The 72089-nt window shown below is 44.0% G+C and overlaps 3 protein-coding genes and 4 pseudogenes across 3 annotated transcripts; 4 read left to right on the top strand and 3 right to left on the bottom strand.

Annotated features, from left to right (window-relative positions):
* The first annotated feature begins 482 nt into the window (after positions 1 to 482).
* Positions 483 to 599, top strand: LOC136484570 (small nucleolar RNA Z206; annotated as a pseudogene).
* A 12451-nt stretch (positions 600 to 13050) lies between these two features.
* On the bottom strand, positions 13051 to 14160 carry LOC136480480 (uncharacterized). The gene has a single exon (XM_066478009.1). The coding sequence runs from the start codon at positions 14158 to 14160 to the stop codon at positions 13051 to 13053; it is 1110 nt and encodes a 369-aa protein (XP_066334106.1).
* Positions 14161 to 15550: 1390 nt separating this feature from the next.
* LOC136480479 (CBL-interacting protein kinase 3-like) lies at positions 15551 to 17193 on the top strand. The gene is made up of 7 exons (XM_066478007.1): positions 15551 to 15739; positions 15890 to 15952; positions 16092 to 16163; positions 16381 to 16488; positions 16589 to 16669; positions 16783 to 16839; positions 16924 to 17193. Exons 1-7 carry the CDS (start codon positions 15551 to 15553, stop codon positions 17191 to 17193), a joined length of 840 nt encoding a protein of 279 aa, XP_066334104.1.
* A 17668-nt stretch (positions 17194 to 34861) lies between these two features.
* On the top strand, positions 34862 to 49090 carry LOC136482519 (indole-2-monooxygenase-like; annotated as a pseudogene).
* LOC136482518 (uncharacterized) lies at positions 43453 to 47424 on the bottom strand (annotated as a pseudogene).
* A 6010-nt stretch (positions 49091 to 55100) lies between the features above and the next one.
* Positions 55101 to 56482, top strand: LOC136482517 (indole-2-monooxygenase-like). The gene is made up of 2 exons (XM_066479725.1): positions 55101 to 55679; positions 55798 to 56482. Exons 1-2 carry the CDS (start codon positions 55146 to 55148, stop codon positions 56344 to 56346), a joined length of 1083 nt encoding a protein of 360 aa, XP_066335822.1. The 5' UTR covers positions 55101 to 55145; the 3' UTR covers positions 56347 to 56482.
* A 7209-nt stretch (positions 56483 to 63691) lies between these two features.
* LOC136482516 (uncharacterized) lies at positions 63692 to 67663 on the bottom strand (annotated as a pseudogene).
* Between the last annotated feature and the right edge of the window lie 4426 nt (positions 67664 to 72089).

Here is a 72089-nt window from a genome sequence, read left to right as displayed (position 1 = left end):
TCTTTTTATCATAATTTTTCTTTGTACTGACACACTTATGCCCTTATTTTGGTACCCATATTTTCTATTACACATACACATGCATGTGAACATTTCTCCAAACGCCCATGAACTTTATATTGTCCCTAGTTATCTGATCTGCAGTAGCACATATGACTAAACTGGTCACCTGCACACCTGTTACAGTGATGCATGGATCATGGATGATGGATGCATGCACGCATATCTCACTGACTGACACCAACGGGAGATGGATGCCATGCTGATGATATACTGCTGGACTGCTGCTGCTGGTGCAGGAGGACAGACAAAAGCAAGCAAGCGCACGTCGTAGAGTACAACACTTGCTTGCTGCCCACTGTTCCGGCACCGATCGACACCAAGTACGCAGCACAGCCACAGGTCAATGTTCAGAGTCCAAACAGACTTCAGACACACACAAACACAGTACTACTACTACTACTACTACTACAGCGTTGGATGCTGCTAGCTACTGAGTGGATTTGGAGTAAACAAATGGCGATGCTGGGCGGCACCAGCCCGGTACAAGCAGGCGCGCCCCAGGCGGATGATGGGGCGATGTGGTTCCGACCAGCGACGGCGGCGAGAACCACTGTTGGAGGTGTGGGGCTTGACATGGTGCTGTGGGAGAGGATGAGGTGGGAGGTGGAGAGGGGAGGCCGGTGGGTTGCAGCCACCGGCAATGGCGACGAGTCTCGGATCTTCTATTTAAGTGGTGGTGTTAATTAGTTTGCTTGACTCTTGAGTCTCGGATCTTCTATTTAAGTTCAGTCAAAGTCCAGAAAAAGCTGCGTTTCATGGCAGCACCAAACCCTCTATGTATGTTAGTCGCTGACCCCATATGCTCCAACGTGGGCTAAAATTAAAAAAAGACACAAATGTGACATGTTTATTTGAATACGGACAGCGAATAAAAACCGGTAGAGACATCCACTACTAGAGAACAGACTTTAGAACGATGTCTCAATTTAGCATTAGCCTCGACATTTTTTGCCCCCGGGACTAAAGGACCTTTAGTCCCAGTTAGTAATACCAACCGGGACTAAATGTTATTTTATTCCCGGTTGGAGCCACCAACCGGGACTAAAAAGTCCTCCAACCTTTAGTCCCGGTTGGTAATACCAACCCAGACTAAAGGTAGACCCTTTAGTCCCGGTTGGTAACACCAACCGGGACTAAAGGTCCTCCGATGGGTTAGTTCAAAAGGAAAGCATCACATCCATTGTTAGATGTGTTGTGTAGGTGGGGTGGTAAGCTCTGCGCGAGGCAGTGCATGAGGTCTTGGGTTCGAATCTCAGAGGGCGCAGCGGTGGGAGGCATTATTTTTTTTAAAGCTGAGAGGATCTTTAGTCCCGGTTGTGGCAAACCGGGACTAAAGAACAACACTTTAGTCTCGGATCGCTAGTCCCGGTTGGGAAACCGGGACTAAAACCAATTCCCAACCGGGACAAGATATCAAATCTGTAGTAGTGATCCTAAAGTTGTTGGACCTTTGGGATAGTAGAGTGCCAATGCATACTTTCCCATAGCATTTCTGCTTTGTGAAAGGAAAGACAACTACCCTTGCAAAAGCCGCATGCACATATCATGGTGCATTTGTCTCAACATATCATTTGGATTCACATTCATATATCCATATCCACATTCACATTTAGATTTAAGGTAGAGAAACTCACAGGAGTGACATCAGGATCATTTGGTAGAGTGAATATCATCGGTGGTGGAACATAGCCTGAGTGAGCTCCAAGACCTTGAATATACTGAAACATCTGCTCCATCCTCCGTCGATCCTCCTCAGCCCTCGCCTCTGCCTCCTCCCATCGCCTCCTCTCTTCCGCCACCTCGGCCTACAATATTTCACCCCAATGATACAACGCAAAGCAAAGGTATGTAAAAATCAATGAACGACGAATAAAACAGAAATAACCTTGAGTGCCTGCACCGTGTGTTGTGTACAGTCCGGCCGTGTGCGTATGGCCGGGCTCGAGCTTGTGCTCCTTGCTCGAATCTGGGAGAGAGACCTAGTACGGGTCGGGTCGATTGCGCCGTCGCCAATCCAGTACCGCCCGTGCTTCTTCCACTAGTACAGAGACGGGACCTTTAGTCCCGGTGGGTAACACCAACCGGGACTAAAGGTGACTCCTGACATGCCACGGGGCCGGCACCCTTTAGTCCCGGTTGGTAATACCAACCGGGACTAAATGTTATTTTACCTTTTTTTGTTTCTATTTCTATTTTCCTTTTTTTTCTATTTTCACGCTGCTACCAGGTTTTTTTTTATTTCTATTTCTATTTTCTTTTTTTCCTATTTTTAATTGATGATTCGTTTTGGTTTTTGAATACGCATTCTACGCTGCTAGAATATATGTACGTTTATAATGTTCAACATTTTGTATAAACTATAGTACGAAGGACCTTTAGTCAAGGATCAGCGGTACAATCCTATAGAGCAGATCATGTTCAAGTTCGTGCTGCATGGTTCGAGAGCTGAGCTTTTAAGTTAGCTTTCACTCTTCTGAGCAAGCGAGGTGGTGCTAATAGGTGGGACTGGCCAGCAATTCTAGCATATTGCATACTGGGCCGGCCCATCGAGGCCCTATAAACACCCGGGACTAAAAGACCTTTAGTCCCGGCTGGTACTAAAGGTATATCTTTAGTCCCGGCTCGTAATACCAGCCGGGACTAATTGATTTGGTCTAGGCTGCTGTGCCGGTGGGGGCTGTGCTAGGCTGCTGTACGGTTGTAAACTGGAGTACGCAATATGCTTCAGTAGTTTGGCTACTGTACGGTTGCAAACTGGAGCACCGGGACTAAATCTGAATTGGGTACCCCACGTGAGGTAGCAAACTGGAGTACGGTTGCAGGCACTCTTCAGTAGTTTGGCTGCTGTAGTATATTCAGATACACCGCGACCACACACACGACACACATAAAGACTGCCGGTTACAGTTGGAAGCTTTAGTCCCGGTTGAAGACAGCAACCGGGACTAAAGGTCCTTCTAGTTCTGGATGGAGCCTCCAGCCGGGAGTAGACTTTTACTCCCGGTTGGAGGGACCAACCGGAAGTAAAAGTTAACCTTTAGTCCCGGTTGGTAGCTCCAACCGGGACTAAAGGTCCCTGCAGCAAAAGCCAGCTGCAGTAGCCGTTGGGCAGGGACATTTAGTCCCGGTTGGAGCTACAAACCGGGACTAAAGGTCTCTCTAGTCCCGGGCGCGAAATATACCGGGACTAAAGCCAAATTTTGAGCTGGATCAAAGGTCGTTTCTCTAGTAGTGTTCCCTCCTCCCAACCTCATGACGACTTCTCCATCAAGGTCCTCAGAGGTGGGATCGTACTCTGGCCCATGGACCTCCCTTGATATTGTTGTGTACTCAGTGAGGCGGGTGTGGATGGACGAGTTGTTGTACGCCTCAGGCGGGTCCTCCGGGTTGTAGTGGACGTCGGACGTCGCCTTGCCCTTGTGGGCCATTGCCCACGCCTCGAACTGGGAGATGGGCGCGCCACCATGTGACGCCGACTGCGAAAGAAACAACAGGATGATTAGAAATTTGCATAGTTGAGCTTTAGAATAAAGAAATGGATTCAGCATACCCATTTAGCTGCGTAGGCCGGGAGGCAAAGGTTGCCTTGATGGTGTGGTGCACCAGGCATCATCAAACGCCGCTCCCGGCAAGCGTTGTGCGTCTCCCACCACTCGGGGCAGCACCACTTGTCCACCATTGCCTCCCAGCAGTCTTTGTGCCTAGTGCACCACCACGGAACCACCTACACGACATCAAGTATATGTAGATCAAATTAAGCTTATTTAATCTTAGAAAAAATCAGTATTAATCTTATATATTTACCTTCATGTATTGTTCCTTGGTAAGCGTCTCATTTCTTGCCTCTTTTTTCGTGACCTTCCTAAACTCGAAGGTCGCGTTGTATGTCACGACGGCCTAGAGGCGCGCCTCGTAGTGCATGTCACCCACGAGTTTGTGACAAGCTTTGTTAGCCGCCGCCATCGCTGCCACCTCCCATCCTGGCTCGCATATGAAGAAATCCTGTATGTAGACGCAATGTATCCTATCATTATTTGAAGAATGTCCAATGAATGCGATGAATTGAGCAGTGTAGTGAGACGAAGACTTACCCATAGCTCCGTAATCACCCACTCTGCCTTATGGCCGTAGATCCTGCCATCCCGATCATATGCATCTGCGCAGACGGCATAGTGGGCAAACGTCCAGGCCGGCTGCCGCACTCCGGCAAAGTCAACAAAGCTAGGGAAGTGTGTCTTGCACAAAAGACCAAGAATGCCATTGGGATGGCGTCCGTGACCACCTACACCCACAATCATGAAACCCCTGCCCAAGTGATCAAGAAAAATTATTAGTTTCAACATAACAAATGAGAAAATAGTGACAGCATGTAAAGTTACTTACTTTGAACCACCGGGTCGAACCATCGGGCGTCTCTCAAGAAGTATCGGTCGCTTCGGGAGTTGCGAGGGACCTCGCTGATAGAGTTTAGCCGTGCCAGAGGAAGAGGAGCCCCCTGCTGCCGCACCACAGGAAGAGGAACCCCCCGCCGCCTCCTCAGCCTCGTCCTCCTCGTCGTCCTCCTCGTCCTCCACCGCCTCCTCATGCTCCTCGGGCACCTCCTCCTCCTCATCCTCCATCGCCTCCTCGTGCTCCTCAGGCACCTCCTCCTCGGACTCCTCCACCTCCTCCTCCTACCTCTGTGGCGGAGGAGCCTGACGACCCCTGCATTTCCTTGGCGGTGGCGAAGGAGCTACCTCCTCCACCCTCTTGTATTTTGACTTTACATTCCTTAAACCCCTTAAGAGACCCCCGCCGCCCAGCATCTTTGTTCAATCACCTACAATTACAAAGAGATACAAAATGAATAAAACATAATTAGAAAGAGATGTAAAATAAATAAGACGTAGTGTAAAATGAACAAAACATAATTAGAAGGCAACATAATATTACATGTCTTAGAAATAATCATCATGATCGGTATTAGCTGGATCATAAGTCTCATCATCACTATCATGCATGTCTACTTCCATGTTGATATCATGACCATCCGGAGAAGCAATGTTGTCATCACTATCATTGCCTAATTCTAATCGCCGAAGTAATTCTAAGTCCTTCACATTTTGAACCTCATCCCCATCGTCCTCATCATCAACCCTTTCATTGTCTACTTCCATTATGACCGGATCGGTTATGTCTATCACAAAGCTCCCTTGTAGCCCCTCTTCTTGAAAGAACTCTCCGTCATATGTGTTTGGGTCAAAGTTGTAATCTTCATTGTTTGGGACAGGTAGTTTACTGTGTGGCGATACCTTGTTCACAACATCCCAACCCTTAAGATGCGGGTCGTCTTTGCACGCCCATGGGAGATAATAAACTTGTGTGGCCTGTTGAGCCACGATATAGACATCGTCTCCTAGGTACTTGGAATCCTATCGAATTTCGACTATCAGAGCCGATGCTGACTGTAGGACGCAAGCCTAGTTAGAAATTGGCCGTCTTAAGGCTTTGAAATTGCTATAAAATCCTTGCTCTATGAACCTTGATATTTTCTTCTCTACTATATGTCTACCCTTGCTATTCATCTCTACCTTGGTGCTTATTTTAAAGCCTTTGTTCTCATCTTCACTCCTTGATTTGATTTGCTTTTAGAACTATTCCTCATCACCTTCTTGCGTAATCTGAAGATAAGTCTTAGGATTGTTACTCCTAGTGTAATAAAAACGATAGTATCGCAAGTTGAGTCAATGATTGAGATGTGCATCTTTATTGCTTTGTCGAATTATCATTATGTTTATGCTTGTTTTGGATTTTTATAATGATTGCAATGATCTTGTTGGGTGTCCCCACAATTTCATTTAGCTTATAGGCCTAAGGTATAATGATTAGTGAAATAAATAGTTGGGTTATGGTTTTCCTCTGTTCTCTCTATACTATCTTTTTGGAGCAGCCTACACTCTGTCTTATATCTCTAATTTTGGATGATCACAAATCATGGAAAAATTCTGGACAATAGTAGACATCAATATCTTTCTCTGAGGGTAAGAATCACCCAAATAGCTATTTTGGTTATGGAGATATGAAAATCACAAGGCGATGCATCTGTGTTGTTTAGAACCTGGAATAGTTTCTGTTGTGCACTGTTTTTGACCAAGTTAACTGCAGAATTTGGAAAAGTGTTCTATAAGGAAGTTGTGGATAATTTTATAAGCTTTCCAACGGTATAAGCTACAACTTCATTGGATTAACAGAATGAGAGTTACAAATGTTTTACTGTGCTGCTGTTTTTCTGCTCACGAGGAATTCCAGATTTCTTGTTCCTGCTCATATGCGAGAGTATCATTGGGATGTCAGAATGACTTCATACTAGTTAGCTTATCTAAAAGAATATGCAAGCTATGCTTGGTGTCCCCTAGTTTATTTTTCTTAAGGGGGTAGCCAAGTGGAAGAATTTATAAGATGAAGTATCCTACGTTCTAGTTTGCGCAGTAGAAGCGTGGTGGTACCCAAAGATATGAGAGAAACTTAGAGTTTCAATGGGATTTGGTTAAAGGTCCAAGGAAGGTTTAACCAAGATCATCAAGATTTTGATAGAGCTACTGGAGAAGTTTTCAAGTTAGTTTGGATAAAGAAACCTCAGCTAAGTGTTGATGGAGTCCAAGAAGAGGTTGAAGTAAAACCCATGTATTAGCTTTGCCAGATCTAGACAAGAGTTTCATATCTACAATGATGCACCTTGTCAAGGTGTGGGATGTATCCTTATGCAAGAAAGAAAGGTAGTGGCTTGTTCATTAAGTCAATTAAGGAAGCGTGAGTTAAACTACCTAACATGCATCTGAAGTTATCCATTGTGGAGCATGAAAGTACTGTCTTTTTGGAAGTAAAAGTGACATATAGGAGGGTCACAAGAATCTATAGGACATCTTCACTAAGTTGATCTTGAACTTGTGATATCCTCGTTGGAATGAGATTGATTATGACTTGGAAAAGTGCTATCACTTGGAGAAGCAAAAGTCATGGCCGATGATCTTAGCAATGGAGAGTTGTGCTAAGAAGGTTCGGGTGACACCAAGGACTAAGAGATTCGTCAGGCTCTGTTGGAAGATAAATATTTTTAGAAAGAGAATTGGTATTATAGGAAAGGTGGCCTAGTGATTGGAGATACCTGAGAGTTGTTCAAGGTGCCTATTAGAATTTTGGAATCAGTTGGGCAAGTTACTTGGAGTAAGATTTACAGGTATGCAAAGTAAAGTGGGGTCCTTATCAAGACAATGGAACTACACGAGGAAGTAAAGAAGAATCCAAAGACGAAGTATTCCTATCTCCTAGTCGACGTCTTCCGAATCTCGAGGACGAGATTCATCTTAAGGGGGTAGAATTGTAACACCCCAAAATTTGCCACTTTTGAAAATAGAGTTAAAATAATTTATTTATGAATTTTTGTGCACATGAAAACATAGGAAAATAAAAATTTTCATTAATTTAAAATTTATCATAAGGTAGAAACGTGTTTGTTGCATTCATGCCGGTCGCACCTCGTGTTTCTATGTGCAAAATGTGTATTTTTTATACGTTTAGGAGATGAATATCTATCTCTAGGAATTTTCCAGCTTCTTTCTGGAATTTAATTCCTACCTCCTTCAACTTAATCTTTATGTTTCAAGTTCCCAACAATATTTCTATGAGCTCCAAATACTTTATTTGGGTTCATCATGTTCCAAAGTGTCTCTGGAAATTTTCTCCAAATTTTCAGAGGTCTCGGAGTATTTTTTGTGGCTTAAATATCAATTATGGACTTTTCTAGAATTATTTTATCTACGAAATTAATTAATTCCAAAAATAATAAATCTCTCATTTATCCCGACGTTAAAAGCCCATGTGCAATAATCCTAATAAATCATAAAGACCCATGCATTTATTTACTAATGGGTTTTAATGATTATTTAGGCCCATTAGTAAATGTGGAGGGTGCAACGTTAATTAGTATCATATCGCTAGTTGACGTGGATGTGGGGAGTTTTTCTTCCTATATATATCTACCAACCCCTTGGGCAAAGCACACCAAAACTACCGTAAAGGGAGCCCCTAGTTTGAGAAATCCCTCGTGTAGTAAATTATATTTTTCTCCTCTTTCTCTACGCCACCGCGCTGCCCGACGCCGTAGACCCGCCGTTGACCGCAAGAAGGCCCTAGGTGACCACACCATTACATTCATCATTCCCTTCCTGTCCAGTTTTGCATCTCATCCTCATCAACAAATCTTGTCGTCCTTGTGATCTTGGCAATGTCAGTGCCGTCACAAGCTCATCTTGCACGGTCTCGGATCCCACCCGCCGCTTCCTGACTGGCAAGACAACAGAGCCAAGCACTACCGAGAAGCCCGATCCTAAAGGCCTGAAGCACCGTCGGCTGCCGTGGCTGTTTTCCGTCACCGGTGAGACCCTCTACATGTTCCTCTCTCTCTAGTTTTCTTTTACGTGTTGTCTTTGGATCATCGTCAGTTTCCGTAGCTTTCTGTTCGCCAACCGTCCCGTGTCTATGTGTCTACACTAGCACACAGCTTCTCATGCTAGAGCCGATGAGCATGCCGAGGAAAGTACATCGTCGATCGTTGCTTATTGCTGCTGCTTCCGGATTACCAAGCCAAGCTGAGCCGTCTTTCACCCACAACCGCATGCAAGCAAAAGTGAGAACTCAAATCGAAAGCAAATGCAGCGTGCAAGCGTAGTCTTGCCAGGCTTGAGCAGAACGTACGTCCATGATTAACAAGCCATCCGCACCTTCAGTTCCTTATATTAAATATATGGCTGATGCCATGCTTACCTCACCCTTGCATAGTAATCCATCTTTCTGTGTTCACTCCTAATTCTTTTTTTTTTGAATTGGGATAATTCACATGAGCCTTTGAACAATACCTTAGCTGCATGGATGGAACATTGAGTCTATGCATCCTTTCCACTAGACCCCTAAACCTTCATTCCTGTGCCGTTTTCCTATTACAGCTCGGCTCAAGTCCATTCAAGTTGCGCTAGACTCGTATATAACAACATAATCTACGGGTTAGAAATGACGTTTGGCATGTTAAAAGTTTCTGAGTTTTATAATTTAAATCTTAGTTTGATTAATCTGTATGTAACTAATTTTCTAATCTAAAAGCAATGTATGGGTTACACTACGGTATTTGATATAATTAACTGCTACATGAATATATTTTCTTTGTTTATAACTTGATTAGTTAAACCACGTTGCATATATTCAACTCAAAAATATGTGTTCTCGCATGTCATTCTATTTTTCAAAGTTAAAGTTTAATTTGCTTCATTTATATGGCAACATTTATGAATAAAACGTGACCAGTTTAACCCGCTTTTGAATCAAAATACAACTTGAATTAATAACCTTCACATGGTTTTATTTAATTAAAATAAATGAAGCATGTAGGCTTTTCTTTTCTTTTTATAATATATATAAAACTCCCGATAGTCATTATTTTTTAACGATAGTTCCGTTCTCGGCGTTTCTTGTGATCTTGCGACCGTAGAATTAGTTCTCTTTTAGTATGTTGTTTTATCTTGAGTGGTGTACTGTTCTTAGTTGATTTTATTTGTTTGCTTGTATGTTTGCCTATGCATGGTGCTTGCTATGAGTAGAACGAGAACCGCTTGTGAGCGCTGAAGATCAGAAGCTGATGATGACCAGAAGCAAAGTACGAGGAAGTTTGAGCAAGTGTTAAGGCAAGTATAGCATGGGATCTTCCTTGTTACCTATTCACCTTTAATCATTTAATTCATACTGCATGTGTCTACCTTGACTACCATTAAGGAATTCCTAGTACTTTGTACCTTGTACCTTGATACCTTTGGGGTATTGCATTGGGTAGTATGATGCTAGTGCTCAACTACAACCATGATCTTGTAACTTGGCTAATGTAATATGCAATAAACATTAAAAGATGCTTTTTAGCAACATGGAACAAGGGGGCTAGAGCATTGGGCTATTTTTATGGTGCTCTAGATTCCTCTCCTTAAGGACTTATCTGTAAGTGATTATCCGGGACTTATAGTACAGCTGTGAGGGCTATATGACTCTGGCTTTAGCTCAGTATGAGGACCTTTTCTAGCTTGTTAGTGGTTACCTTTATTGGCGTAAGAATGGCTTGACGAATCGGGTATAATGCGGCCTCTGTCCCCTTGTGTATAAGCTGCGTGTCATTGTGCCATCGGGAAGGGGGGCTCTACATCTGTTTGCCGAGTGAATCTAATGGCCCTAACTTGTTAGACGAACCTTTGGAAGGCTTCATAGTGAACCCTGTCGATCTTCCTTGGTAGTGGGTCAAGAGACTGATCACCTCGGGCGAAAGGGTAAATCACGACTCACAGTGAAAGTGTACAACCTCTGCAGAGTGTAAAACTGGTATATCAGCCGTGCTCACGGTCACGAGCGGCCTTGGAACATTTACAGAATAGATGATGAACACTAATGATATGGATGATGAAGATGCTCACTAATGATTATTATTCATGCTATTCATTATTCATGTTTACCTGATCATGTGTTTATGGGCTTGAGATAAACTTGTTGCTACTCCTATGCTAAAATCATGACTCATTAAAAGCTAATCATAGTTAAACCAGTGTCAGCCTTTTGAGCCTCATGAACCCCATGTTATATTTGTTGAGTACGACATGTACTTACGCTTGCTTTATTTTCAATTATTTGGATAAAAATCCCGGATGGGTACCAGATTGCTGGAGTATGGAGAAATTAGGCTTGTGATCAACCAGTCAGTTGTCCCTGTGGATTTGGAGTCTTCACTCGAAGATCAGAGTTGTCTTTCTGCTGTCTATACTCTAAGGTTATACTCTCTATACTAAGTATGTTATATAATTGAGCATTGTCTATTGATATTACCCTTATTTGTAGCTATATGTGAGATTTGACTTCCTGGGCTCACATATGGTGTGTATCTGGTTTTGTTCTTAAAACCAGGTGTTACACCAAGATTAGGGGTCCATCTTATTTTTTTAGGATCAAACCAATGGCATTTAAATATGACAAGATTAAGAGGTTTACGGCCATGAAACGTGAGTTCATATATTTCTTCAACTCTTCCATAATAATCGAGCCCATCAAGGGTGGGCGTGAAAACTCCGGTATTTGTGGTTCTTCGATTGGGCCGACTCTGCTCGTGTCTTGTTGTGTGAAAACGACATCCATTCACATCATAACCGGTAAATGACATGACCCTAAAGGCACAACCACTGGCAACCTGACTCAACTCGGCGCTCATAGATGCATCGGTTTGGCCCTACAAGCTCAAGCGGGATAGTTCGTTATATCATTCGCACGTACGAGCAACTTGTAATGTCAAACTAAGTATGAGCTAAATTAGAACGTACCTTGCGTTTGAACCAAGAAATGAAATTGGGTTTTCCATTTCCCGCACCCCGTTTAAGAAGGGTATGAAATTCCCGCGGGGTAGGCGCCCTTGATCGATGCCAGAATTCATGAGTAAATTTCCTGTACCGATGAGAAACAAGGGGGTTGGATGTAGAATAGTGACTAGTCGAGAACAAGTTTGTTGAAAAACGTGACTTACCCCATGTACGGCTCCACTTCTTCGAGGTTGGTCAGTACATATAGCATGATAGTGTGCCACTCTTCAGGACTCAAGGTCTTGAGGGTCTTACCACTTGCACTTCTGAGTTGCCCTCGGAAAAGGCTGAGGCTCGATTCATTTTCCCCAGCATTGTAACGAGGGGGTGGATTATGCACGCTAGGAAGGTTGTCACCATAGTATGTTGTTGTGAAGTTTGAGACCTCCAGAATTGATGCCTCTATGATGGAAGCTTCAATCTTGCATTTATTTCTATATTTCTTTCGAACAACCTTTAGGGTTCTCTCAATTGAATAGCACCAACGGCCCTGCATAGGCTCATCCATTCGTGCCTCATACAAGAGGTGCAAAATCAAATGCTGCATCGGATTGAAGAAGCCTGGTGGAAAGATTTTCTCCAACTTATAGAGCAACACAGGTGCCATTTTTTCCATGTCTGCAACCACGGCCCGAGATAACTCCTTAGCACAAGCTGGCGGAAGAAATAGCTCAACTCTGTCAGCACTTGCCAGACATGATCTGGGACATAGCCTCGAACCATCACTGGAAGAAGCCGCTCAAGCCATATGTGGTAGTCATGACTCTTGAACCCATTGATTCGCATAGTAGATAAGTTCACTCCCCTCCTCAGATTCGCTGCATACACATCAGGGAACATTAATGTTTGGAACCATTCTAGTACTTCCCTCCTTTGGGGCCTGCTTAACGTGAATTCGGCCTTAGGCCTAGTCCATTTCTTGTCATTTCTAGGAGGCTGCATCTCTTGCTTTGGTCTGTCGCATAACGTTGCCAGATCCACTCTAGCTTTAACGTTGTCCTTTGACTTATCAGTGTCCATGATTGTTCCCCAAAATGCCTCAGTGATATTCTTTTCAGTGTGCATTACATCAATATTATGTGGAAGAAGAAGGTCATCAAAATAGGGGAGCCTCTCCAAGCCCGACTTGTGAGTCCATGCATGTTGCTCGCCATATCCCACAAAACCACCTTCTACTTCATTGACCTCGAGAGCATCTATCTGAGCACGGACCGCGGCACCTGTCATCATCACCGGTGGAGGGTCTGTAACTTTGAGGCCTTTCGTAAAGTTCTTGGTGTCTTGTCTGAATGCATGGTCAAGAGGGAGGAATTGTCGATGTTTGTCAAACGAGGAATACTTGCCACCCTTCTTCAACCAAATAAACTTCAGAGCTGTCTTGCATACTGGGCATGGGAACTTGCCGTGAACACACCAGCCACAGAATATTCCATATGCCAGGAAGTCATGCAGGGAGTAGGGGTACCAAACATGCATCTTGAAGCTTCTCTTTGTAGCTCGGTCATATGTCCATACCCCTTCGTCCCAAGCATTGAGCAATTCATCAATCACAGGCTCCATGAACACACCCATACTATTCCCCAGGTGTTATCAACGACAAGAATATGTTCTGCCGTTGAAAGAGGACGCCGGGGGGGAGATTGAGCGGGATAACGAACAGGGGCCAACAAGTGTATGGGGCAGCCATCATTCCATAAGGATTGAACCCATCTGTTGCCAGCGCAACACGGACATTACGGGCCTCTAGAGCTTTCTCACGATGAATGTCATCAAAATGTTTCCATGATTCACCATCGGAAGGATGTACCATCTTATCTGGATTGTATCGACGTCCATTTTTGTGCCATGCCATCTGTTTCGCGGACTCCTCAGTCATGTATAGCCGTTGGATCCTCGGTACGAACGGAAGGTACCGTAGGATTTTCACGGGGATGTCAAGCTGCCTCTTGAGACCATCACCATAGTCTACCTCAAGGAACCTAGAGGATTTACACTTTGGACAGTGCTTAGCTTCCGCGTGTTTGTTCCTAAATAAGATGCACCCCTTTGGACAAGCATGTATCTGCTCATATGGCATCTTAAGTACACGGAGGAGTCTCCGCGACTCGTACATGTTCCTTGGCAGAATGTGACCTTCCGGAAGCAAAGTGCCAAAAACTGTCAGCATAGCATCGAAGGCGTCTCGACTCAGGTGGCACTGGGACTTGAAAGCCATAAGGCGTCCAATGGCATCTAGTTGAGAGACCTTTGTCTGGTCGTAAAGGGGTTTCTGTGCCGCAGACAACATGTCGTAATACGCCTTTGCGGTTCCATCTGGCTCCTCATCCCTATGTCCTTCACCGAAGTGTGCTTCATGATAGTCACCTAACATGTCTCCTACCCCGCCATCAGCATCAAGATCCTCGATGCGTTGTCTCATGACCTTGTCTCTCCTACGTCCTTCACCATGGAGGGTCCACCGGGTATAGTCTGCCATAAATCCATACTTGCCAAGATGTTTACCCATGTCCACCTTTGTTTGTTTACGCCTGTTCTCACACTCGCTGCAGGGACACCAAACTTTATCCGTTTCTTTAGCCTCCCGAAATGCTGCTTCCAAGAAAGCATTGGTCTTCTTCATCCATTCATCAGTCTGGTCTCCATAACCCCTTCGGCCAGTGTACATCCACTCACGGTCATCCATCCTTTACCACATACGCGAGTAATATAAGAATCCATTGCATCTACACGAGGATCCTACTATCTAATAGGTGAAGATAGGTCCTAATCCCACCCGATGATGCGTAGATGATGTTAGTTTCCATGCTCTACTCCTATCCGAGACAGAATTTCGGCAGCACCTCCCCGCTCTTCTCCAAATACACGTCCCGGCAGGGAGATTGTGTATCCGGAGAAAAACAGGGAGATGATGTCGAAACTCTGTCTCGGATCGGAGTAGACCATGAAAACTAACCCCATCTACGCATCCTCGGGCTGTCCAAAAAATGTGGACAATTCGAAACACATACGGTTATAGATATGCAAAGATCTGCATACTTCCAACCGTATCCCTTTCGAACGGGAGACACCTAACTTGGTTATGTGATCTACGAACATGATACGGAAAGAGGGGTTATACCTTGGGTGGCGAGGAATACGATCGGGGTCGCCGAGGTACTCCGGCTCCGCTCCGACGGGCTCTTCTCTGCAAAAAAAGAACATACAGGCTTAATTGAAAATTTTGACAGAACCTCCCCTACACGGTGAGGTTTCTAAAACCTGCAAAAAAACGTACGGCACGATGGCCGATAATCACATATGCATATGCATTGGATTCACATTCATATAAACATATATAATCACAAAGCAAATACTGTAGTTTGCAAACAAAGCAGGGATCTGCTTCCTGCGTTGCCAAATATACTAGTACTAGTAATATATATACACACACTCACTGCACGCACAGCCAAAAGTAATAAGTGATGACGACGTTTTATTTGGACATTGCCAAAATACTAATACTCATCACTGCAGCCGGCCGCCACAAATAACAAGCAAGTGATCGCAAAAGGATTTATGCTAATGGCAGCTAGCTTTTCTCAGTATGCATGTATATATTAGGCTAGCTAACTAGCCACTACAAGCTCCAAGCTGGCCAGCCGGCCGAAGAGCACGCACGCGCCTATATATATAATCCTCACACATATCTTTTGTCGTCTCAAGTTGGATTATATATTAATCATATGCATGATTAGTTTCAGCATGGGCCATCACTGTGTGATCGATGTACTCCATCATTCAACAACCAACCTGGAGATTAAAAAAGGTGCTATGCTATATATATATATATATATATATAATGGCTAGCTAGCTTGGTAATTTTGTACGTAGTACTACGCATTAGACCATTTCTATGAGATACATTAGCTACATGCGCTAGCTCTGGTGACAAATGGCTGTCAATTCTGAATGCCAAATTACTATGCTTTCTGCACATTTCAATCTTTGCTCGTCTTTCAGGTGCAGCAGGCCTTTGAGAAGTAGCTAGCTATAGTTTCAAGGCGCCTGGCAAAGACTGGCTTTAGAGCAGCAGGATGTACAGGGCTAAGAGGGCTGCTTCGCTCAAAGCAAAGCGCCGCGTTGGCAAGTATGAGCTCGGACGCACCATTGGGGAAGGAACATTTGCAAAGGTCCGGATCGCCAAGAATATGGAGAACTGGGATCATGTTGCTATCAAAATTCTTGACAAGGCAAAGGTTCACAAGAACAAACTAGCTGAACAGGTGAAGTGTTAAGACTCTGCATTCTATTTCCATAGATTTTCACTGCACGATTCAAAAAAAGTTATTTACAGTGAATTCCCTTCTGTTTGCGATATATGTCTAGTGAGAAAAAAGATAATTACTGATCCCACCCTCTCAACTGTATGTCAGATTAGGAGGGAAATCTGTACAATGAAGTTAGTACAGCATCCCAATGTTGTTCGCCTGTATGAGGTAATAAAGCTTAAACTTTAAATGTAAAAATATATTATTTTTTCAGTATTACGTTTCTTGCATTGGAATGGGATGCACATCCAGGTCTACAGTTCATAACCATTTATTTGCATTGTTTTTGTTCCTTTTTTTATGACAGGTGATGGGAAGTAAAACAAGGATTTACATTGTGCTGGAGTTTGTTATGGGTGGAGAGCTCCATGATATCATTGTAAGCACTGTTGTATCATTGCCAATGCTTCCTCTGTCATTTGACCTTATTCTTTTCTCATCAATGATAATTTATATAGCATGCTAGTTGCTAGCTGCTTTTCCAGCCTAAACTTTGCATGAAGAGACATTTAACATTCCATGCTTTATATATATAGCACGTTTGCTTCTTTTCTCTACATGACAGTTTGTGATTCACTGTCCAAATTCACAATCAGGCCACAAGTGGAAGATTGAAGGAGGAGGAAGCACGTAGATACTTTCAGCATTTGATCAATGCTGTAGACTATTGCCACAGTAGGGGTGTATACCACAGAGACTTGAAGGTGCAGTATTGTTCATCCTTGATTCTGCTCTTTGTTTGTATCATCAGTTATGATCAAGGAAATAGTATGAAACTTAAATGTTGATATTTCTCGTATGCAGCTAGAGAATCTGTTACTTGATGTTGCTGGAAACCTCAAGATTTCAGATTTCGGGTTAAGTGCTTTATCAGACCAAGTGAAGGTACTATCAGACAAGATACTACAGAAATTATTGTGTTCTATTTCTTTCTGTTTCTTTTGGTTTCACTGCATTTCACTAATTTACACCATAATCTTTAACTAATTCAATGCTAGCATAATGGTGGATTGCTGCATACTACATGTGGAACACCTAACTATGTTGCTCCAGAGGTGATATTTTTTTGTACATCTTTTCTTTTTTTTGTTTTAACCAAAAATAAGTTTGCCTAATACAGATTGATATCCATTATGTAGGTTAATGATGACAAGGGATTACCTAGGTGGCGCAGGAGGCCGGGCGCCGGAGCCTGCGTCGTCGGCGCGCGGGGGAGGGCGCCGGGGGCCAGCCGCGGGAGCCTGCGTCGTCGGCGCGCGGGGACGGGCGCCGGGTGCGGGCGAGACGAGTCCAGGCGGCGGGCCGCCGGCGGGAGCGGCCGGCATGGGCGGGCGGGCGCGCGCGGGGCGGCGCGCAGACGCGGCGTTGCGGGCGGGGTGGCGTGCGGGGCGGTGACGGGGGCGGCGTGAGGATGACGGGCAGGGCGGGGGGGCGGCGCTGCCAGGGGCGGTGAGGGAGCGAGGGGACGGTTGAGGGCGGGGGGCGGTGAGGCAGGGGCGTGCGTGAGTGAGTCTGGGCCGTGCCAGTTAAGTCTTGGGTGAGGCCTTTGCCGAGTGTCTGCGATCCAGCACTCGGCAAAGCCGGGATTTTTTAAAAAAAAACATTAAACATCTTTGCCGAGAGTCAAACCGATAAGACACTCGGCAAAGACTATACTTTGCCGAGTGCTAACCCTAGCACACTCGGCAAAGGTATTTTTTTTAAAAAAACTTTTCTATTTCCTTTCCCTTTTCCTTAACCGTTTTTCCAAATTTGTTCCAATACACTTTGAAAATACCTTGTCAAATTCACCCAACAATGCAAATTTGATGCTTCAGCGAAAAATAGACCATGATTTCATATAGTTATAGCTCAAATTCCATTTATATAATTGCAATTAAAAATTAATAATTATCTAATGGATCCAAAAAATCACTAAAATTTAACATGACATGATATTTGATGTCTATTGGCTATACAAAAAGTTTCGGAGTCAAACCACAACTCGACCGTCACTTTCACTACAAATCTTACCAGATCATTCTCAACAATCATGAAACTTCTTCGGAGATGTTTCGGTTTGTATGCAATGTACGTGACAACTTATGCGACACCTTCTCAATTTTTTACCACAGCCTCCACATATGATATCATGACATCTTATCAAATTTCATGATTTTCGGACTTCCTTTGCTTTTTATTGAATTTAAAAACCATTCAACCACACGCTCGGGGTCGTGTTTCTGAAATAAGATGTTCGAAAACCCTTATAATCTTATAGGTAAGGCCTCAAACTGGGTTGAATAACATGAATATCAATTTTATACTCATTTTTTCCAAATATTTGAATCACTTGCAGTTCAAATTTAACTTAATTCAAAAAATTGCTTGAAATGCAATTAATTAGTTAAATATAGCAAATAAATTCAAAAATACACCAAACTTAAGCATGGAGTACCACATGTGGTGTGTGGAGAGGTGAAAATTTTTGAAGTGCAGGAGCCAAAAAAAATTATACTTTGCCGAGTGTCTACTTTTGACACCCGGCAAAGAGCCTCTTTGCCGAGTGTTGCCTTTGTACACTCGGCAAAGAGCTGACAGCGGCAGGCTGGTTTGACGGCAGGCCAAAATTTGCCGAGTGTGAGCCGTTGATACTCGGCAAAGAAAGTCTTTGCGGAGTGTTACCTCTGAGCACTCGGCAAAGAGTACATCTTTGCCGAGTGTTAACCCTGAGCACTCGGCAAAGAGCAGCTTTGCCGAGGGTCGTGCCTTTGTCGAGTGTTCGAGTTTGGGCACTCGGCAAAGACAACCTTTGCCGAGTGCCCGATATAAAACGTTCGGCAAAGTTCTTGGCACTCGGCAAAGCTTATGATTCCGGTAGTGGGGCACTCGGCAAAGAAAAGCGACCGTCACGGCACTGGCCCCGTTGACGGTCGCTTTGCCGAGTGCCAACCTTGCAGGCACCCGGCAAAGATTTTTTATTTTTTTTAAAAAAAATTCTTTGCCGAGTGCCCTCTATCCGGCCCTTGGCAAAGATGTTTTTTTTTTTTTTCTAAAAATTCTTTGCCGAGTGCCCCTTGGCCGGCGCTTGGCAAAGTTTGATTTTTTTAAAAAAAAATTCGTTGCCGAGTGCCCTCTGGCCGGCACTCGGCAAAGTTTGAATTTTTTTTAAAAAAAAATTCTTTGCCGAGTACCATGGTCATGGCACTCGGCAAAGCTGGAAAAATGGTTTTCCGAGCGCCCATTTTTCTAGCTTTGCCGAGGGGCGCTCAGCTGTTATAGATGCATGGCAGGGATGTAGTGTTGTACTATTGTGGCCCAATCAAGTAGGAAAACTTTAATCATTCTGTTAGCAGTAGGTTGAATTAATAGCATTCAGCAAGATGGACCATCAATACATACATTCTGGAATAATACAACAACAATGGCTCAATGAAGAGCTAAATAACATGTACAGGCTTATATTTAGGGGAGCAAGTATGGTTATCACCATGTTTCCAGTTTGGAAAGATTGCCAACTTCTGGGGGTATTAAACCATTCAAGTTGTTATTACTTAAATCCCTACAAAATGAAATAGGAGGGGACTTACAATCATATTGAAATTCCTATTCTCACAAGAGAATGTATAGAACCATATTGACAATCAAGGGTAAGGGGAAAAAACAGGGTTATAATAAAGCTGGTAGAGCTTAAAAATGGTAGCCTTAGGTCCAAAACAAGTGTTATAATTGAAAGTGCATTTGATCAGCAAATACTTGTCAGTTTGGTTGTCGGAGGCAACACTTTCCACGAAATAGCCCTACTCATTGCTTCTCAGTAGAATGGCAGTGGTGTTATACTGTTCCAGAATCTATGGTACAATTCGTAGGAGCAAAGTATGTTGCTCCAATAGAGCTAAAATGACAACTATAATAGGATAGGAGGGAGTCATGGTAGACAAGCTTTCTGTCATGTATACTAACAGTTTGGTAGGATGAGATCAGATAGTTTTTCAATTAGATGCTATGTATTACATGGATATCTGAGATACCAAAATACTAAAAAGTACCAAAGCTAGGTACATTCATGTCTGGTATATTCCTCTGGGCAGTAGAACACTGGATGTTAGCACAAGTCCATATTTTCATGAAAATCTTAGTTATAGGCCTACTCTTTTTAAGTAAACTCGGATATATTCTTAAGTAGTTTGTCGTGGTGCAATTTCAAGCTGCAGAGAGAGTAGTCATTACTTCAAGAAACCATTTTAATCTAACACCAAGCTCCCTAAAGCATTTGCAATTGTACAGCATGAACCATCGATTCAAAAACTCACAGAGAGACGAGCTCCGTCAAATTGAAGAGAGCCAGCGGGAATCGGCACATAGGCATCAGCATCAAATGGGAGAAAGAGTGAAGACGACGCACAGGCCCGTGATTCGGCACCGGCTGATGGCGGGGCAATTGCAGTTGATAGACGCGTTTATTTCGAACGACCCGGACCAGACGCGCTTCATGCACGGGTCCTCCGCCACCGCCTCCCCCTCCAGTCGCCACTGCCGGAACACAGCGTGCAGGGCATCCGCTGCAGGAACGCGAGATCCACGAGTTACTAGCTGCCAACTTTCTCGTCGCCATTACACAACCTCAGACACCACAGAAGGAGCGAGAAATCGATGCCGTCGGAGGGATCGGTGGGCGGGAAAGGCTGTTGGCCCTACGTCGCGTCCAGGGTGAGGAGCGCGAGGACGAGGAGAAAGCCGGCGACAAGAGTGGAGGCGGAACGAGCCATGGGGGCCGGCGTGGGGTGCGGCAGCTGCAGGCGGGAGTTGACTTGTGCGCGCAGGAGGGGGCTCCTAGCAGCGCCGCTGGTGCGGGCGCCGGTGCGGGCGGCGACGGCGGCGTTGGCGCGTTCAGCTGCCTGCGTGCGTGTGTGCGTGTGCGCGCTGCAGTTATATAGTATAGCAGCTTTGCCGAGTGTCCTAGATCTGACACTCGGCAAAGCAGTGTTTGCCGAGTGTTCTAGATCTGACACTCGGCAAATGATTTTTTATTTATTTTTTGCCGAGTGTCCTAGATCTGACACTCGGCAAAGTTTTTTTATTTTTTTCTTCTGCTTCTTTTCTAGAAAAAAAAATTATTTCTTTACCGAGTGTTTTTTTTGACACTCGGCAAACCCTCTCTTTGCCGAGTGTTCTTTTTGACACTCGACAAACCAACCTCTTTGCCGAGTGTCTTCTCCTGACACTCGGCAAAGAGGCTCCTTTGCCGAGTGTCATTTTTTGACACTCGGCAAACCATTTTTTTTTCACTTTTGACATCCAAATTTTTTCTGCAGTTCCCATACAATACCTGGTACTCCATGTTCCAATGTGGCACATTTCTCGGACTTTTTCTATATTTCTTTAATTTATTTCATTTAATTGAATTTTCTTGGATAATTCAAATTATAACTGCTAGTCATTCGAATAATGAAAAAAAATGAATGGGAAAATAATATTCATGTTATTTCATATAATGTGAGGCCGTACCCAGGAATAGACCACCAATTTTGAACATCTTCATGAAACATGACCACGAACTTGCGATCGAGTTGTTTTTAAATTCTATAAAAAGCAAACGAAGTCCGAAAATCATGAAACTTGTCGAGATGTCATGATATCATATGTGTATGCTGTGATAAAAAATTGAGGAGGTTTCATATAAGTTTGTCATGTACGATGCTTACCACCTTGTCGGTCTCTTCATGAAATCATGAAACTTCTTCGGAGATTCTTCGGTTTATAAGCATCGTACGTGACAACGTTCACGAAATCTTCTAAAATTTTTATCATATCCTCCGCATATGATATCACGACATCTCAACAAGTTTCATGATTTTCGAACTTCGTTTGCTTTTTATAGAATTTAAAAACACTTCGGACGCAAGTTCGCGGTCATGTTTCGTGAACAAGATGTCCGAAATTTTGGGTCCGTTCCTGGATATGGCCTCACACTACACTCAGTAACATGACTATCATTTTTTGAAACATTAAATTCTATTATTCGTACCACGTGCAGTTCAAATTTATATTTTTTGAAAAAATTCAAGTAAACGAAATAAAGTAACTAAATATATCAAAAAGCCACAAAAAATCCCCAAATTCTAATGAGGAGTTCCTGGTACTTTAAAAGGGCTGCACAAAAAATTTGGAGGCCAAAAACAAAAAAAAACTTTGCCGAGCGCCGGGGTATGGTACTCGGCAAAAGGGATCTTTGCCGAGTGCCAAGAATAAGGCGCTCGGCAAAGAGGTTTTTGAATTTTTTTTAGAAATTTCCTCTTTGCCGAGTGCCTTCACAGGGGCACTCGGTAAAGGTATTTTAAAAAATGTAATTTTTTTAATTTCTCCCTTTGCTGAGTGCCTAAGCTGTTAGGCACTCGGCAAAGACATTTAAAAAAAATATTAAATCTTTGCCGAGCGCCATGTCAAGGGCACTCGCAAAGTATTTTCCAAAAAAAAAACTTTGCCGAGTGCCTAACAGCAGGCACTCGGCAAAGAAGGACGTGGCCGAACACCGTTACGCGGGGCAGCCTATGCCGAGTGCCGCTATTTTGCCGAGAGTCTGCCACTCGGCAAAGAATTCTTTGCCGAGTGTGGCACTCGGCAAAGAAGGTCTTTGCCGAGTGCCCGATTTTTAACACTCGGCAAAGCAGTTTGCACTCGGCAAAGGCTCTGTTTCTAGTAATGAGCCTCTTTGCCGAGTGCCCGATAAAAAGCAGCCGACAAAGTCTGGGACACTCGGCAAAGAGGCCATCTCTGGTAGTGTAGATTACATACATTAGCTTGTCCTAAATGTCATATAATTACAAACAGAGGGACTTGGACACCTGAAGAACCCAATAGTTATTGATATTGCTTGCTGCTTATGTTCATACAATTACCAGATATAAATACCATTCAAAATTTATTTGCAATAGGCATACCGTGTCTAGCCATCTGTGTATTTAACTTACGAAAGTTTAACCGAAGATCCTTAAAATTTGTTGCTTCATACACGATAAAGTTTCTGCACAAAAAATGGTTATACTTGGTATAAGCCTGGATCAGGAGACAGAGAATCTATATGCCTCCAGGTTATTGTCAGCTATGAGGTTAGCACCATCCTGAAACATAAGATGGTTTAGGTCAAAGCAAGAATCAAATCAAGAAAACTCCTCTCCGTATGCTGAAACATTCAGCATGCTGATCTCAGTAGTAACAGTACTTCAACACAACAAATTATATGTTAAGACTAAGTACAACAATTTTCATATTTAGATTCCAGAGTTTTTCAATAAAAATATTTAGAGATCAGACAAAAGGTTATTAGTTGACAGGCACAGTAAGAAACAAGCAGCTCGATACCAGCAGAAAAATTGCCCTCAGAGCTAAAATTTTTCACCTTGTACTTGTACCCATCGGCAGCTATGTCACCATTGCTTTTGTCCAGCATTCTCCCTGTTATCAAGGATGGAAAAAGTGGCAGTACTACTCCAGACAGGCACTCAGGCTGCACGGTACTAAATCGAGAAAATTGCTATTATAGGACGCGAAACAATGGATTTCGTTATTATAGGACTTCACGACATTTGAAACGTTGGCACTTTGTTTTACATAACATTTGATCCTTTTAATCACTTTTCTCATTTCAAATACATGCATTTTGCCATGGGAGGACCGTATTGCCCTTGAGTGGGCAGGCAGGTGCGTGGGCTGCCTGGCTGCCACCGCCGTGGCCTTCAATGCGGAGTCTGTCTTCTTCTTTCGAGCCCGAATCAAAGGGGAAAAGGATTTCCAGTAGCTCTTCTACAGATCAGGCCAAGATGAGGGATGCAGCACCAGCTGATAGGAAGAGGAGCCCATTGAGAGGGAGAGCTACTCCTGAGCAATCAGAGAATCCACATGCTGAGGTTATTGATCATCATCGCTGGCCTGCTATGATGGGGGGCAAGGTGTCTGCAAGCACAATGTCCAAGAGCATGGATCTCACTGATAAGATCAGTAGGTCTACTCTTCCATCAATTCGGTCACGTGGGGTTTCACCGAAGCGAACTACAATGTCCTCCGCTGCAAATACCTTGTCAAGAAGTATTGATCTTGCTGATAAAATTGACCGGCTGGTCTCTTCGTCAATGTCATAACAAGGGGGGTCACCAAAAAAGTCACCTTCTTCTAATGGTGCAGATGATGTGTCCAGAAAGGTCGGTGTTCGTAAAGATCTCAAACTTTCATCCTTGGCAATTTCATCAAGAAGGGTGTCACCAATAACAACAGCTGCATCAGATGGCACTAGGACCCTATCAGAAAGCATGGATCTTACTGAAAAGGATAACAGTACACTCTCCTTGTCAGTTTCATCACCCAGCATGTCGACGAAATATGGTCGGCAGTCCATCTAGGGGTATGCCCATGATGGTAGATTATCGGTAGACGGTGCGTGTAATCAGGAACCAGATGGTTACAGAGGCACAAGACACAAGATTTATACAGGTTCGGCCGCCGTGTTGGCGTAATACCTACGTCTTGTGTCTCATTATTCTGTATTGATTGAGGTCTGTTCCCTGAGGGGGACCCCTGCCTCTCCTTATATAGTCTAGAGGAGGAGGGTTACAAGTAAAGTATCATATTTGGTACTATTACAATATCTAGTACAACTTGTAATCTTGCCGTGCACGCCTCGATCTTATGGGCCGGGCCACCTCGGATGGTGCGGCCCATGTACCATCTTGTGGTACCCGGGGGTATATCCCCCACAGCTAGTCCCCGAGCGCCATGTATTCTGATGCGACACGCCATTTCAACCATCTCCGAACAGTGAGGCTTGAGTTCTTGACATCTCTGACCACTGTTGTCGCCGGAGAAGTAGGTTGTCCGAAGAATGTATGGTGCTCTTAAGAAGAAAGAAAAAGATTTCTGTCCTGGGAAGTGTGCCCACTCGGGTTTCTCTGAAGAAACTAAGGGTGTCTTGAAGCGTAGCGTCTTTGATCATCAGAGGCATAGGGGTTGAAAAACAAACACATTCACCGCAAGGTGAAGTGTGCCCACTTAGTCCCCGAGCCTAGTAGTAGGTGACGTAGGCACGTGGTGCCAGGGTCTAAAAAGAATTCCTAGTTAAGTTGAGAATCTAATCGTCGTACAGGCGATATGAGATGCACCGGCAGGTGCATCGCTCGATGTAGTCCCCGAGCTTGCTGGAAGGTGAGGTATGAGCCTTGTAGCAAGGTCTAAGTGAGAAAAAATATCCCAACTGTATGCGAGTCGCCAATCGCATGTAGTCAAGACGCGAAGGCCCTGAGCTGTGGTCGGAGAGTGGTCGAGGCAGTCCCCGAGCACAGGTCGAGGAGCGAGCGACGAAGTCCCCGAGCTGTGGTCGGAGAGTGATCGAGGCAGTCCCCGAGCGTCGATCGAGAAGCGAGCGACGAAGTCCCCGAGCATAGCTTGAAATTCCTGCAATATAAATATGTAGAATGGTAGTACATGATGTACAAAATAATAAATTATGGAGAAAAAATCGGCGGTGAAGAAATAGCGTATGACGCTCAGCAGTCATTTGCAAACGAACATGATGTGATAAAGCAGTTGGTGCTTTGCAAACATCAGTGTTAATGTGAAGTTTGTGTTTATACTTAATATAAACTGCCCGACCAGTTAGTATGTAGCTGAGTCTCCAGCCCTAGCTAGCCCGTTAACCATAACGCGGGGCGCGGAGCCCGTGCACGTGTAGGATAACAAAGCGTCGCTAAGGAGCCGCTACCGTCCACCGATAACGCAGAGGGCAGATGCTCGTGCACGTGAGGGAGGAGCCGGAGACAGGGCCATTTCTAGAGACATCGAGCGTCAACATGACTGGTCGAGGATTTGCATTAAGTATAGCTATAAGTTATATTTAAGATTATATACATGGACAAACGTTATTTGAAGAATAATCATGACGAGAATGTTGTGGAGAAACGTCGTAATGAAAATTATATTAAATATAAATATTAGAAGTGTACTTATCTTTGGATAGAAATCTGGTCGATGGCGATAAAGTTGTCCGGTCCTCGAGCTTTCTGACCTGTCGTCATGACAGTGGTCGCGGTTGTCATAGCGCCATTCTTCATGGCGATCATCATTGCGACGTGGTCTGGTGGTCGAGGTGGTCGGAGCTCGGTAGAGCCGCTCGGGACGTGGTCGACGTGGTCTGCGGTCGATGTGGTCGGAGCTCGGCAGAGCCGCTCGAGACGTGGTCGGAGCTCAGCGAAGCCGCTCGGGACGTGGTCGGAGCTCGGTGTAGCCATTTGAGACGTGGTCGACGTGGTCCGTGGTCGATGTGAGCTCGGCGGAGCCGCTCGGGACGTGGTCGACGTAGTCCGTGGTCCCCGAGCCTGCACATCCCGGCAACCTCTTCTTCTATCTTGCTCCTTCCTTATTGGCTTGTTGTCGTATATGGAAACTATATTTAGCTACATGGTGGCGTAGATCATCACGTCATCTATTGATCGAGTCTTGACTCTTGAGGCTACGGAGACGAAGGCATCGTGCATGTTGCCATGCAGTATGACTCCTAGAGTCCTAGCCGGTTGGATCTTGTGTGAAGGGTAATTGCCGTGGCGGCGCTGTTGGTGGCTGCCCTCCGTGTCATGCCCGGAAATCAGCTAACGCTTGCCAATTCATATTTGGCATCTGCTGGGACACCGCAAGATATCGCCGTGGAATCATGTCACGCGGCGCAGTGAGAAAAGCCGATGCTCTGGTTGTCGAAGCTTGTCGCCGCGATCCGCCGAGTTCCACGAACGACGTAGATTTTGAGGTATGCCATCTGGCTCGCCATGGGATCAAGCGCACACCCCCTACCTGGCGCGCCACTGTCGACGAAATATGGTCGGCAGTCCATCTAGGGGTATGCCCATGATGGTAGATTGTCGGTAGACGGTGCGTGTAATCAGGAACCAGATGGTTACAGAGGCACAAGACACAAGATTTATACAGGTTCGGCCGCCATGTTGGCGTAATACCTACGCCCTGTGTCTCATTATTCTGTATTGATTGAGGTCTGTTCCCTGAAGGGGACCCCTGCCTCTCCTTATATAGTCTGGAGGAGGAGGGTTACAAGCAAAGTATCCTATTTGGTACTATTACAATATCTAGTACAACTTGTAATCTTGCCGTGCACGCCTCGATCTTACGGGCCGGGCCACCTCGGATGGTGCGGCCCATGTACCATCTTGTGGTACCCGGGGGTATATCCCCCACACAGCATTTCACCGAGTGCATCATTGTCAAGTGTGTCCAATGCTGCATCGCAGACTACTACAAAATCATCCGAGAGATTAATTGGACCTTGGCATGTGGATTCTCTGATTGCTCAGGAGTAGCTCTCCCTCTCAATGGGCTCATCTTCCTATCAGCTGGTGCTGCATCCCTCGTGTTGGCCTGATATGTAGAAGTGCTACTGGAAATCCTTTTCCCCTTTGATTTGGGCTGGAAAGAAGAAGATAGACTTCCGCATTGAAGGCCACGGCGGCAGTAGCCAGGCAGCCCACGCACCTGCCTGCCAACTCTTACGTGAATATGACTGAAGGGCAATACGGTCCTCCCATGGCAAAATACATGTATTTGAAATGAGAAAAATGATTAAAAGGACCAAATGTCATGTAAAACAAAGTGCCATCGTTTCAAATGTCGTTTTAGCGAAGTCGACGATTGAAGTCCTATAATAGCGAAGCCCATTGTTTCGCGTCCTATAATAGCAATTTTCTCTACTAAATCAATGCATTATTAAGCATCAATCGCCCAGGTCGACCACCTTCATCTGCAGCGGGATGAGCGTAGGCCTCCTGGCCTTGCCCAACTGTAGGATCACCGGGTCATGGCTGGACGACGACGATGGACCCGAGGCCTGCGGCTTCGTTTGCGTCTGCGCAGGAGCTGCCGCCGCTGCCCCAAAGCGCCTGTCGACACGGCACCGCGCGACTGCTCCGGCGCGGCCTCGCACGCCTGCTCGGGGCCGTTCCTGGTGCATCCCCACGAATAAGCTCCGTGCGCGCCCCTCGCAAGCCCTGCTCCGCGCGCGCTGCCGCTCGAGCCTGCTCCGCGCACGCCGCCCGCACTGGACCATGCCGCGCGTGAGCAGCCCAATCGGCCACCAGCCGCGGGGGTGGGCGGTGGCGGCTCGGCCGGGCACAGCCGGTGGGAATCGGCCGAAGGGCATGCAGGCCACGGCAGCGGCGGTGGGCGGAGGCGGGGAAGGAGGGGCGCGAGGTTGAGCTAGCGGCAGCGAGCGGCAAGAGGCGCGGGGCAAGGGTGACGCCCGACGGGGGAGAGCAGGGAGTGGTAGGACCGTGGGAGCAGTCTACGCGCTTGGGGAGTCGATGGAGTGGGCGTGGGATCGGGGAGGCGAGGAGTCGGGCTTCACCACGGATGGGGGGTGAAGGGGCCGTGCGTCGCTACGGGAGCCTCAAAATTTTAAAAACTCAATGTACTAAGAGTATATAACAAAAAATGAAACGGGAGCCTCAAAAGCTATAGTCGTCAAACACTCTCTCTATACAGCTGAACTTGGCATACATGTCAATCAGATAGCCCTCCAAGCCCTCATCTCAATCGGCCTGTTCGCTGGTTGGTCTCTGGGCTGAGAAGCCCGGCTGGTGCTGGTTTGTTGTGAGAGAAAAACACCGTTGGCTGGCTGATAAACCCTGGCTCAAAACCAACAAGCAAACAGGCTGAATGTCATGCCTTATAAGATAACCATGGCTTGTTTTACCAATCTGAAGGTCTCCTGTATCTGATGCAGCATAGAGAGCTACAGTCAATGTCACTGAATCAACTGTAAAACCTGATTTCTGCACATCTCTACAAGTTGATTTGACATGTTCCACAAACCTAGCCCACTTACCTTCGGTGCCTACCGGAGATCACCATCAGTGAAGGTCCTAAACAAATGATGCTCTTCATTATCCACAAGCAGACAACCACAACCTTTACTGGTGAGCTCCGTGAGTTGGTCCATTATCATATCTCCCTCCTGGCACAGAGGAAGTTCATTCTGTTTCTTCATAACATCCTTAACCTGCAGGGTGTTTGTGTATAAGAACAAAGAGTCTAAAATTGGCACCTAACCTATAGAAACAAGAAAATGACACACATGCTGATGCTGGTTCAATGAGAACACCCAAAGAAATCAGATATTTTGGAAAACAATATCTAAGCTTGATTTGATTTTCAGTAACTATTTTGTATTTGACAAGGATTTCATTCAAACATGTCATGTTAACCATTGCCACTATTAGACAATCGACAATACAAACAAATGACGAGGAGCCGGTGGTGGACCCAGGATTTTAGAGTAGGGTATGCCCATGGCAAGAAAATATTTGGATGAACAACATAAAAAGTTCACCTCTACATTTGACAGAACATAGCAAAGGCAAAAGGGATTTGAATTTTGATTACCTCTGGACGAAGAAATCAAATCGAGGTCGGACAGTTGAACTTCGGAGCAGAGAACTAGAGCAGTCGGGCTCGCCGGCTCCTGCGGCTCGGGTCGCGCCGAGCGAGCAGCTCTGGCTCCGTAGCTACCAGGGGGAGGGGGGCGCCGGCGCCGCGGCGCGATTCCGTGTCCGTCGAACGGTCCAAGCTGCTGGCTGCCCTACCCCTACGGCAGCCTGATGGGTTTGGGGAGTGGGGAATTGGGGATTTGGGTGTGGGAAGGCCAGATGGGCCACTGGACCGTCCGGCTAGGTGTGGCCTGTGGGCTGCTTTCAGTTAGACGCGAATTACAGCGAGAAAATAGTGAAGAATCGCAATTTTGAGACCTTAACTATATTGTACATGTATATATCTCCAAGAACTACTAAAAATTTTCTTAAAAATGTTGGGTATGCCCGGGAATACCCGGGCACAACTGTAGGTCCGCCCATGCGAGGAGCTTTTCTGTTTTTTTTCCCTTGTGGCAAAGAAAACAGAAAAAATGGCATGTGCATATAAAAAGGACTGTGACATGTACCATAAACAGAAAAAGTAGCAGTTGGATAGTGAAAAAATTATCCAAGCATAAAGCGCATTTCACCAGGGCTATTTGTTGAACCAATACCACTGTCACCGACATGCAACGGTAAAGCATTTGGGATCTTATGTCTCCCACTGGGTGGAAATACAAGATATTGTGCATGTTGATTTAACAACAGCCCCACAAAAATTAGATAGTTGAAGAGACAGGATCTACTCTTGTTTTAGAATTCAGAAACTATTTGCAGATGAACAGAAAAAAAATATATTCATTCAAATATGACAAGTTATGCACACCCGATTCATTAGGAGTCATTTGATTTAAATTCATATAAGCCACCAAATATGCAATAACTGGATGAAGTAAAACAACTACACAGATTAATCATTAGCAGCAGCTCCACATATGGTTACTTTCAGGCCTTTCTCCTTAGCTGACAACATATCAGCATTTACGAGATTGCTCCTTGGGTGCAGCCCAATCATCTGATTGGATGGAACTGGATATCTATCAGCAACAAAGCTTACAAAGCTTGCTGAGAAATAGAGCCGGGGAAGTATCCGGGCCTGCTGGCACTATATCCACATGTACATGTAGATGCAGGGGAAATCTACGAGCAGCTAATCCTGCAGTGTGGAAGAGGAGTTGGCTATACGCATCAACAATGGCTCACATCGTTTTTGACACCATCGATATATCAACAATAGAGCCTATCTGCACTTTTAATAGTCATCTTTTGACACCACCGTTTTTGTCCACTCTGGTGCCGCAGCCCGCAGCTGCCGTCCATGACCGCCGCCGCAGTCACCTGCGGGAACGACCACCGTCTCCGCAGCATCCTCCCTCTCTGCAACTAACTTGCTGCAAAATCATCACGATGAGAAATCCACAGTCCCCTTAGCAAACAATTTCAGAAATTGCAGTATAAGGGAATGCATTGATGTACTCACCGAATAACCAGCTGCGGATCTACGGTTGTAGCACCAGGGGTAGGGGTCACGGCCACCCCACGCCGGCGACACGCTGCCGCCCTGTCGTTGCAGGCCGCCCATGTCGCAGCCTCCCACCGGCCTCTAGGCTCTAGCTTCGCGTGGCTTGACGCCGTGTGTGCCAGCACCGGCGCGATGACCGTCTACGACGCCCGTGGGGGAACGCGCACGGACTTCCCGGTGCGCTGCCCGTCGGGGAGATGACGGCAAGTCGCTGGGAGCTCGGAGGCGACCGCGCCCACGTGAGCGGCCACCTCGGCAGCACAGGGGTGAAGAGCGGAGGTGAGGGAGGGGCCGGAGGGCGGCGCACGGGGTGGAGGAGCGCCCAGTCAAGCGGCCACCTCCTCAGCCCCCGTCATCTCCTGCACAGCTGCAGGGTGTGCTGCTGCTGCGAGCACCGGGCCACTGTCCAGGGAGGTGGGCCAACCACCTCGAAGGCCTTGATGAGGCGGTGCCGCGGTGGGTGGCCCTCTTGGAGCCTGGCACCGAGTTGGTCAGCACCTGCTGCCTGGTGCTCCTCCTGGTCGGCTCCTTCCTTGCAGTCTTGCTCGGCCCAGTCTTCCCGCTTGGTCTTGCCGGTCTCAGGCACCTGCAGCAGCGGCTGCTCACATGACACAAAGATGCTCTCTACAATGCTGTTCCTACGCTCCTCAAGCATCATGTCTGCCACCTGCTTAGTGATTGCCGTCTCCCTCAGCTGACCCCCAATCTCCTGAGATAACTGCACTCCAGGACCGAAGTGCACTACATTGTTATAGCCAAGCACCGTCGCCTCCTCATTCAGATCAGCCACCTTGCCCCAGAGGGTGGAAACCGGCGGGGTGTAGTCAGGGTTGTCAGGCGAGCCGGGGGTCTCCTCTGGTGGGAATGGCGGCAGGGAGAAGGACAGGGGCCTGCACACCATCTTGTGGCACATTGCCGAGGCCTCACCGAGCATGGGATCCCAGCCCATGGTTGTCCGCCACGACTCCACCAATGTCATCGCTGCATAGTCCCTTGTAAAACTCCATCATTGGGTCCGGGTGCAGCACTGGCGGGGATGGCGCACCACCCACGACATGCAGACCCGAGAGCAGAGCCGAGCCCAGGTCATCGATCACCGGGGCTGCCTCCGTCTCGCCGTCATTGCCATTGCACCTCTCCTGTCCGGCTACTCTGAGAGGTGACCGCGAGCGGCGACGCTCCCAGTCCGCGTCCTCCCTGCGCGGGGGGGTCCCGAGCTCTAGGCGAGCCCCGAACACCCCGCACAGCGCCTCTGCCGCGATCCCCGTCCATAGGCACCTCCTGATCACCAGCGTCCCTGCGCCTATACGCCGATGGGGAGCGAGTGCGCTCCCTGCTGCCACCAGCACTGGCGCTTCCTCCGACCCGACGTAGAATGTCGAAGGCCTGCCGCCCGCGCTCCAGAATCCCCCGGGACGGCACCCAGGGGCCGTGACCGTCGTCGTCATCCTGGTCAGGGTGGCGCCGCCGGTGCTCCTGCAGCTGCAGAGCATGGCATGGCTGTGCGCGGGCTCTCGGACGGTGGCCGTCGATGACCCCCGGCACCCAGTCCTCGAAATCAAAGATCTAGGGGTACTCCTCCGATTCAGACGACCCAGAGGATGGGTGCCCGCTCTGGGCCGAGCTCGGCGTGCGATCACGCGGGGGACTCCAGTCTTCAATCCGGTCTAGGTGGATGATGTGGTTGTGAGATTGCCCCCTAGGAGGAGGGGCCACCTCCCTGTTCTACTGCAGCAGGCCACCCAGATCGGGGGACTGCCCTGCGCCCCTGCCCCGTCGGAAAGATGGTCAACCGCTTGGTGCGGCGGAGGAAGTCCGGGTTCCACATCCAGGCCCAGCAGAAGATGTCAGTGGCGTCCTGCCTGAATGTGGCGTACTCGATCTTGTCGAGAAGAGGCAGTCGTCTCCCAGCACGCACCGGGCGACCTGGGGGTTCCAGGCATGAATCAGCAGGTTCTCGGTGGCGACCCACACACGGTACCACCTCCCGTGCTGCGTCTCGGTCCATGGCAGGATGTCGAAGTGGATCCCGCGGACACGCAGGATGCCTGCCTGAACCGCCATGTCACGCTGCGGCGGGTAGTCGAAGAGGACCATGACGTGCTCCGGACGGTGGCGTGTGACCCTGGCCTCGTAGCTCGGGATGCGGATCCTGCTACTGGAGGCCAGAGCCACCTCGCCCATGCTGATGTTGAGGTACTTGATGTCGGCCCGGCGGGCGACCAGCAGGATCGCCCTGGAACGAAACTTGTCGACCTCGTTGGCCATGGTGGCAAACGAGATCACCACAGCAGCACCCTCCTCCGGGAGGTTTTCCGCCATCCCAGGAAAGTAGGCCATGTCTCCCTCCCCACCAATCTACGCGGCCTGACCCCCCCCCCCCCCCCCCCCCCCCCCCCCCCCCCCCCAGCAGCACCGGCTTCGTTGATTGGCGGGAAGACGAGACGGCTGTGGATGGAAGGAGGTTGTTCCTCAGTGAAGGAAATCCTAGAGTGGATGCTAGGCTTAGGTAAACGGAGTCTGGATTGGATATTAGGACGTTTAGCCGCTTCTTTCTTCTCCGGACAGTTGCGGGAAGATGGCCGAAACGCCAGCAAGCTAAGCAACGGAGTGGGTCACGGCAGTTCGCTAACTTGTGGTCGCTACCAAGACACCTGAAGCACCTTCCAGCGAACGTGTTCTTATAGCCCGCCGGTGGCCCCGGCCTGCCCCGGATAAGCATCGTGCCATTGAAGGCCGAGGACGAAGACGGGAAGGAGCGCCCACTCCTCTGGAATCTCGAAGTCCCTGCTTGCCATTTTGGTTGCGCATATGGTCGAGCAGACGCCGGGCGAGGAGGAGTACGGGCGGCGTCGCAACAAGTCATCCTGACCGCCGAGGCCCGAATGGGAGCGTTCGGCGCCTCGGGACGATACAACGCAGAGGCCGGCGCGTGAGAGTGAGGACGGAAATGGTTAACCTGATGCCCGCCGGACAGTCGCGTGCCCTGGAAGCCCGGTGGCGTGCCCTCAGTAGCTGCCGCAATAGATGTCGCCGCGCTCTACCCGTCCCCATCAGCAGCCGGCGGACGCGCCTGCTGGTGCGCCGGTAGCAGCAGCCATAGTAAAGGCCGTGGTGGTCGACGCGTCTCCATCAGCGTCCGCGGACGAGACACCACGCTCCGCCCGCACCTCTGGACACACCGGATCTCCGTCATTGCTCTTTCCCACTTTAGCGGTAGTGCCGCCACCCGCCTCTGCTGAAGTAAGTCGCTTCATTTCGCTCTAATCCAGCGGACTAAAGACTAAAGACGCTCCCCATGCCTGGCCAGGAACCCGATGCCCCGCCCTGAAGGCCTGGGAACACCGGCTCCGTGACTTCAATCGTAGCTGCAGGGCACCGATTTGACCGAAGGCCCCATCCTCGTCGTCTATGGAGCCCCAGCAAGGTTTTAAATCTCCCGCTATAGCCTCCGCTATCTCCGGCTATAGCTGTTTGAGAAGAATTTAGCTAAGTTTTTTTACGTACAAGTTAGCCCTTAGCTGCCGCTATAACCGGCTATAGCCTGTTTTCGGACACAAAAAGCTAAATAACATAGCATGCTATTTAAAACCTTGAGCCCCAGTCGAGCTGCTCCACTGCAGCCTCCTCTCCCACCAGCTCGTCCTACGAGACAGCGACCGCGGCCGCGGACCCGACCTCAGCATGCCCAGATCCATCCAACCCAAACGGGCAACCCTGGGCGGGCAAGGTGGCGCCCAGCTGGGTCACTGCTGGAGAGGTATCAGGCAGGGTCGGGGGGTTTGGTTTTGGGCTTGGGCTGGTGGCCGGCGGCGCCGAAGCGGGCGCCGGCCGGCGGTGAGGGGTGGGGGGGCTCTCGCTCACAAGGTCGTAGACTCATCGTCCAAAGCAGTTAAGAGTCACTGTGATGTTTATAGTTGTAATAAAAATAGTATTTCATGGTCGTGGCCCTCTACGTCTGTCTGCAGCTTTTTCTGAATAAACTATGGAGAAGAAAGATGCTTAATTCTTGGTGCAATCACCAGGTATCTGGCGATCTCTCTATAAAAAAGCCCCCCCTGGGTAAACAAGCCCAGCTATCATCATTCAATTCGGTATCATCAGTAAACTGAACTACGCTGCAGCCAAGGGAAGCTCTGCGCCCACTACGCTGTCGCTGCAGTGATGGCTCACGCTCATGGCCACCACGAGGAGCTGCTGCAGGCGAAGTCTCCACCACAGGTGGCCCTAGTGCCCTCTGTCCTTCTCGTCTGTCCTCTTCTCGTCCTCCTCGTGTGCCGCCGCTTTGGAACGACGGCCACAGCAAGTGCCAGAGAGCAGCTGCTGAGCAGGCTGCCTTCGCCTCCAAGCAGGCTCCCCATCATTGGCCACCTGCACCTTGTCGGCACCCTACCGCACGTCTCCCTCCGTGACCTCTCCGCCAAGCATGGCCGCGATGGGCTCATGCTCCTCCACCTCGGTGCCGTCCCCACGCTCATCGTCTCCTCGCCGAGCGCCGCCCAGGCCGTGCTGCGCACGCAAGACCACATCTTCGCGTCCAGGGCCTACTCCCCCGTCACCGACATCCTCTTCTACGGCTCCACGGATGTCGTCTTCTCGCCCTACGGCGAGCATTGGCGCCAGGTCAAGAAGATCGTCACCACACACCTCCTCACCAACAAGAAGGTCCGGTCCTACCGCCATGCACGCGAGCATGAGGTAATAACCAATTAACCATTATATATATATATATATATATATATATATATATATATATATATATATATATATATTGTTCAATAGATGAAGTTGATTGCCTGAAAAATATTCACAACAGGTGAGGTTGGTGGTGGCTAAGATCCGCGAGGCGGCCACCGCAGGCACCGCTATTGACCTAAGCGAACTGCTCATCTCCTTTGCCAACGATATCGTTTGCCACGCAGTGTGTGGCAAGTTCTTCAGGGAGGAAGGCCGGAATAAACGTTTCCGGGAGCTCGTTGAGGCGAACTCGTCGCTCATAGGGGGTTTCAACCTAGAGGACTACTTCCCGATGCTGGTGAAGCTGGACATCATCAAGAGGATTGTATGTGCGAAGGCACAAAAGGTGAACAAGATGTGGGACAACTTGCTCAATACACTCATCGATGACCATGCAAGCAAGCCAGCACCAGAACGTGACGGGGAGGAGAGTGACTTCATCGATGCATGTCTTGCTCTCCCTTCAAGAAGAGTACAACCTCACTATAGAGATCATATTAAGGCACAACTAGTGGTATATGATGACGTCACCTCACCCACAACTACCGCCTACATGTATATAAAAATATATACTTATTCTTCACTACTACAGAATGGACCTGTTGTCCCGGGCGGTAACAGCCTTTAGTCCCGGTTACCGCGCCGGGACAACGATCCCGGGACTAAAGGTGGAACCTTCAGTCCCGGGTCATCGAGCCGGGATTAAAGAGGGACCTTTAGTCCCGGTTGGTAACACCGACCGGGACTAAAGGCCCTCCAGCCGAGCGAACCTGGCGCACCCTTTAGTCCCGGTTGGGGTTACCAACCAGGACTAATGGTTCACCCTTTAGTCCCGGTTGGTAACCCCAACCGGGACTAAAGGTTCCTTTTCTTTTTCTTTTTTTTTGTTTAATTTGTTTTCAGTTCAGTTACACGTATTTGTTTAATATATAATATGTTTTTATGTACGTATTCTACGTTGCTAATATAAATACACGCATGCATATAATTACATCTAATTCTCATCTTGAGCATTATTATATTCGAATAAAGTATGAAACTATATATTATATATATATATATATATATATATATATATATATATATATATATATATATATATATATATATATGTATATATACAACACTTTCATAATCTTGTTCTCGAAAATAACGATATCAATAAACATTTAATTTACATCATTTATTCCTTAAGATCAAAGTAGAACTCGCCGTTGGAATTTAGCACTTTTTCTAGAAGATATCCTGCTATTGACTCTTGAACTGCTTTCAGATGGTCTTTTTGCATGACCCTTCGTTTCAACCATTCAGTCTTGCATTTGAAATAAAAGGAAAAGTATTAATACACATATATGTATATATATTCATTTAAAAATAAATAAAAATTGATATATACGTACTCTGAGGACATCTTCAGGAGTTCTTCTTATGTGCGCAGTGATAAATTCACAAACGTAGTATCCACACAAGTTATTACCTGGTTCCTGCCGCAAACACCACTGTACGAGAAGAAGATTATTCTCATCATCTCACACGTAAATTGAAGTACGATATAGTAATTAAACACAGTGGGGAAGTGTATATAGTACAACTTACTGGTATTTCAACTACATTAAGTGGTGCCTTGCAATCCTTGCGATGTTGCCGAATAAACTCTTTCCAAACCCTGTGCGACCAATAATGTACGATCGTTAATAAATTATGGCAAAGTCTATTCAATAATAGTTGTGCGCGAGAGATCGAAATTACCCCTGGATAATGTCTATCATATCTTGGTATAGTGCCCGTTCTTTTCTCAACGAGTCAAAGATTAGTAACCGACTTGAGTTTAACTCAATGACAATGAGTATCCAGTGAAAACTGCATTGGTTTATACACACACGTACATGCATATAAGTTGTATTGATATTATATAAAATGTGTAGACTACATTATTATTAACACTTACTCAAAGTTGTACGGGAAAAGTATTGTTGTCTTGTCGTGCTGCTTCACGAAGAACTTCATGATATTCGTCTGTGCTTCAGATACCCAGTGGTCCTTGACAATAATATCGGTTTTGAATACGATATAAGGATCAATGAAGCCAACACTGGTGTCTTGTATTCTTTGGAGCTCTGACATCTGGAATCTATATATAAATATAAGTTACATGTGAGGATAATTATATACACGTACGCATGGAAGTGAGTTTATTAAATAAAAGTAAGAATCACTTACAAACAAAAGGAGCTCATGATTGATTTGTCCAGAGCGTCCAAGTGGAATAGTTGATGCAATTCTTCGAAACTAATATGTAAGATGTCATCGCCACTGGAAGTAATGATGGTCTCTAAATCTGACAAAGATCCACTGCTCACCCCTGCCACACGCCTGCATGTACCACTTGTTGAGCAAGTACATTTGCGTACCCTAATTCATTCAGAGCCGCAGGGTTGTACAGACTTTTGCCATATTTATAAGTCTTCCAGGTATCAACTTCCAGGTTCTGGATTGGAGCTTTGCCCGTCAATTGATCCAAGGTTAAACCAGTATCTTTAAAAAAAGCATTAAGGGCTTGAACCGACACTTCTCCAGAGTTGTCTGGTCGATAGACTTCTATGTTGGAACCATATTCATTAGCAACAACAAGATTTTGCATTGGTTGCTTCTGTTGTCCGAGCTGTGGGACATCCTTCCCTGATGCTCTTTTCCTTTTCTTATCTGCATCATGTGACTTCACGAGGGAGCGGTCATAGTCTGATAGTGGCGAAGGCTTACGAAGTTCAATCATCTTTTTCTTGTGAGCATCGACCTTCTGCCTCAGCACATCTCGTGGTATGTAAAAGTACGGCTTCTCCTTAAGCTTTGCTTGACTCTTGTTTTTGATATCTATAAAAAAATCTTTTACTTTTTTGTCTTCTTCAGCTGCTATTTGCTCATCAGTCTTTTCAGGAAGTATTTCTTGAGAAATAACTCTTTTTCTTGGGGTCTTCTTTGCCGCCGGGACCTTAGACGTCTTTGTAGTGCGTCGCTGTGGAGGGGGTGGGGGCGGTGTTGGAGATCGGCGTGGAGGCGATGAGGCCGGTGTTGGTGGAGACCGGCGTGGAGACGTTGGAGATCGTTGTGGAGGCGGTGGGGCCGGTGTAGGAGTTGGAGATCGTTGTGGAGGCGATGGGGCCGGTGTAGGAGTTGGCGATCGCCGTGGGGATGAAGTCGTCTCGCCCCCCGCGACGCTGTGATGAGATGGGGAATGAATGATTAGGCTAGGCTGGGGAGAGACCCTGCTATAAAAACAATTTGTGTGTCAATTATTTTTGAAGCCAATAGAAAATTAATGGAAAATAATATTTCATTCACTTTCATTCGTACCTAGGGTGAGGTAGGGGAAGCGGTGGCGCCCCAGGAATGATGATGAAGCGTTTGCGCCATTGAATAAATGTCTTCTCTGTTTCTCCTAGTGTCTTCTCCCCATCACCGCCTTCGATGTCAAGAGGAACATTGCTGTAACCTTTGAGCACTCTATCGACCGAGACGCTAGCATATCCAGGTTGAATAACTGACCCATGGATTCTTGGTGTCTTCGTTCGGTCTATTGGAGATACAACCCCGACAGCCATCATGATTGATGCATTACCATCTGGAATGTGCAGCTCACATTTTGTTAGAGGCTCGGTAATGTCATCAACAGGGAAGCGCAACCCAGCGTCGTCTTGAATAACTGGCAGCTCCGTAGAAGCACAACTGCTTTTCATCTGACCAACGGGGCTAATGGTGACTCCCGGCGTTGATTGCGATTGCATTTGACTCATTGCTAGCTGCACTTGCCTCTTGATCTCCTCCTGCATTCTTGCCTCAAGAGATTTTTCTCGTTCACGTGATTCAAGCAATGCTTGTCGTGACTCATCAACAAATTGCTCCAATGCACGAATTCGTTCTGCCTCCTCATCCTTCTTTCTCTAGCAGGCTTCTGTAGGTATCCTTGTCTGCTGGGAATGCGTGTAGCCACGGAACCGCCCCATAGCCTCTTGTTCGACCACCGTGTTCGGGATTCTCTAGGGCATATGTCAATTCATCCTTCTCTCTGTTGGGCTTGAAAACACCACTATCAGCTTCTTCCCTAGCACGAGCTAGTCTCTGTGTTGCTCTCTCAATTTTTTGGCCGAAAATTAGCTTGCCAGTGTCTGGGTCTAGGCTTCCCCCATGAGCGTAGAACCAATTCTTCAGCGCGTTGAGGCCAGTTCTTTTCTATTGTTTCAGGTATGATTCCCTTGGCAGTAATCTCTGCTTCTAGGTTCTTCCATTTGGGAATAGCACTCCTATAACCACCTGATCCCATGCGATGATGGTATTGCTTCTGTCGGGCATTCTGCCGATTCCTCATCACACGTTCCTCACTGTCTTGAGATGTCTTGTATTCTACGAAGGCATCCCAATGGGACTCCAACTTGACAAACGCCTTAGCATTGAAATTCGGCGTAGCATTCTTCAAGATAAACTTTTTATACAATGTCTTCTTCCAACTCTGGAACAATGTTGTCATCTTCTTCATTGTCCAATCCCTCACTAGCTCCTTCAAAGCATCATCTGCTTGTAATGTGAAATGCTGAGTGATATCTCTCCAAGCTAGGTTCTTATCACGATCAGATACAAAACTAACATTAGGAGCGGATATCTTCTGCTTCCATTCACGAGCACTAACTGGGATCCTATCCCTTACAATGAACCCACATTGATTGACATATGTCTGAGCATGTGGTCCCAATGGTTTGCCGGTGTCGGTGTCGAATTCTGATATTATGAAACGGCCCTCTAATGGCTTTTTTGGCCCTCGGACTTTCCTACTTTTGTCGGTGGTTGATGTAGATCCAGAGACCGGCTACATGAGTAGAAACACAACGATTAACAACAAATATACGTACGCATGCATCTATAAGAGATGATAGATAATCGAATATACCTCGCCAGTATTTTCTTGCGCGACAATTTGTTGATCTTCAACCACCGGCATATTCAGGATATCCTCATAATCAGCAAAGTACTGACTCATGTCATCTACATCCACATTGGTGCCGGCGTTGATAATATCCGCCATTATGTCATCACTCAAGTTATCATCCGGAGCAGCCATTTGTATCTTCGAGATAACACATAGATAGAATTATTATGGTACATAACATAAGTACATGTGATAACACATATAGAATTACTAAATCCAATTAAATATAATAACACATAATATTTCATAAGGATAAACAATAATAAGGTATAGGCTTTGGAATCGAATCAAAAACACTTTCGATCCAAAAACATGGAAATAAGTACATGTATATATATACACATAGAATGATACAATATATTTTTCTCTCTCTCTCAACACATAGAAATAAGTGCATATGTCTATATCTCTAGATATGCATGTGATAACACATAGAATGTCTCTCTAGATACAATTTTCTCTCTCTCTCAACACATGAAAATAAGTACATGTATATATACATATAGAAATAATTAATTAAGTACCATATGTATACATATAGAATCTCTCTCTAGATATATATATATATATAGAGAGATAGAATATATAATTACTAAATCCAATTAAATAAATCTAACATGAAATTAGATAAACTAGTAATAGATAATACATTTTAATCTAACATATATCAAAAACTATAATAAAAAACTATCTAAAAAAAACTATCTAAATAAGTACTAATTAAAATTTAATACATTTTAATCTAACATATATCAAATACTATAATAAAAAACTATCTAAAAAAACTATCTAAATAAAGTACTAATTAAATTTTAATACATTTAAATCTAACATATATCAAAAACTACTAATTAAATCTAACATTTTAATCTAATATTGGCCGGCCAAGAGCAAGCTAGCTAGCCCTAGCAGGCTGGGGATCGAGGCGGATGGCGCGGGCCGGCAGGGCGTGCTGGTCGGCCACGCGCGGGGCCGAGCTGAGCACCTCGATCGCGCGAGGACGACGTACGGCGGAGACGGCGGGGCTCGACGACGAGGCCGCCGGGCGCGCGGGAAGCGGTCAACGGAGGGGGCTCGGGTGCGGGCAGAGACGGGATGCGGCCGGGCGGATGGCGCGGCCGGGTGGGGGTAGAAGACGACGGCGGCGCGGCAGAGACGAGCTCGATGTACGGCCGGGCGGGGCTGGGGCGACGGAGGCGAGATCGAAGATGGCGGTGGCGGCGGCGATGATCGACGTGTAGATCGAAAGGTAGAAGATGAAACCATTCGATATATATAGGCCGGGACCCTTTAGTCCCGGCTAGTAACACCAACCAGGACTAAACACCCTTTAGTCCCGGCTGGTATTACCAGCCGGGACTAAAGGCCCAACCCTTTAGTCCCGGCTCGCCTTACAAGCCGGGACTAAAGGGTTTTTAGTCCCGGTTGGTGTTACTAGCCGGGACTAAAACTATTTTGGGCGGGCACCGAAATTGCCGCTCACCCTTTAGTCCCGGTTCTTGGTCTGGGCCGGGACTGAAGGCCTGAAAATTTTGGCAACCCGCCAGCGTAATTGGAAAGACCTGGGATTTTGATTTTGTTTAATACTAGGTTAATCAATTAATTCCATAGCAACTTCAATACTTTGCAATATTTATTTTAAAAAATTCTATTGATTAACTAATTATTTATTGTAAATAGGAAAATTTTGTAACCTATAGTTTTTAATTTCTTTTATGAATATAGAATATAAATGTTACTAATACTAAGTATTTTGTTAATGCAAAAATATATTTGTAACTTAAAATTAATAAAACTAATATTATTCGATAGGAAATTTATTATCACATTATTGTAACGTCAATGTTTCAATTTTTTCTCGGTTTTTGACCAAAATTGACAGGAAATTTTTGTTAAACCTATAAAAATAAAGAAAATATAGTATTTTTTGTTGTACAACTTTTTCAAATGAAAAAATGGCCTATATAAGGATTGTTGTTTTTTCAATTCGACCAAAATTAACAAACTTGGTATTCAAAACTTTTCAATTCGAAGTCATTTAGAGTCCATAATACTAGGGTCAAAGTGTTGTTTTTTCATTTGACCAAATTTGACTTGGTCAAACTTGCTCAAATGAGACACTAAATGACCTCAGATGAAAAAACTCTGAATACCAAGTTTGATCATCTTAGCAAGATCTACAATTGTTATATAGCTCATTTTCCCATTTGAGAAATTTTTATCAAACACTAGTCACAATTTTCCTTATCTCTTATAGACTTTCTAAAACTATGTCACACACTTGTGAAAATTGAACTACATTTTGTTCAAGCTTTCTCAAATGAAAAAATGGTCTATATAAGGATTGTAGATATTGATGATATGAACAAACTTGGTATTCAAAACTTTTCAATTTTAGACAATCTAGGGTTCCGAAAACTAGTTTGTAGGCGTCGAAATTTAAAAATCACAAATTTGAACCGTCCAAACTTTCTCAAATGGAAAGTTGACCAAAACAACAATTGTAGATCCTTTTGAGTTTAACAAACTTGGTATTCAAAACTTTTCAATTCGAAGTCATTTAGAGTCCATAATACTAGGGTCAAAGTGTTGTTTTTTCATTTGACCAAATTTGACTTGGTCAAACTTGCTCAAATGAGACACTAAATGACCTCAGATGAAAAAACTCTGAATACCAAGTTTGATCATCTCAGCAAGATCTACAATTGTTACATAGCTCATTTTCCTATTTGAGAAATTTTTATCAAACACTAGTCACAATTTTCCTTATCTCTTATAGACTTTCTAAAACTATGTCACACACTTGTGAAAATTGAACTACATTTTGTTCAAGCTTTCTCAAATGAAAAAATGGTCTATATAAGGATTGTAGATATTGATGATATGAACAAACTTGGTATTCAAAACTTTTCAATTTTAGACAATCTAGGGTTCCGAAAACATATTACATAATATCCGTCTCTAAAACATAATATATTAAACATGCATCGTTGTATCATGCGGGCACAACAGTGAATTTCTTCTTGACGTATGACCCTTGGTTATGATCTTGTCGTAACCATGGAGTGTCTTCATCATTTAACATGATGCTTGGATCTTTCTTCACTATGAAGGGTGGAATTCAGACATTTCTTTCGTAATCTTCTGACATGTCTGACTTGTCTTCAATTCCTACTATATTTATTTTCCCAGAAAGAATTATGTGGCGCTTTGGCTCATTGATCATTGAGTTGATGTCTTCGTTTTTTCCTCTCTTTGATTTTGTAGACATGTCTTTCACATAGAACACCTGACTCACATCGGCAGCAAGGACGAATGGTTCCTCTTTGTATCCAATATTGTTGAGGTCCACTGTTGTCATTCCATACTCTTTGTCGACTGTTACCCCTCCTCCGGTCAGCTTCACCCATTGGCACCGGAACAAAGGGACTTTAAAATTAGGTGCGTAGTCTAGTTCCCATATCTCTTCTATGCGGCCATAATATGTTTGTATATTCCCATTTGGATCTGTGCCATCTATGCGAACACCACTATTTTGATTGGTGCTCCTTTTATCTTGGGCAACTATGTAAAATGTATTCCCATTTATCTCGTACCCTTGGTACGTGAGGATATGCCACGATGGCTGCCTAGCCAACAAATACAGTTGCTCATCAATATTGTCATCGCCTTGACATTCTTTTCGTAACCAACCACTGAAACTTTTCATGTGCTGACTGCCTAATCCAAGCTTCAGTCTTCCCTGGAAACTTGGATCGTAAGAACTCCTTATGTATCTCGATGTACGGATGCACCAATGATGAGTTCTGAAGAACTGTGTAGTGTGCTTTATTGAAATAATCGTCTTCCATGCCAATATATGTTTTCTTCCCTAAAGTTCCTTTACCACTGAGTCTCCCCTCATGTCGTGATTCGGGAACGCCAATTGGAGCAATGTCAGGAATAAAGTCAACACAGAACTCAATGACCTCCTCTGTTCCATAGCCCTGGGCGATGCTTCCTTCAGGCTTAGAACGGACTTTCACATATTTCTTCAAGACTCCCATAAACCTCTCGAAGGGGAACATGTTATGTAAGAACACAGGTCCAAGAATACTAATCTCCTTCACCAAATGAACTAGGATGTGTGTCATGATATTAAAGAAGGATGGAGGGAACACCAACTCAAAGCTGACAAGACATTGAACCACATCGTTCTGTAGAGTAGCTAGTTCCACTGGATTGATTGCCTTCTGAGAAATTGCATTGAGAAATGCACATAGCTTCACGGTGGCTAGACGTACATGTGGAGGTAGAATTCCTCTTAAAGCAACTGGAAGCAATTGCGTCATAAGCACGTGGCAGTCGTGGGACTTTAAGTTTAGGAATTTTTTATCTGGCACATTTATTATACCCTTTATATTGGAGGAGAATCCCGATGGGACCTTGATGCTGCTTAGACATTCGAACATGCTGTCCCTCTCTTCTTTGCTAAGCGTGTAGCTAGCAGGACTTAAGTAATGACGTCCATCACCTGTCTTCTCTGGATGAAGGTTGTCTCGTTCTTTCATGCACTGCAAGTCCTGGCGTGCTTCAAGTGAATCCTTTGGCTTCCCGTACACACCCATGAATCCTAACAGGTTCACACAAAGATTCTTTGTCAGGTGCATCACGTCGATTGCGTTGCGGACCTCTAGGACTTGCCAATAGGGTAGCTCCCAAAAGATGGACTTCTTCTTTCACATGGGTGCATGTCCATTAGCATCTTTGGGAACAGATTCACTGCCTTGTCCCTTTCCAAATACTACTTTCACATCCTTGACCATTGCGAGTACATCTTCCCCGGTTCGGTTATGAGGCTTCTTCCGGTGGTCTGGCTTACCTTTAAAATGCTTCCCTTTCTTTCTTACTTGGTGGTTCAAAGGAAGGAATCGACGATGGCCAAGGTACACGACCTTTCGACATCTTTTCAAATATATACTGTCAAGGTCATCAAAACAATGTGTGCATGCATTATATCCTTTGTTTGTCTGACCTGAAAGATTACTTAAAGCAGGCCAATCATTGATGGTTACGAACAACATTGCTCGTAGGTCAAAGTGTTCTTGTTTGTACTCATCCCAGACACGTACACCTGGTTTGTTCCATAAAACTAGAAGTTCTTCAACTAATGGCTTCAGATATACATCAATATCAGTTGCCAGGTTGCCTCGGACCTTGGATGAGGATCGGCATCATAATGAACTTCCGCTTCATGCATAACCATGGAGGAAGGTTGTAGATACATAGAGTAACTGGCCAAGTGCTATGACTAGTGCTCTGCTGTCCAAAAGGATTCATACCATCTGTACTTAAGGCGAACCTTAAGTTTCTAACCTCATTTGCAAACTCTGAAAATTCTCTATCTATCGCTCTCCACTGGGACCCATCAGCTGGGTGTCTCAGCATATTGTCTACCTTACGGTCTTCTTTATACCACCGCAACAACTTTGCGTGGTCTTTATTTCTGAACAAACGTTTTAAGCGTGGTATTATAGGAGCATACCACATAACCTTGGCAGGGATTTTCTTTCTAGGACGTTGTTCACCCTCGACGTCACCAGGATCATCGCGCCTGATCTTATACCGCGATGCTTTACATACCGGGCATTCATCCAAATTCTCGTATTCATTGCCATGGTAGAGGATACAGTCATTAGGACATGCATGTATCTTCTGGATTTTTAATCCCAAAGGGCAGACAACCTTTTTTGCTTCGTACGTAGTGGTGGGCAATTCATTTGGCTTTGGAAGCATCTTCTTTATGAGGTTTAATAAATTCCCAAATGCCTTATCGGATACACCATTCTTTGCCTTCCACTGTAGCAATTCCAGTGTTGTACCCAGCTTTTTTTGCCCCTCTTCGGCCGTCGGGTATGGCAACTTCCTATGATCCTCAAGCATGCGCTCCAACTTAACTTTCTCTTTTTCACTTTCCCATTCTTGTTGTGCATCACGAATGGCATCGCCAAGAGCATCACCGAGATCATCTTCTACCGCTACCTCTTCTTCATCTCCCCCCATTGTAGTATCATCAAAGGCACCATACTGAGCAATAATGTCATCAATGTCTAAATCTTCTCCTTCACCTTCTTCCATCATGACCCCGCTTTCTCCATGCTTAGTCCAACATATATAGTTTGACATGAAACCTGACTTAAGCAAATGTGAATGAAGACTCATTGAGCTTGAATATTCCTTTAAATTCTTACATAGGGCACATGGACAGCATATGAAACCATCCCGCTTATTTGCCTCAGCCACACCTAAGAAATAGTGTAAGCCCTCTATAAAGTCTTGGTAGCGGCGATCGGCATTGTACATCCAATGGCGTGACATAATCTGTATTACACGACAAATTATGAAAACCTTGAACATAATTAAGTATTTTATTACACAACATAAATGACACACACACGGTTGATTAATTAACTAAGCCTGGCTACAACGTAAGCAATCCCAACTATCACTAAACAAACTAAAACTACAATGCACTTCAGTAACATAATTATTTTGTGATCGTACGCAACTAAAACAGACAAATCATTCTTCTGTTGAATATCAATAAGCTTCTCCTGCTGGCTCACTGCCTCATCAGCAGCATCCGCTACCTCAAGCGCACCCAAATTCTGCACGTATGTAGCATAATCTTCCTCCCAGTACCAACCATCGCATCCATTGCCCTCCCACTGAAATTAAAGCCAAAAAATATTTAGTCAAAAATATTCAAGAAAAGCAGGTCAATTAGCCATAATTATAAAATGCGTAAGAAACTCACATCGCGATCCGGGCACTTGTAGAAAACACGACCCTTGTTGGGTCCCTGTCTCTTGACTCGGTACTCCATCACAATCTTCTGCTTACACTTGCCGCAGATAATGAGAGGGAGTTCTGGCCTCAGTCGTTTCGCAACCGAACGAGAGGCCGAGGATCCAGTAACAGTTGTCATCTACTTTCTATACTTACTTTTGCAAACTAGTGTAAATTTCATATTTTCAAATATCCATCAAATTATAGCTCAAAAACATGTTTCAATAAATAACCATCCGTACTAGTTGACCTTGCTTACGTGATCATCTCGGCGAGCATTTCTCCACCGGACGGCACCGTACTTGGCCAAGGAAGAGCTCCGATTCTACGAGAAAGGGAACACGGTCTTCCATGACCGTTGCCGCTCTCCCTCGTAGAATCAAAGCTCCTCCTTGACGTCCGTTACCGCTCGGCAGAGAACATGCTCGCCGACATGAACACGGTCCGCAAGTTCAACTAGTACGGATTTTCTACAATTTTCTAACAATTTTCTAAGTTTTTCATTTCATGGAAAAATTAATTCTAAGATCATGTAAGCCACCGGGGACGAGAATGGCGCGTGCTCCAGCGAGGACGAGCGAGGCGTGATTTTGATGAACTAATTTAACTTTTGTTTATCCAAACATATATGCAAATCATCATGTGATTTTGAGCTAAAAATGACATATAAAATCATAATAAAGTCCAACATATAAAGTTACACATGCATCTACATCGCAAAATGAGATAAGCTACTGATAAAACATAAGAGGATTAAGTTTGTTACCTCCAAAATCGAAGAGCAACACCAATGGAGGGGGAGAGTGCAAGAACAACAGCAAGCTGAAGAACAGAGGCAGTGAGTTTGAATAATGGAATGGCTCGGGCTCGGGAAGGAAGAATTGAGCAGAATTATAGGCCGGGATAATTAGTCCCGGTTAGGGGTCCAAACCGGGACTAAATATTAATCTTTATTCCCGGGGCATAACCCAAACCGGGACTAAAAGCTTTAGTCCCGGCTGGTATTACCAACCGGGACTAAAGGTAAACCTTTAGTCCCGGTTGGTAATACCAGCCGGGACTAAAGATCTCCCGGGGGCAAAAAATGCCGAGGCTAATGCTAAATTAGGACATCGTTCTAAAGTCTGTTCTCTAGTAGTGCTTATATCTATGTTTCCATATGCATGTAGGTCATGTTTGAAGCTGGCACAGATACAGCATTCATAGTGCTGGAATGTGCGATGGCTCAGCTCATGCAAAACCCCTGCCTCCTGAACAAGCTACAAGACGAGGTGAGAAGCACTATAGCCAAGGGAAAAGAGATAGTTACGGAAGACGACCTTAATAGTTTAGCCTACCTAAAGGCAGTCATCAAAGAGACACTCCGACTCCATATGCCGGCACCGCTCCTTGTGCCCCACCTATATCCATGGCCGATTGCAACATAGAAGGGTACACGATACCTTCGGGAACACGTGCCATTGTTAATAGCTGGGCTCTTGCAAGGGATCCTAGCTATTGGGAGAAAGCGGACAAGTTCATGCCTGAGCGGTTCATCGAAGGCGGTAGCGCCACAGCTATGGACAATAAGGGAAACAATTTCCAATACTTACCATTTGGGGCAGGGCGAAGGATGTGTCCAGGAACCCACTTTGCAACTTCCACTATTGAAGTGATGCTTGCAAACCTTATCTACCACTTCAATTGGGAGCTACCTGTGGAATTAGCAAAGAAAGGTATCGATATGACTGAATCATTTGGGGTGACAGTGTGTCGTAAGGAGAAACTCCTCCTTGTCCCTATAGTTCCACAAAATTAATGCATTAGTCTAGAGTCCTTTATGTATGCAATAGATTGCGCACTACCTATCATAATTGTATCATAATACTTTTGGGTTTTGTACTTGTTAAATCACTAATACTAAATAAAAAAAGCATGCATTGCATCCTTACACCATGCAACAAACATATTTGTGACCGGAAATTTATTAACAAAGGACTAGAACAATAAGAGGGATGAATATGAGAGCAAAAAATTCTTCACACAATACAAGAAATGCTTATGTCCAAACATAAATAGAAAGACAAAATAAATAAAAGATAGAATAAAACATAAGGGAAAACATAAGTAAGACAAAGGAAAAAGGCACGTAAGACATCACATGAATACTGCTCGAACACCTAAAATATACGCGTAGAGTACCTCACATATACTATGTGAATAATCAAACATACATAAATAGAAAACATCAATAAAAAATAATACAAAGCATAAGGAAAACCAAGAAAAAAATAAAAAAAAGCCATATAGTAGAGAAAATTAAAAAAGAACATCACAGCGGAACTATTTGGACAACCTAAAATATACCGTACAACATCTCATGAGTAATATGTAAATACTTAAAGATAATCATGAAACATCCTATTTATACTACGTGGACATCCTAAAATACATGAAAGAACATCACATGTATGCCACTTGAACATCACATATATCTCATGGAAGCTAAGAAATTAAGCTTCTTAATTATAGCAAAGTGAAGAAGAAAAAATAACAATGGAGGGAAAATAGAAAAAAACTTCACAAGAATACTATTTGATGAACCTAAAATATACTTTATAACTATCATAAGTACTGTATGAATACTCAAAAATAATTATAGAACATCCTATTTATACTACGTTGGCACCCAAGATATATCAAAGAACTTCACATGTATATTATGTAAACATCACATGTATCAAAGACAATTATTTTGATATGTGATATAACTAGACAAATGCAAAGGACACTTTCACAAATGCATAAATAATTTCTATAGTTATGAAAAGTCAGAAATTTTGGCATGTCATATAACTCACACAAGTATCAAAGAAGAAACAGGAAAAAATAAAAAATCAATCAAAATAAAATGTACAAAAAGATATAATATAAAAGGAAACTGAAATACTAAATAAATAACATAATAAAAAATGCATCAACATAGACCTATGCAACACATCCACCTCCCACGTACGCACATACATGCAGTTGTCCGACCTAGTAAAAAATTAGCGGCACAACGAAAAATCATAAATGCATGCCACGCGTATGGATGAGATGGTGCTATAGTCCAAGCTCTTGGATACGATGAGTGGCGTGGATATAATACAACAGCAACAACAACAACAAAGCCTTTAAGTCCCAAATAAATTGGGGTAGGCAAGAGTTAAAACCTAGCAGAAGCAATCAAGGTTCAGGCACGTGAATAGCTGTTTTCCAATCACTCCTATCTAAGGCTAAGTCTTTGGGTATATTCCATCCTTTCAAGTCTCCTTTTATTGCCTCTACCCTAAGTCAACTTCGGTCTTCCTCTGCCTCTCTTCACGTTACTATCCTGGCTTAGGATTCCATTACGCACCGGTGCCTCTGGAGGTCTCAGTTGGACATGTCTAAACTATCTCAACCGGTGTTGGACAAGCTTTTCTTCAATTGGTGCTACCCCTAATCTATCACGTATATCATCGTTTCGAACTCGATCCCTTCTTGTATGACCGCAAATCCAACTGCAACATACATATTTTCGCGACACTTATCTATTGAATATGTCGTCTTTTCGTAGGTCAACATTCTGCACCATACAACATAGCAGGTCTAATCGCCGTCCTATAAAACTTGCCTTTTAACTTCTGTGGCTACCCTTTTGTCACATAGGACACTAGATGCTTGGTGCCACTTCATCCACCCCGCTTTAATTCTATGGCTAACATCTTCATCAATATCCCCGTCTCTCTATAGCATTGATCCTAAATATCGAAAGGTATTCTTCCTAGGCACTACTTGACCTTCCAAGCTAATATCTTCCTCCTCCCGAGTAGTAGTGCCAAAGTCACATCTCATATACTCAGTTTTAGTTCTACTGAGTTTAAAATCTTTGGACTCCAAAGTCTCCCGCCATAACTACAGTTTCTGATTCACTCATGTCCGACTTTCATCAACTAGCACTACATCATCCGCGAAAAGCATACACCAAGGGATGTCCCCTTAGTATGTCCCTTGTGACCTCATCCATCACTAAGGCAAACAGATAAGGGCTCAAAGCTAACCCTTGATGTAGTCCTATCCTAATTGGGAAGTCATCCGTGTTTCCATCACTTGTTCGAACACTAGTCACAATATTATTGTACATGTCCTTAATGAGCCCGATGTACTTCATTGGGACTATATGTTTGTCCAAAGCCCACCACATAACATTCCTTGGTATTTTATCATAAGCCTTCTCCAAGTCAATAAAAACCATGTGTAGGTCCTTCTTCTCTCTATACCGCTCCATAACTTGTCTTATTAAGAAAATGGCTTCCAATGTTGACCTTCTGGGCATAAAACCAAATTGGTTCATAGAGACCCGCGTTATTGCTCTCAAACGATGCTCGATAACTCTCTCCCATAGCTTTATAGTATAGCTCATCAACTTAATTCTCTGGTAATTAGTACAACTTTGAATATCCCCTTTATTCTTGTAGATCGGTACCAATATACTTCTTCTCCACTCGTCAGTCATCTTGTTCAATCGAAAAATATGGTTGAACAGCTTGGTTAGCCATACTATAGCTATGTCCCTGAGGCATCTCCACACCTCGATTGGGATACCATCCAGTCCCATCGCCTTACCTCCTTTCATCCTTTTCAACGCCTCTCTAACCTCAGATTCTTGGATTCTCCACACAAAGCGCCTATTGGTGTCATTAAAAGAGTCATCCAACTGAAAGGTTGTGTCCGTATTCTCACCATTGAATAATTTGTCAAAATACTCTTGCCATCGATGTCGGATCTCATCCTCCTTCACCAAGAGATGCTCCCTTTTATCCTTAATGCACTTAACTTGGTTGAAGTCCCTTGTCTTTCTCTCACGAACCCTAGCCATTCTATAAATGTCCTTCTCTCCTTCCTTCGTACTCAAATGTTGGTCAAGATCCTCGTACGCTCTACCTTTTGGCACACTTACAGCTCGCTTTATAGTCTTCTTTACCACCTTGTACTTCTCTATGTTGTCCACACTCCTATCATGGTACAAGCGTCTATAGAATTCTTTCTTCTCCTTAATAGCCCTTTGGACTTCCTCGTTCCACCACCAAGTATCTTTAGCCTCGCCTTCACTTCCTTTGGTTACTCCACACACCTTTGAGGTCACCTTCCGAATGTTGGTTGCCATCTTCTCCCACATGTTGTTTGTGTCCTCTTCTTCCTTCCAAGAGCCCTCTTTGATAACCCTTTCCCTGAATACCTCTGACATATAATGTAAATAAAAAATACATCATAGAACATCATATATACTCTGTGTGAATATCATACGCATCTCATAATATATAGAAAAAACGTAGAACATGAAACTAAAAAATATTTAGAGTAAAATAAAATAGGAGAAAGAAAATTAAAATAAGAAAATCTATATAAAACTTAAAAGAAAAGAGAAAGGAAAATGAAATATTGCGTGGCCGTCCAAATAAAACAAAAAAAATATTGCCACCACCTATAGCACTTGACAAACTTGGAGAATATGTTCTTTATTGGCTGCACTCCGCTGTAATTTGTGCTTATTGGCATAGCTAGTACGTTCCACTCAGTATAACCTGCAAAAAAGTTTTTGGTCCACACTTATAAAAAATAACTCCATTCCTGTAAGCCATATTGTCAAGCAAATGGCTGCACGTCCTATCAGTTACAAGCATTGATTTGAAATTCCCCTTGTTTGTACCATCTGTAAAAAATATCATGATATCTTTTGGGGTTCCAAACCTAGTACAAAGTGAACCATTGTCTAGAGAAATTTAGCATATAATCAATCAAAGAAGAGGTGTTTAATTGATTCGTCATTATAGCTACAAAGTTGTAGATAGCATTGTGAACTATAACTTTTGTGTAGACCATGTCAACGTCCGAGATTATTTAAAAAATCAAAATTTTAAATTCAAAATTTGGGAGCATAAAATGATCTTTTGGAACTCTAAATAGTTTCAAATAAAAAAGTTTAAATATAAAATTGAAGATCACATTGAGCTCTACAATTTTAGTATAAATTTTGTCTTTATATAATTTTATATAAAAGTTATGAATTTTTGAGACAAGTATTTCTAGCGGCAGGCTCTTAAAGTCCCTTAGAATGTACAACCTCTGTTAATAGTCATTTTTGGAGATTGTTCTCTTAAGATATACGCCTCTGTTAATCGATTAACAGATGCAGACGTCTTAGGATACCCATCTATGTTAACAGTCGGTTAATAGAGGCAGTCACCTTAGAACGCTCGCTGCTGTGAAATTGATTAACACATACGCCCGTTTGCGTGATGGAACCTGGCCCTAAAAGTGTCTGCCTCTATTAACCAGAGAGTCTATCTCCTAACATTTTTTTATACAATGGAAGCTGAGACAAGTTAATTCACTGCTTAAGCTAAGCCGCTGCGTCAGCATCTTAAGTCGCTTATTTGCCATCACTGATAGATGTGCTGCCTGTCTATTACACGTGCTCATAAAAATAACTAAACTCGCCATGCAAATAATTGTTAATTCGACATGGTATGCCAGTCACGCTATGGATCGGAAGCTGAGACAGATCTAACTTACTAATTTAACGTGTACGTGTAATCTATCCTACTAATTAACTAACCTGTAGATTTAATCTCAGCTACTAATTAACGTGTTTAACCTCATCTATTCTACTAACTAATAACGTGACTAACTTAACCACGTGACACAAGTAGATATCACACGCTTTTACGTGACCAAATAAATAAAGTGACCCCCTTTTTAATCCTATTAGACGTTATACGAGTTTAATTTAATTTCGTATGACAAGCTAATGGAATAATAATAACCTGACTTAAAACCTGATCTATGCTAAAACTTTTTTCATTTAACCGTTTAGGGGGCAAAATATTTAATACACAAGATTGGTATAAGTTATTACAAAACGATACTCCCTCTATTCTAGGTTATAAAAACACATATGCATATCAAGATTCAAATAAAGACGCTCCCCATGCCTGGCCAGGAACCCGATGCCCCGCCCTGAAGGCCTGGGAACACCGGCTCCGTGACTTCAATCGTAGCTGCAGGGCACCGATTTGACCGAAGGCCCCATCCTCGTCGTCTATGGAGCCCCAGCAAGGTTTTAAATCTCCCGCTATAGCCTCCGCTATCTCCGGCTATAGCTGTTTGAGAAGAATTTAGCTAAGTTTTTTTACGTACAAGTTAGCCCTTAGCTGCCGCTATAACCGGCTATAGCCTGTTTTCGGACACAAAAAGCTAAATAACATAGCATGCTATTTAAAACCTTGAGCCCCAGTCGAGCTGCTCCACTGCAGCCTCCTCTCCCACCAGCTCGTCCTACGAGACAGCGACCGCGGCCGCGGACCCGACCTCAGCATGCCCAGATCCATCCAACCCAAACGGGCAACCCTGGGCGGGCAAGGTGGCGCCCAGCTGGGTCACTGCTGGAGAGGTATCAGGCAGGGTCGGGGGGTTTGGTTTTGGGCTTGGGCTGGTGGCCGGCGGCGCCGAAGCGGGCGCCGGCCGGCGGTGAGGGGTGGGGGGGCTCTCGCTCACAAGGTCGTAGACTCATCGTCCAAAGCAGTTAAGAGTCACTGTGATGTTTATAGTTGTAATAAAAATAGTATTTCATGGTCGTGGCCCTCTACGTCTGTCTGCAGCTTTTTCTGAATAAACTATGGAGAAGAAAGATGCTTAATTCTTGGTGCAATCACCAGGTATCTGGCGATCTCTCTATAAAAAAGCCCCCCCTGGGTAAACAAGCCCAGCTATCATCATTCAATTCGGTATCATCAGTAAACTGAACTACGCTGCAGCCAAGGGAAGCTCTGCGCCCACTACGCTGTCGCTGCAGTGATGGCTCACGCTCATGGCCACCACGAGGAGCTGCTGCAGGCGAAGTCTCCACCACAGGTGGCCCTAGTGCCCTCTGTCCTTCTCGTCTGTCCTCTTCTCGTCCTCCTCGTGTGCCGCCGCTTTGGAACGACGGCCACAGCAAGTGCCAGAGAGCAGCTGCTGAGCAGGCTGCCTTCGCCTCCAAGCAGGCTCCCCATCATTGGCCACCTGCACCTTGTCGGCACCCTACCGCACGTCTCCCTCCGTGACCTCTCCGCCAAGCATGGCCGCGATGGGCTCATGCTCCTCCACCTCGGTGCCGTCCCCACGCTCATCGTCTCCTCGCCGAGCGCCGCCCAGGCCGTGCTGCGCACGCAAGACCACATCTTCGCGTCCAGGGCCTACTCCCCCGTCACCGACATCCTCTTCTACGGCTCCACGGATGTCGTCTTCTCGCCCTACGGCGAGCATTGGCGCCAGGTCAAGAAGATCGTCACCACACACCTCCTCACCAACAAGAAGGTCCGGTCCTACCGCCATGCACGCGAGCATGAGGTAATAACCAATTAACCATTATATATATATATATATATATATATATATATATATATATATATATATATATATATTGTTCAATAGATGAAGTTGATTGCCTGAAAAATATTCACAACAGGTGAGGTTGGTGGTGGCTAAGATCCGCGAGGCGGCCACCGCAGGCACCGCTATTGACCTAAGCGAACTGCTCATCTCCTTTGCCAACGATATCGTTTGCCACGCAGTGTGTGGCAAGTTCTTCAGGGAGGAAGGCCGGAATAAACGTTTCCGGGAGCTCGTTGAGGCGAACTCGTCGCTCATAGGGGGTTTCAACCTAGAGGACTACTTCCCGATGCTGGTGAAGCTGGACATCATCAAGAGGATTGTATGTGCGAAGGCACAAAAGGTGAACAAGATGTGGGACAACTTGCTCAATACACTCATCGATGACCATGCAAGCAAGCCAGCACCAGAACGTGACGGGGAGGAGAGTGACTTCATCGATGCATGTCTTGCTCTCCCTTCAAGAAGAGTACAACCTCACTATAGAGATCATATTAAGGCACAACTAGTGGTATATGATGACGTCACCTCACCCACAACTACCGCCTACATGTATATAAAAATATATACTTATTCTTCACTACTACAGAATGGACCTGTTGTCCCGGGCGGTAACAGCCTTTAGTCCCGGTTACCGCGCCGGGACAACGATCCCGGGACTAAAGGTGGAACCTTCAGTCCCGGGTCATCGAGCCGGGATTAAAGAGGGACCTTTAGTCCCGGTTGGTAACACCGACCGGGACTAAAGGCCCTCCAGCCGAGCGAACCTGGCGCACCCTTTAGTCCCGGTTGGGGTTACCAACCAGGACTAATGGTTCACCCTTTAGTCCCGGTTGGTAACCCCAACCGGGACTAAAGGTTCCTTTTCTTTTTCTTTTTTTTTGTTTAATTTGTTTTCAGTTCAGTTACACGTATTTGTTTAATATATAATATGTTTTTATGTACGTATTCTACGTTGCTAATATAAATACACGCATGCATATAATTACATCTAATTCTCATCTTGAGCATTATTATATTCGAATAAAGTATGAAACTATATATTATATATATATATATATATATATATATATATATATATATATATATATATATATATATATATATATGTATATATACAACACTTTCATAATCTTGTTCTCGAAAATAACGATATCAATAAACATTTAATTTACATCATTTATTCCTTAAGATCAAAGTAGAACTCGCCGTTGGAATTTAGCACTTTTTCTAGAAGATATCCTGCTATTGACTCTTGAACTGCTTTCAGATGGTCTTTTTGCATGACCCTTCGTTTCAACCATTCAGTCTTGCATTTGAAATAAAAGGAAAAGTATTAATACACATATATGTATATATATTCATTTAAAAATAAATAAAAATTGATATATACGTACTCTGAGGACATCTTCAGGAGTTCTTCTTATGTGCGCAGTGATAAATTCACAAACGTAGTATCCACACAAGTTATTACCTGGTTCCTGCCGCAAACACCACTGTACGAGAAGAAGATTATTCTCATCATCTCACACGTAAATTGAAGTACGATATAGTAATTAAACACAGTGGGGAAGTGTATATAGTACAACTTACTGGTATTTCAACTACATTAAGTGGTGCCTTGCAATCCTTGCGATGTTGCCGAATAAACTCTTTCCAAACCCTGTGCGACCAATAATGTACGATCGTTAATAAATTATGGCAAAGTCTATTCAATAATAGTTGTGCGCGAGAGATCGAAATTACCCCTGGATAATGTCTATCATATCTTGGTATAGTGCCCGTTCTTTTCTCAACGAGTCAAAGATTAGTAACCGACTTGAGTTTAACTCAATGACAATGAGTATCCAGTGAAAACTGCATTGGTTTATACACACACGTACATGCATATAAGTTGTATTGATATTATATAAAATGTGTAGACTACATTATTATTAACACTTACTCAAAGTTGTACGGGAAAAGTATTGTTGTCTTGTCGTGCTGCTTCACGAAGAACTTCATGATATTCGTCTGTGCTTCAGATACCCAGTGGTCCTTGACAATAATATCGGTTTTGAATACGATATAAGGATCAATGAAGCCAACACTGGTGTCTTGTATTCTTTGGAGCTCTGACATCTGGAATCTATATATAAATATAAGTTACATGTGAGGATAATTATATACACGTACGCATGGAAGTGAGTTTATTAAATAAAAGTAAGAATCACTTACAAACAAAAGGAGCTCATGATTGATTTGTCCAGAGCGTCCAAGTGGAATAGTTGATGCAATTCTTCGAAACTAATATGTAAGATGTCATCGCCACTGGAAGTAATGATGGTCTCTAAATCTGACAAAGATCCACTGCTCACCCCTGCCACACGCCTGCATGTACCACTTGTTGAGCAAGTACATTTGCGTACCCTAATTCATTCAGAGCCGCAGGGTTGTACAGACTTTTGCCATATTTATAAGTCTTCCAGGTATCAACTTCCAGGTTCTGGATTGGAGCTTTGCCCGTCAATTGATCCAAGGTTAAACCAGTATCTTTAAAAAAAGCATTAAGGGCTTGAACCGACACTTCTCCAGAGTTGTCTGGTCGATAGACTTCTATGTTGGAACCATATTCATTAGCAACAACAAGATTTTGCATTGGTTGCTTCTGTTGTCCGAGCTGTGGGACATCCTTCCCTGATGCTCTTTTCCTTTTCTTATCTGCATCATGTGACTTCACGAGGGAGCGGTCATAGTCTGATAGTGGCGAAGGCTTACGAAGTTCAATCATCTTTTTCTTGTGAGCATCGACCTTCTGCCTCAGCACATCTCGTGGTATGTAAAAGTACGGCTTCTCCTTAAGCTTTGCTTGACTCTTGTTTTTGATATCTATAAAAAAATCTTTTACTTTTTTGTCTTCTTCAGCTGCTATTTGCTCATCAGTCTTTTCAGGAAGTATTTCTTGAGAAATAACTCTTTTTCTTGGGGTCTTCTTTGCCGCCGGGACCTTAGACGTCTTTGTAGTGCGTCGCTGTGGAGGGGGTGGGGGCGGTGTTGGAGATCGGCGTGGAGGCGATGAGGCCGGTGTTGGTGGAGACCGGCGTGGAGACGTTGGAGATCGTTGTGGAGGCGGTGGGGCCGGTGTAGGAGTTGGAGATCGTTGTGGAGGCGATGGGGCCGGTGTAGGAGTTGGCGATCGCCGTGGGGATGAAGTCGTCTCGCCCCCCGCGACGCTGTGATGAGATGGGGAATGAATGATTAGGCTAGGCTGGGGAGAGACCCTGCTATAAAAACAATTTGTGTGTCAATTATTTTTGAAGCCAATAGAAAATTAATGGAAAATAATATTTCATTCACTTTCATTCGTACCTAGGGTGAGGTAGGGGAAGCGGTGGCGCCCCAGGAATGATGATGAAGCGTTTGCGCCATTGAATAAATGTCTTCTCTGTTTCTCCTAGTGTCTTCTCCCCATCACCGCCTTCGATGTCAAGAGGAACATTGCTGTAACCTTTGAGCACTCTATCGACCGAGACGCTAGCATATCCAGGTTGAATAACTGACCCATGGATTCTTGGTGTCTTCGTTCGGTCTATTGGAGATACAACCCCGACAGCCATCATGATTGATGCATTACCATCTGGAATGTGCAGCTCACATTTTGTTAGAGGCTCGGTAATGTCATCAACAGGGAAGCGCAACCCAGCGTCGTCTTGAATAACTGGCAGCTCCGTAGAAGCACAACTGCTTTTCATCTGACCAACGGGGCTAATGGTGACTCCCGGCGTTGATTGCGATTGCATTTGACTCATTGCTAGCTGCACTTGCCTCTTGATCTCCTCCTGCATTCTTGCCTCAAGAGATTTTTCTCGTTCACGTGATTCAAGCAATGCTTGTCGTGACTCATCAACAAATTGCTCCAATGCACGAATTCGTTCTGCCTCCTCATCCTTCTTTCTCTAGCAGGCTTCTGTAGGTATCCTTGTCTGCTGGGAATGCGTGTAGCCACGGAACCGCCCCATAGCCTCTTGTTCGACCACCGTGTTCGGGATTCTCTAGGGCATATGTCAATTCATCCTTCTCTCTGTTGGGCTTGAAAACACCACTATCAGCTTCTTCCCTAGCACGAGCTAGTCTCTGTGTTGCTCTCTCAATTTTTTGGCCGAAAATTAGCTTGCCAGTGTCTGGGTCTAGGCTTCCCCCATGAGCGTAGAACCAATTCTTCAGCGCGTTGAGGCCAGTTCTTTTCTATTGTTTCAGGTATGATTCCCTTGGCAGTAATCTCTGCTTCTAGGTTCTTCCATTTGGGAATAGCACTCCTATAACCACCTGATCCCATGCGATGATGGTATTGCTTCTGTCGGGCATTCTGCCGATTCCTCATCACACGTTCCTCACTGTCTTGAGATGTCTTGTATTCTACGAAGGCATCCCAATGGGACTCCAACTTGACAAACGCCTTAGCATTGAAATTCGGCGTAGCATTCTTCAAGATAAACTTTTTATACAATGTCTTCTTCCAACTCTGGAACAATGTTGTCATCTTCTTCATTGTCCAATCCCTCACTAGCTCCTTCAAAGCATCATCTGCTTGTAATGTGAAATGCTGAGTGATATCTCTCCAAGCTAGGTTCTTATCACGATCAGATACAAAACTAACATTAGGAGCGGATATCTTCTGCTTCCATTCACGAGCACTAACTGGGATCCTATCCCTTACAATGAACCCACATTGATTGACATATGTCTGAGCATGTGGTCCCAATGGTTTGCCGGTGTCGGTGTCGAATTCTGATATTATGAAACGGCCCTCTAATGGCTTTTTTGGCCCTCGGACTTTCCTACTTTTGTCGGTGGTTGATGTAGATCCAGAGACCGGCTACATGAGTAGAAACACAACGATTAACAACAAATATACGTACGCATGCATCTATAAGAGATGATAGATAATCGAATATACCTCGCCAGTATTTTCTTGCGCGACAATTTGTTGATCTTCAACCACCGGCATATTCAGGATATCCTCATAATCAGCAAAGTACTGACTCATGTCATCTACATCCACATTGGTGCCGGCGTTGATAATATCCGCCATTATGTCATCACTCAAGTTATCATCCGGAGCAGCCATTTGTATCTTCGAGATAACACATAGATAGAATTATTATGGTACATAACATAAGTACATGTGATAACACATATAGAATTACTAAATCCAATTAAATATAATAACACATAATATTTCATAAGGATAAACAATAATAAGGTATAGGCTTTGGAATCGAATCAAAAACACTTTCGATCCAAAAACATGGAAATAAGTACATGTATATATATACACATAGAATGATACAATATATTTTTCTCTCTCTCTCAACACATAGAAATAAGTGCATATGTCTATATCTCTAGATATGCATGTGATAACACATAGAATGTCTCTCTAGATACAATTTTCTCTCTCTCTCAACACATGAAAATAAGTACATGTATATATACATATAGAAATAATTAATTAAGTACCATATGTATACATATAGAATCTCTCTCTAGATATATATATATATATAGAGAGATAGAATATATAATTACTAAATCCAATTAAATAAATCTAACATGAAATTAGATAAACTAGTAATAGATAATACATTTTAATCTAACATATATCAAAAACTATAATAAAAAACTATCTAAAAAAAACTATCTAAATAAGTACTAATTAAAATTTAATACATTTTAATCTAACATATATCAAATACTATAATAAAAAACTATCTAAAAAAACTATCTAAATAAAGTACTAATTAAATTTTAATACATTTAAATCTAACATATATCAAAAACTACTAATTAAATCTAACATTTTAATCTAATATTGGCCGGCCAAGAGCAAGCTAGCTAGCCCTAGCAGGCTGGGGATCGAGGCGGATGGCGCGGGCCGGCAGGGCGTGCTGGTCGGCCACGCGCGGGGCCGAGCTGAGCACCTCGATCGCGCGAGGACGACGTACGGCGGAGACGGCGGGGCTCGACGACGAGGCCGCCGGGCGCGCGGGAAGCGGTCAACGGAGGGGGCTCGGGTGCGGGCAGAGACGGGATGCGGCCGGGCGGATGGCGCGGCCGGGTGGGGGTAGAAGACGACGGCGGCGCGGCAGAGACGAGCTCGATGTACGGCCGGGCGGGGCTGGGGCGACGGAGGCGAGATCGAAGATGGCGGTGGCGGCGGCGATGATCGACGTGTAGATCGAAAGGTAGAAGATGAAACCATTCGATATATATAGGCCGGGACCCTTTAGTCCCGGCTAGTAACACCAACCAGGACTAAACACCCTTTAGTCCCGGCTGGTATTACCAGCCGGGACTAAAGGCCCAACCCTTTAGTCCCGGCTCGCCTTACAAGCCGGGACTAAAGGGTTTTTAGTCCCGGTTGGTGTTACTAGCCGGGACTAAAACTATTTTGGGCGGGCACCGAAATTGCCGCTCACCCTTTAGTCCCGGTTCTTGGTCTGGGCCGGGACTGAAGGCCTGAAAATTTTGGCAACCCGCCAGCGTAATTGGAAAGACCTGGGATTTTGATTTTGTTTAATACTAGGTTAATCAATTAATTCCATAGCAACTTCAATACTTTGCAATATTTATTTTAAAAAATTCTATTGATTAACTAATTATTTATTGTAAATAGGAAAATTTTGTAACCTATAGTTTTTAATTTCTTTTATGAATATAGAATATAAATGTTACTAATACTAAGTATTTTGTTAATGCAAAAATATATTTGTAACTTAAAATTAATAAAACTAATATTATTCGATAGGAAATTTATTATCACATTATTGTAACGTCAATGTTTCAATTTTTTCTCGGTTTTTGACCAAAATTGACAGGAAATTTTTGTTAAACCTATAAAAATAAAGAAAATATAGTATTTTTTGTTGTACAACTTTTTCAAATGAAAAAATGGCCTATATAAGGATTGTTGTTTTTTCAATTCGACCAAAATTAACAAACTTGGTATTCAAAACTTTTCAATTCGAAGTCATTTAGAGTCCATAATACTAGGGTCAAAGTGTTGTTTTTTCATTTGACCAAATTTGACTTGGTCAAACTTGCTCAAATGAGACACTAAATGACCTCAGATGAAAAAACTCTGAATACCAAGTTTGATCATCTTAGCAAGATCTACAATTGTTATATAGCTCATTTTCCCATTTGAGAAATTTTTATCAAACACTAGTCACAATTTTCCTTATCTCTTATAGACTTTCTAAAACTATGTCACACACTTGTGAAAATTGAACTACATTTTGTTCAAGCTTTCTCAAATGAAAAAATGGTCTATATAAGGATTGTAGATATTGATGATATGAACAAACTTGGTATTCAAAACTTTTCAATTTTAGACAATCTAGGGTTCCGAAAACTAGTTTGTAGGCGTCGAAATTTAAAAATCACAAATTTGAACCGTCCAAACTTTCTCAAATGGAAAGTTGACCAAAACAACAATTGTAGATCCTTTTGAGTTTAACAAACTTGGTATTCAAAACTTTTCAATTCGAAGTCATTTAGAGTCCATAATACTAGGGTCAAAGTGTTGTTTTTTCATTTGACCAAATTTGACTTGGTCAAACTTGCTCAAATGAGACACTAAATGACCTCAGATGAAAAAACTCTGAATACCAAGTTTGATCATCTCAGCAAGATCTACAATTGTTACATAGCTCATTTTCCTATTTGAGAAATTTTTATCAAACACTAGTCACAATTTTCCTTATCTCTTATAGACTTTCTAAAACTATGTCACACACTTGTGAAAATTGAACTACATTTTGTTCAAGCTTTCTCAAATGAAAAAATGGTCTATATAAGGATTGTAGATATTGATGATATGAACAAACTTGGTATTCAAAACTTTTCAATTTTAGACAATCTAGGGTTCCGAAAACATATTACATAATATCCGTCTCTAAAACATAATATATTAAACATGCATCGTTGTATCATGCGGGCACAACAGTGAATTTCTTCTTGACGTATGACCCTTGGTTATGATCTTGTCGTAACCATGGAGTGTCTTCATCATTTAACATGATGCTTGGATCTTTCTTCACTATGAAGGGTGGAATTCAGACATTTCTTTCGTAATCTTCTGACATGTCTGACTTGTCTTCAATTCCTACTATATTTATTTTCCCAGAAAGAATTATGTGGCGCTTTGGCTCATTGATCATTGAGTTGATGTCTTCGTTTTTTCCTCTCTTTGATTTTGTAGACATGTCTTTCACATAGAACACCTGACTCACATCGGCAGCAAGGACGAATGGTTCCTCTTTGTATCCAATATTGTTGAGGTCCACTGTTGTCATTCCATACTCTTTGTCGACTGTTACCCCTCCTCCGGTCAGCTTCACCCATTGGCACCGGAACAAAGGGACTTTAAAATTAGGTGCGTAGTCTAGTTCCCATATCTCTTCTATGCGGCCATAATATGTTTGTATATTCCCATTTGGATCTGTGCCATCTATGCGAACACCACTATTTTGATTGGTGCTCCTTTTATCTTGGGCAACTATGTAAAATGTATTCCCATTTATCTCGTACCCTTGGTACGTGAGGATATGCCACGATGGCTGCCTAGCCAACAAATACAGTTGCTCATCAATATTGTCATCGCCTTGACATTCTTTTCGTAACCAACCACTGAAACTTTTCATGTGCTGACTGCCTAATCCAAGCTTCAGTCTTCCCTGGAAACTTGGATCGTAAGAACTCCTTATGTATCTCGATGTACGGATGCACCAATGATGAGTTCTGAAGAACTGTGTAGTGTGCTTTATTGAAATAATCGTCTTCCATGCCAATATATGTTTTCTTCCCTAAAGTTCCTTTACCACTGAGTCTCCCCTCATGTCGTGATTCGGGAACGCCAATTGGAGCAATGTCAGGAATAAAGTCAACACAGAACTCAATGACCTCCTCTGTTCCATAGCCCTGGGCGATGCTTCCTTCAGGCTTAGAACGGACTTTCACATATTTCTTCAAGACTCCCATAAACCTCTCGAAGGGGAACATGTTATGTAAGAACACAGGTCCAAGAATACTAATCTCCTTCACCAAATGAACTAGGATGTGTGTCATGATATTAAAGAAGGATGGAGGGAACACCAACTCAAAGCTGACAAGACATTGAACCACATCGTTCTGTAGAGTAGCTAGTTCCACTGGATTGATTGCCTTCTGAGAAATTGCATTGAGAAATGCACATAGCTTCACGGTGGCTAGACGTACATGTGGAGGTAGAATTCCTCTTAAAGCAACTGGAAGCAATTGCGTCATAAGCACGTGGCAGTCGTGGGACTTTAAGTTTAGGAATTTTTTATCTGGCACATTTATTATACCCTTTATATTGGAGGAGAATCCCGATGGGACCTTGATGCTGCTTAGACATTCGAACATGCTGTCCCTCTCTTCTTTGCTAAGCGTGTAGCTAGCAGGACTTAAGTAATGACGTCCATCACCTGTCTTCTCTGGATGAAGGTTGTCTCGTTCTTTCATGCACTGCAAGTCCTGGCGTGCTTCAAGTGAATCCTTTGGCTTCCCGTACACACCCATGAATCCTAACAGGTTCACACAAAGATTCTTTGTCAGGTGCATCACGTCGATTGCGTTGCGGACCTCTAGGACTTGCCAATAGGGTAGCTCCCAAAAGATGGACTTCTTCTTTCACATGGGTGCATGTCCATTAGCATCTTTGGGAACAGATTCACTGCCTTGTCCCTTTCCAAATACTACTTTCACATCCTTGACCATTGCGAGTACATCTTCCCCGGTTCGGTTATGAGGCTTCTTCCGGTGGTCTGGCTTACCTTTAAAATGCTTCCCTTTCTTTCTTACTTGGTGGTTCAAAGGAAGGAATCGACGATGGCCAAGGTACACGACCTTTCGACATCTTTTCAAATATATACTGTCAAGGTCATCAAAACAATGTGTGCATGCATTATATCCTTTGTTTGTCTGACCTGAAAGATTACTTAAAGCAGGCCAATCATTGATGGTTACGAACAACATTGCTCGTAGGTCAAAGTGTTCTTGTTTGTACTCATCCCAGACACGTACACCTGGTTTGTTCCATAAAACTAGAAGTTCTTCAACTAATGGCTTCAGATATACATCAATATCAGTTGCCAGGTTGCCTCGGACCTTGGATGAGGATCGGCATCATAATGAACTTCCGCTTCATGCATAACCATGGAGGAAGGTTGTAGATACATAGAGTAACTGGCCAAGTGCTATGACTAGTGCTCTGCTGTCCAAAAGGATTCATACCATCTGTACTTAAGGCGAACCTTAAGTTTCTAACCTCATTTGCAAACTCTGAAAATTCTCTATCTATCGCTCTCCACTGGGACCCATCAGCTGGGTGTCTCAGCATATTGTCTACCTTACGGTCTTCTTTATACCACCGCAACAACTTTGCGTGGTCTTTATTTCTGAACAAACGTTTTAAGCGTGGTATTATAGGAGCATACCACATAACCTTGGCAGGGATTTTCTTTCTAGGACGTTGTTCACCCTCGACGTCACCAGGATCATCGCGCCTGATCTTATACCGCGATGCTTTACATACCGGGCATTCATCCAAATTCTCGTATTCATTGCCATGGTAGAGGATACAGTCATTAGGACATGCATGTATCTTCTGGATTTTTAATCCCAAAGGGCAGACAACCTTTTTTGCTTCGTACGTAGTGGTGGGCAATTCATTTGGCTTTGGAAGCATCTTCTTTATGAGGTTTAATAAATTCCCAAATGCCTTATCGGATACACCATTCTTTGCCTTCCACTGTAGCAATTCCAGTGTTGTACCCAGCTTTTTTTGCCCCTCTTCGGCCGTCGGGTATGGCAACTTCCTATGATCCTCAAGCATGCGCTCCAACTTAACTTTCTCTTTTTCACTTTCCCATTCTTGTTGTGCATCACGAATGGCATCGCCAAGAGCATCACCGAGATCATCTTCTACCGCTACCTCTTCTTCATCTCCCCCCATTGTAGTATCATCAAAGGCACCATACTGAGCAATAATGTCATCAATGTCTAAATCTTCTCCTTCACCTTCTTCCATCATGACCCCGCTTTCTCCATGCTTAGTCCAACATATATAGTTTGACATGAAACCTGACTTAAGCAAATGTGAATGAAGACTCATTGAGCTTGAATATTCCTTTAAATTCTTACATAGGGCACATGGACAGCATATGAAACCATCCCGCTTATTTGCCTCAGCCACACCTAAGAAATAGTGTAAGCCCTCTATAAAGTCTTGGTAGCGGCGATCGGCATTGTACATCCAATGGCGTGACATAATCTGTATTACACGACAAATTATGAAAACCTTGAACATAATTAAGTATTTTATTACACAACATAAATGACACACACACGGTTGATTAATTAACTAAGCCTGGCTACAACGTAAGCAATCCCAACTATCACTAAACAAACTAAAACTACAATGCACTTCAGTAACATAATTATTTTGTGATCGTACGCAACTAAAACAGACAAATCATTCTTCTGTTGAATATCAATAAGCTTCTCCTGCTGGCTCACTGCCTCATCAGCAGCATCCGCTACCTCAAGCGCACCCAAATTCTGCACGTATGTAGCATAATCTTCCTCCCAGTACCAACCATCGCATCCATTGCCCTCCCACTGAAATTAAAGCCAAAAAATATTTAGTCAAAAATATTCAAGAAAAGCAGGTCAATTAGCCATAATTATAAAATGCGTAAGAAACTCACATCGCGATCCGGGCACTTGTAGAAAACACGACCCTTGTTGGGTCCCTGTCTCTTGACTCGGTACTCCATCACAATCTTCTGCTTACACTTGCCGCAGATAATGAGAGGGAGTTCTGGCCTCAGTCGTTTCGCAACCGAACGAGAGGCCGAGGATCCAGTAACAGTTGTCATCTACTTTCTATACTTACTTTTGCAAACTAGTGTAAATTTCATATTTTCAAATATCCATCAAATTATAGCTCAAAAACATGTTTCAATAAATAACCATCCGTACTAGTTGACCTTGCTTACGTGATCATCTCGGCGAGCATTTCTCCACCGGACGGCACCGTACTTGGCCAAGGAAGAGCTCCGATTCTACGAGAAAGGGAACACGGTCTTCCATGACCGTTGCCGCTCTCCCTCGTAGAATCAAAGCTCCTCCTTGACGTCCGTTACCGCTCGGCAGAGAACATGCTCGCCGACATGAACACGGTCCGCAAGTTCAACTAGTACGGATTTTCTACAATTTTCTAACAATTTTCTAAGTTTTTCATTTCATGGAAAAATTAATTCTAAGATCATGTAAGCCACCGGGGACGAGAATGGCGCGTGCTCCAGCGAGGACGAGCGAGGCGTGATTTTGATGAACTAATTTAACTTTTGTTTATCCAAACATATATGCAAATCATCATGTGATTTTGAGCTAAAAATGACATATAAAATCATAATAAAGTCCAACATATAAAGTTACACATGCATCTACATCGCAAAATGAGATAAGCTACTGATAAAACATAAGAGGATTAAGTTTGTTACCTCCAAAATCGAAGAGCAACACCAATGGAGGGGGAGAGTGCAAGAACAACAGCAAGCTGAAGAACAGAGGCAGTGAGTTTGAATAATGGAATGGCTCGGGCTCGGGAAGGAAGAATTGAGCAGAATTATAGGCCGGGATAATTAGTCCCGGTTAGGGGTCCAAACCGGGACTAAATATTAATCTTTATTCCCGGGGCATAACCCAAACCGGGACTAAAAGCTTTAGTCCCGGCTGGTATTACCAACCGGGACTAAAGGTAAACCTTTAGTCCCGGTTGGTAATACCAGCCGGGACTAAAGATCTCCCGGGGGCAAAAAATGCCGAGGCTAATGCTAAATTAGGACATCGTTCTAAAGTCTGTTCTCTAGTAGTGCTTATATCTATGTTTCCATATGCATGTAGGTCATGTTTGAAGCTGGCACAGATACAGCATTCATAGTGCTGGAATGTGCGATGGCTCAGCTCATGCAAAACCCCTGCCTCCTGAACAAGCTACAAGACGAGGTGAGAAGCACTATAGCCAAGGGAAAAGAGATAGTTACGGAAGACGACCTTAATAGTTTAGCCTACCTAAAGGCAGTCATCAAAGAGACACTCCGACTCCATATGCCGGCACCGCTCCTTGTGCCCCACCTATATCCATGGCCGATTGCAACATAGAAGGGTACACGATACCTTCGGGAACACGTGCCATTGTTAATAGCTGGGCTCTTGCAAGGGATCCTAGCTATTGGGAGAAAGCGGACAAGTTCATGCCTGAGCGGTTCATCGAAGGCGGTAGCGCCACAGCTATGGACAATAAGGGAAACAATTTCCAATACTTACCATTTGGGGCAGGGCGAAGGATGTGTCCAGGAACCCACTTTGCAACTTCCACTATTGAAGTGATGCTTGCAAACCTTATCTACCACTTCAATTGGGAGCTACCTGTGGAATTAGCAAAGAAAGGTATCGATATGACTGAATCATTTGGGGTGACAGTGTGTCGTAAGGAGAAACTCCTCCTTGTCCCTATAGTTCCACAAAATTAATGCATTAGTCTAGAGTCCTTTATGTATGCAATAGATTGCGCACTACCTATCATAATTGTATCATAATACTTTTGGGTTTTGTACTTGTTAAATCACTAATACTAAATAAAAAAAGCATGCATTGCATCCTTACACCATGCAACAAACATATTTGTGACCGGAAATTTATTAACAAAGGACTAGAACAATAAGAGGGATGAATATGAGAGCAAAAAATTCTTCACACAATACAAGAAATGCTTATGTCCAAACATAAATAGAAAGACAAAATAAATAAAAGATAGAATAAAACATAAGGGAAAACATAAGTAAGACAAAGGAAAAAGGCACGTAAGACATCACATGAATACTGCTCGAACACCTAAAATATACGCGTAGAGTACCTCACATATACTATGTGAATAATCAAACATACATAAATAGAAAACATCAATAAAAAATAATACAAAGCATAAGGAAAACCAAGAAAAAAATAAAAAAAAGCCATATAGTAGAGAAAATTAAAAAAGAACATCACAGCGGAACTATTTGGACAACCTAAAATATACCGTACAACATCTCATGAGTAATATGTAAATACTTAAAGATAATCATGAAACATCCTATTTATACTACGTGGACATCCTAAAATACATGAAAGAACATCACATGTATGCCACTTGAACATCACATATATCTCATGGAAGCTAAGAAATTAAGCTTCTTAATTATAGCAAAGTGAAGAAGAAAAAATAACAATGGAGGGAAAATAGAAAAAAACTTCACAAGAATACTATTTGATGAACCTAAAATATACTTTATAACTATCATAAGTACTGTATGAATACTCAAAAATAATTATAGAACATCCTATTTATACTACGTTGGCACCCAAGATATATCAAAGAACTTCACATGTATATTATGTAAACATCACATGTATCAAAGACAATTATTTTGATATGTGATATAACTAGACAAATGCAAAGGACACTTTCACAAATGCATAAATAATTTCTATAGTTATGAAAAGTCAGAAATTTTGGCATGTCATATAACTCACACAAGTATCAAAGAAGAAACAGGAAAAAATAAAAAATCAATCAAAATAAAATGTACAAAAAGATATAATATAAAAGGAAACTGAAATACTAAATAAATAACATAATAAAAAATGCATCAACATAGACCTATGCAACACATCCACCTCCCACGTACGCACATACATGCAGTTGTCCGACCTAGTAAAAAATTAGCGGCACAACGAAAAATCATAAATGCATGCCACGCGTATGGATGAGATGGTGCTATAGTCCAAGCTCTTGGATACGATGAGTGGCGTGGATATAATACAACAGCAACAACAACAACAAAGCCTTTAAGTCCCAAATAAATTGGGGTAGGCAAGAGTTAAAACCTAGCAGAAGCAATCAAGGTTCAGGCACGTGAATAGCTGTTTTCCAATCACTCCTATCTAAGGCTAAGTCTTTGGGTATATTCCATCCTTTCAAGTCTCCTTTTATTGCCTCTACCCTAAGTCAACTTCGGTCTTCCTCTGCCTCTCTTCACGTTACTATCCTGGCTTAGGATTCCATTACGCACCGGTGCCTCTGGAGGTCTCAGTTGGACATGTCTAAACTATCTCAACCGGTGTTGGACAAGCTTTTCTTCAATTGGTGCTACCCCTAATCTATCACGTATATCATCGTTTCGAACTCGATCCCTTCTTGTATGACCGCAAATCCAACTGCAACATACATATTTTCGCGACACTTATCTATTGAATATGTCGTCTTTTCGTAGGTCAACATTCTGCACCATACAACATAGCAGGTCTAATCGCCGTCCTATAAAACTTGCCTTTTAACTTCTGTGGCTACCCTTTTGTCACATAGGACACTAGATGCTTGGTGCCACTTCATCCACCCCGCTTTAATTCTATGGCTAACATCTTCATCAATATCCCCGTCTCTCTATAGCATTGATCCTAAATATCGAAAGGTATTCTTCCTAGGCACTACTTGACCTTCCAAGCTAATATCTTCCTCCTCCCGAGTAGTAGTGCCAAAGTCACATCTCATATACTCAGTTTTAGTTCTACTGAGTTTAAAATCTTTGGACTCCAAAGTCTCCCGCCATAACTACAGTTTCTGATTCACTCATGTCCGACTTTCATCAACTAGCACTACATCATCCGCGAAAAGCATACACCAAGGGATGTCCCCTTAGTATGTCCCTTGTGACCTCATCCATCACTAAGGCAAACAGATAAGGGCTCAAAGCTAACCCTTGATGTAGTCCTATCCTAATTGGGAAGTCATCCGTGTTTCCATCACTTGTTCGAACACTAGTCACAATATTATTGTACATGTCCTTAATGAGCCCGATGTACTTCATTGGGACTATATGTTTGTCCAAAGCCCACCACATAACATTCCTTGGTATTTTATCATAAGCCTTCTCCAAGTCAATAAAAACCATGTGTAGGTCCTTCTTCTCTCTATACCGCTCCATAACTTGTCTTATTAAGAAAATGGCTTCCAATGTTGACCTTCTGGGCATAAAACCAAATTGGTTCATAGAGACCCGCGTTATTGCTCTCAAACGATGCTCGATAACTCTCTCCCATAGCTTTATAGTATAGCTCATCAACTTAATTCTCTGGTAATTAGTACAACTTTGAATATCCCCTTTATTCTTGTAGATCGGTACCAATATACTTCTTCTCCACTCGTCAGTCATCTTGTTCAATCGAAAAATATGGTTGAACAGCTTGGTTAGCCATACT

Source organism: Miscanthus floridulus, chromosome 9, assembly GCF_019320115.1.
Source record: "Miscanthus floridulus cultivar M001 chromosome 9, ASM1932011v1, whole genome shotgun sequence".
NCBI lineage: Eukaryota > Viridiplantae > Streptophyta > Magnoliopsida > Poales > Poaceae > Miscanthus > Miscanthus floridulus.
This window is presented reverse-complemented; position numbering and strand designations above follow the sequence as displayed.

Bases quoted from the DNA above. Each gene is read 5' to 3' on its own strand.
- LOC136480480 (XM_066478009.1), bottom strand. From the start codon at position 14,160: ATGGATGACCGTGAGTGGATGTACACTGGCCGAAGGGGTTATGGAGAC.
- LOC136480479 (XM_066478007.1), top strand. From the start codon at position 15,551: ATGTACAGGGCTAAGAGGGCTGCTTCGCTCAAAGCAAAGCGCCGCGTT. The intron at 16,489-16,588 runs GTGCAGTATTGT...TCTCGTATGCAG, and splicing joins TATACCACAGAGACTTGAAG to CTAGAGAATCTGTTACTTGA. The intron at 16,840-16,923 runs GTGATATTTTTT...TCCATTATGTAG, and splicing joins CTAACTATGTTGCTCCAGAG to GTTAATGATGACAAGGGATT.
- LOC136482517 (XM_066479725.1), top strand. From the start codon at position 55,146: ATGGCTCACGCTCATGGCCACCACGAGGAGCTGCTGCAGGCGAAGTCT. The intron at 55,680-55,797 runs GTAATAACCAAT...TATTCACAACAG, and splicing joins GCCATGCACGCGAGCATGAG to GTGAGGTTGGTGGTGGCTAA.